General features: G+C 34.4%; 2 protein-coding genes and 3 pseudogenes across 5 annotated transcripts; all 5 read right to left on the minus strand.

The window, feature by feature from the left end:
• Window positions 1-10101: 10101 nt before the first annotated feature.
• On the minus strand, window positions 10102-15510 carry LOC114318100 (putative amidase At4g34880; annotated as a pseudogene). Its single transcript, XR_014331100.1, has 6 exons — window positions 15480-15510; window positions 13439-13965; window positions 11866-12080; window positions 11506-11720; window positions 11203-11391; window positions 10102-10665 (listed from the first exon to the last, which is right to left on the minus strand). The product of XR_014331100.1 is annotated as a putative amidase At4g34880 (transcript).
• A 12967-nt stretch (window positions 15511-28477) lies between these two features.
• LOC145788904 (putative amidase At4g34880 pseudogene) lies at window positions 28478-28900 on the minus strand (annotated as a pseudogene).
• Window positions 28901-29521: 621 nt separating this feature from the next.
• On the minus strand, window positions 29522-33367 carry LOC114318101 (putative amidase At4g34880). 2 transcript variants are annotated; one of them, XR_014329145.1, is made up of 3 exons: window positions 32680-33367; window positions 31214-31456; window positions 29522-30094 (listed from the first exon to the last, which is right to left on the minus strand). XR_014329145.1 is itself a non-coding variant. In XM_082868270.1 (3 exons), the coding sequence occupies exons 1-3, from the start codon at window positions 31794-31796 to the stop codon at window positions 30052-30054; spliced, it is 507 nt and encodes a 168-aa protein (XP_082724396.1). In that variant the 5' UTR covers window positions 31797-33328; the 3' UTR covers window positions 29522-30051. The 2 variants fall into 2 exon arrangements, 1 of the variants encoding a protein (XP_082724396.1); XM_082868270.1 differs by having other exon boundaries at window positions 31576-33328.
• A 9070-nt stretch (window positions 33368-42437) lies between these two features.
• Window positions 42438-45828, minus strand: LOC114318073 (putative amidase At4g34880). Its single transcript, XM_082868268.1, has 5 exons — window positions 45204-45828; window positions 44327-44541; window positions 43965-44207; window positions 43638-43836; window positions 42438-43099 (listed from the first exon to the last, which is right to left on the minus strand). Exons 1-5 carry the CDS (start codon window positions 45723-45725, stop codon window positions 42731-42733), a joined length of 1548 nt encoding a protein of 515 aa, XP_082724394.1. The 5' UTR covers window positions 45726-45828; the 3' UTR covers window positions 42438-42730.
• Window positions 45829-50033: 4205 nt separating this feature from the next.
• On the minus strand, window positions 50034-60245 carry LOC114279658 (putative amidase At4g34880; annotated as a pseudogene). Its single transcript, XR_014329144.1, has 6 exons — window positions 59631-60245; window positions 59136-59361; window positions 58814-59027; window positions 58607-58714; window positions 50901-51053; window positions 50034-50587 (listed from the first exon to the last, which is right to left on the minus strand). The product of XR_014329144.1 is annotated as a putative amidase At4g34880 (transcript).
• Between the last annotated feature and the right edge of the window lie 11844 nt (window positions 60246-72089).

Here is a 72089-nt window from a genome sequence, read left to right on the forward strand (position 1 = left end):
GAAGCACTGGAGCGAGAGCAAAATCTATTTTAAGGAGATTGTGTTCAACATAAACCTCGACTTTAATTTCTGTAAGGGTTTAATTTAGAATTTAATTTATATAATTATTTTCTGAATTATTTTATTTTATTGTTTATTTTAATTATACATTTAATTTACACACACACCACTGTGGGTATAATAGGTGATGGTAGTGATAATGATAGTGTTGATAAAAAAGTAGTGGTCGTGGCAATAGTTGCAATGGTGGCGGTGACAGTGGCAGTGGTGGGAGTGAGGAAGTTATGACAGTGTGTGCCGATATTAATGTTTAAATATACATAAATTCAATCAACATTAAGTAAAAATCCTACTATTTAAATTTTTCTCAATTTTTAATTTATATTTTAAAAAATACTTGAAAGTGATGTAAATTGTAATTATCAAATGAATTTAATTACTGATCAAAAAAATAAATTTAATTAATTTTCATTTGTTACATTAAGTTTTAAGTATGGAATTGAGTTATCAAATAGCATCCAATGTTAAATAAAGATAAGTGAATCTTACATGTTCATTAAAAAAATTTATATGGTTATTGGATAAGGAATTCATAAGAAATGTCAGATTATAGTACTAATAGGGATGGAGAAGAAAAAAAAAATACAAGAAGATTTATAGGCATCCAGTTCCAGGTATTGGCTTAAAGAATGGGAAACATAGATGTACCAAAATGTTGTAACACAAGATATCTTCTTCTTTTTTTTAATTTTATATGTGCTAAAAAAAAATTACAAATTAGCCATACTAAGTAATAAGAGACTTTTGCTGATAAAAAAAAAAATAAATAAATAATCAAAAAAAAAAAAAGAGAATTGACCAATGAACGACCTACCATTCTCAATCTCTATTCTCATAACACCATGCTCACAAATTGTAAAATCTGCAACAGCTATAATGGTTGTGTTGGAAATGGTAGAAAAATTCTGGGTAAAACCAGAATTTTTTCTCAAGTTTGGTCTATTTTTTAGGTGGGCCCCGAGCATCGATTTACTCGGATCAAAGTGGTAATGCGTTCTATGCCGCGTTGTGATTCACGTGGTATATTTGGTTGCTCAAAACCATTACCGAGTGAATGGGAAATTGAAGCCAAAATGTGCTCCATGGAAATGGAGTTATGGTGGAAATTCCTTAAGGTTGTAAATTGGCTTGTCCCACATTGATTTGGTGGGAAGTTTTGAAAGGGTTTATAAGGCTTAGGGTTGAGGGTACCCAAGTGTTTTAGAAGGAGAGGTTATGGGCAAAATAGGCTAGACCCATTGGACCCAAAAATCACCACACGCGCGCGCCGCCGTCCGTCCGGTCGGTTGGGCTAGGTTGGGCTGGGCCTGGGCGCGGGTGCGTGGTGTGTGGTTGGGTTGGGCTTCTAATCTTTTTGGGCAAAAAACATTTGAATTTAATTTTATTTTTTTGGTAAAATAAAATCCAGAATTCAAATTAAACTGATTTGGATTTTCTGTACATCCAAACAGGGCCCTTCCCGTTTTCAAACAGAATTAAACTGGTTTGGATTTATTGCTCATCCAAACAGAGCCCTTCCCGTTTTTTATCTGTTTGATTTATTAACCCAACAGATTCAAAATCTGTTTAAATTTGAAACTAACAGGTTTCATACATGTTCAATTCAAAACCAAGAGTCACCTTTACATCTATAAATAGACTAGCCTCCCATTTGGATTTCACTCCAATTTTCGTACTCCATCCTCTGCTTTAAATCTCTGCATTTTGCTGCATTTTATTTCTGAAAGAAAGAGTGTAAGCACTTAGTGTGTTCGTAAGGCAAACAATTTGTAGTGCTGCTATTGTTTGTGATAAGATCATTTCATCCTGGGAGATAGACGTCCAAATTCTGAAAACACCATGGAGAAGACGAATCTGTCTTTAAGGACACAGTGTTAAACACTAGACTTGATCAGAAAAGTTATTCAAATAAATTAACCAAGTAAGTTGTTTAATTTTATTCTGTTTTTATTTGTTTATTTAATCAGATTTTATTTTGTTTTTGTAACAAAATAAAATCTGTGGTTTTGTTTATTTATTTTTATTTCGAGTTTGATTTTTGTAATCAAACAAATTCTCTCATTTTCTTTATTTCTTTAAATTCTAATTGTTGTTGTGTACATAATTGAATTAAATCTTTTAAATACAGTGAAGATTGTCCAACAATCTTAAGACAGAATCCTTTTTTGGTATCTTCATTGTATTTAAATTTCTGTGTTTTCAAAGTAATATTCTGGTTGGAAAAACAAATAGTGATTTATGCTATTTGACAGATAGTAGTAATATATTGTCTCTTTTCTTTGACAACAACTAGTAGTACGATACTGGTGTCATTAACAATTCAGAATATTATTTGGTATTACAAAAAATTCTTGTGATATTTTATTTTTCTAGTTTTAGTAACAAGGAAAATAAAATTATTTTGTTGTTATAATTTATTTTCTGGTTTTAGTAACTAGAAAATTAATTTGTGTTTTATTTTATTTTTTTTCTGATTTTTGTAATTAGAGATTATGGCTACTACAATTGAAACTGCATCTGGCAGTGGTATTCCTATTGTTACACCTACATCGGTCCCTATCCAGAACCATGTTCATGTACCAATCAATCATGGAGAAAAACCGGAAAAATTTAACGGTACCGAGTTTAAGAGATGGCAGCAGAAGATGTTGTTCTATCTTACGACTCTTAATTTGGCCCGGTTTCTCCATGAAGAGGCTCCAGCACTTAAAGAGGGTGAAAGTGATCGGCAAGTTGTTGCCGCTGTAGATGCGTGGAAACATTCAGATTTCCTGTGCAGAAACTACATCCTAAATGGCCTTGACAATATGCTGTATAATGTATACAGTCCTCTGAAAATAGCAAAAGAATTGTGGGATTCTTTGGAGAAGAAATACAAGACAGAAGATGCCGGCACGAAGAAATTTTTCGTCGGTAAATTTCTAGATTTTGTTATGGTAGACTCCCAAACGGTAATATCTCAAGTTCAAAGTTTTCAAATAATTTTGCATGATATTCATTCAGAAGGTATGTCTCTTAGCGAGTAATTCCAAGTCGCTGCTTTAGTGGAAAAGTTACCACTGGCTTGGAAAGATTTCAAAAATTATTTAAAACATAAACGCAAAGAGATGACTATGGATGAATTGATTGTAAGATTAAGAATTGAAGAAGATAACCGAAAGGATGAAAAGAGGAATGGGAAAAATCCCATTGAGTCCAAGGCTAATGTGGTAGAACAAGTTCATAAACCACATAACAAAAAGAGAAAGTTTACTAGAGATGGTCCTAAACAAGGCGATAGTAGCAACAAGTTCAAAGGAAAATGCTATAACTGTGGCAAAGCTGGACATCGAGCTTCTGACTGCCGCCGCCCTAAGAAGGATCATGGAAGTACAAGTAAGAAGACCACCAATCAGGCCAATGTAACAGAATTGGATTACATCTCTGACGGAGTGAATGACATCAACCTCTCTGCTGTGGTGTCTGAGTCTAACTTGGTTGGAAATCCCAAAGAGTGGTGGGTTGACACTGGAGCAACTCGTCACATTTGTGCAGACAAGAAGATGTTCACTACCTACAATGAGGCTGCAAATGGTGAACAACTTTTCATGGGAAATTCTTCTACTTCTACTGTGGCTGGACAAGGGAAAGTGATCTTGAAGATGACATCAGGGAAAGAACTGACCCTCAACAACGTACTGCATGTACATGACATTCGGAAGAATTTAGTTTCTGGTTCTTTGTTAAGTAAAAATGGTTTTAGGCTTGTTTTTGAGTCTGATAAATTTGTATTAATAAAGAGTGGTATGTATGTTGGTAAGGGATACATGAGTGATGGTCTCTTTAAGTTGAATGTAATGACTGTTGTACCGAAAGTTGCTATGAATAAGAATAACACATCTTTTGTTTATATTCTTGAGTCAAATTTATGGCATGGTAGATTAGGACATGTGAATTTTGATGCTTTGCGTAGATTAATTGGTTTAGATCATATACCAAAGTTTGAAATTAATCCTAATCATAAATGTGAAATTTGTGTAGAAGCGAAACTAACTAAGGCTCCATTTAAATCGGTTGAAAGAAAAACCGAACCTCTAGAATTAATTCATACTGATGTATGTGATTTAAAATTTATTCAAACTAGAGGTGGCAAAAAGTATTTCATAACATTTATCGATGATTGCACAAGATATTGTTATGTTTATTTACTTAGAAGTAAAGATGAAGCCTTAGAAATGTTTAAACTCTACAAAACCGAAGTTGAAAATCAACTTGGTAAAACCATTAAAATGGTTAGAAGTGATAGAGGTGGTGAATATGATGCACCATTAAATGAATTTTGTGCACAACATGGCATTATTCACCAAACTACAGCCCCTTATTCTCCACAGCAAAATGGAATTGCTGAAAGGAAGAATAGAACCCTAAAAGAAATGATGAATGCCATGTTACTAAGTTCAGGCTTACCACAGAACTTGTGGGAGGAAGTAATATTGTCTGCTAATTATGTTCTTAATAGAATACCCCACAAGAAAACCAACAGCACTCCTTATGAATTGTGGAAAGGTCGATCGCCTTCCTACAAATACTTAAAAGTGTGGGGGTGTTTGGCAAAAGTTGAAGTTCCTGTTCCTAAAAAGACTAAGATTGGACCAAAAACAATAGACTGTGTGTTTATTGGTTATGCTCAGAATAGTAGTGCATATCGGTTTCTGACTTATAAATCAGAAATACCTGATATAAATGTGAACACTATTATAGAGTCAAGGAATGCTGTGTTTTTTGAACATGTCTTTCCTTACAAGAAAGGACAGGAATTAAGTTCACAGAAAAGAACTTATGATTGTACACAAAGTCAAGAGACTAATGACAATCAAACAAAAGAGACTAGTAATAGTCTCGACCAACAGGATTTAACTAATGATGAACCAAGATGAAGTAAAAGAGCGAGAACATCAAAATCCTTTGGTCCAGATTTTCTGACATACTTGTTAGAAAATGAACCTCAAAGCTTTAAGGCAGCAATGACAGGTCTTGAAGCACCTTTGTGGAAAGAGGCTGTTAATAATGAAATTGAATCTATTTTGCAAAATCATACTTAGGAATTGGTGGATCTTCCACCAGGTTCTAAACCTCTTGGATATAAATAGATATTCAAGAGAAAAATGAAAGCAGATGGTTCAATTGACAAGTATAAAGCAAGACTTGTTATTAAAGGTTACAGACAAAAGGAAGGTCTGGACTATTTTGACACATATTCCCCTGTGACAAGAATAACATCCATTCGCATGCTTATTTCTATAGCAGCGTTGTTTAATTTAGAAATACATCAAATGGATGTTAAGACAGCTTTCTTAAATGGTGATCTAAATGAAGAGATCTATATGGAACAACCCGAAGGGTTTGTAGTATCAGGCAAGAAAAGAAAGTTTGTCGACTTGTAAAATCCCTTTATGGATTAAAACAAGCACCTAAGCAATGGCATGAAAAATTTGATCATGCAATGCTTACTAATGGGTTTAAGATAAACGAATGTGACAAATGTGTCTATGTTAAAAACACTGACCAAGGATATGTCATAGTTTGTCTTTATGTGGATGACATGCTTATCATTGGAAGCAGTCAAAACATGATCAAATCAACTAAGCAAATGCTTAACAAAAGATTTGATATGAAAGATATGGGGGTCGCAGATGTTATATTAGGAATGAAAATTAATAAAACATCTGACGGATATGCATTATCTCAATCTCATTATATTGAAAAAATTCTTGATAAATATATCAAGGATAATTTGAATTTAGCTAGAACACCTGTAGACATTAGTCTTTATTTATCGAAAAATAAAGGTGATGCAGTGTCTCAATTAAAATACTCCCAAATCATTGGAAGCCTAATGTACCTAATGAATTGTACTCGTCCTGATATAGCTTATGCTATCAGTAAATTGAGTAGGTACACTAGTAACCCCGGAGAAGACCATTGGAAAGCGATCATTCGGGTTCTTAGATATCTAAGATTCACCCGTGATTATGGTTTAAACTTTACTCGATATCCAGCAGTACTTGAAGGTTATTGTGATGCAAATTGGATATCGGATACTAAAGATTCAAAATCCACAAGTGGATATGTCTTTACTTTAGGAGGCGCTCCTGTTTCTTGGAAATCCACCAAACAAACATGCATCGCACGATCCACAATGGAATCCGAGTTCATTGCTTTGGACAAAGCAGGAGAAGAAGCAGACTGGCTTCGTCACTTCTTAGAAGACATTCCAATGTGGCCAAAACCTGTGCCAGCTATTTGCATTCATTGTGATAGTCAATCTGCAATAGGCAGGGCACAGAATCACATATATAACGGTAAGTCACGACATATTCGTCGTCGACATAATACCGTAAGGCAATTATTGTCAAAAGGAATAATCTCAATAGATTATATAAAATCTAAAGAGAATATTGCGGATCCGTTAACAAAAGGTTTGACAAAAGAGCTAGTGTATAGTTCATCGAAGGGGATGGGATTAAAGCCTATTACATAAGAGTCGTCATAATGGTAACCCTACTTATATGACTGGAGATCCCAAGAACTAAGTTCAAAGGGACAACTAAGTTATGTATGGCTCACCAGAAATTACCAAGGGATTAAAAATTCCCTACCCATTCCTATGGAGAGAGTGATATCTGCAACATATGTTGTATGCAGGGGTATAAGGATAAGCTTTGCTTTTAATGATTACTTATATCTTGATTAAGGTATAAAATCAAGACGAGTATAAGGAGATACTCACAATAAGAATCACCTATATAAGTATCGAACTGGGGCCGGTTCTATGAGAATGAAGAGGCTAAATTCTCTAGAAACACTTATGAAAACCAGGCGCGTTCAAGGCCAAAATGAACACAACAGTGAGAACCACGATGTGTTAGAAGATAGTTTGTGTGAAATCTATTGTCTTGGCTTACACAAACGGCTGAACAATTCAAGGCATCATGTCCATTGGTTAGCCAGTAAGTCCGATAGGTTATCACTAGGGAAGGTTCAAGGCCGAAAACTACCTATCCTGATGCAAGATATTTTCGACTTATACTCTTTCGTAAAAGTCTGCATATTGTTGCATTTCCGTTGTCATCAAATTCCATTCATGTGGGGGATTGTTGGAAATGGTAGAAAAATTCTGGGTAAAACCAGAATTTTTTCTCAAGTTTGGTCTATTTTTTAGGTGGGCCCCGAGCATCGATTTACTCGGATCAAAGTGGTAACGCGTTCTATGCCGCGTTGTGATTCACGTGGTATATTTGGTTGCTCAAAACCATTACCGAGTGAATGGGAAATTAAAGCCAAAGTGTGCTCCATGGAAATGGAGTTATGGTGGAAATTCCTTAAGGTTGTAAATTGGCTTGTCCCACATTGATTTGGCGGGAAGTTTTGAAAGGGTTTATAAGGCTTAGGATGAGATACTTGGGGTGTGCCCCAAGGGGTACCCAAGTGTTTTAGAGAGAGAGGTTATGGGCAAAATGGGCTAGACCCATTGGACCCAAAAATCACCACACGCACGCGCGCGCCGCCGCCGTCCGTCCGGTCGGGCTGGGCCTGGGCTTGGGCGCTAGTGCATAGTGTGTGGTTGGGTTGGGCTTCTAATCTTTTTGGGCCAAAAACATTTGAATTTAATTTTATTTTTTTGGTAAAATAAAATCCAGAATTCAAATTAAAATGATTTGGATTTTCTGTACATCCAAACAGGGCCCTTCCCGTTTTCAAACAAAATTAAACTGGTTTGGATTTATTGCTCATCCAAACAGAGCCCTTCCCGTTTTTTATCTGTTTGATTTATTAACCCAACAGATTCAAAATCTGTTTAAATTTGAAACTAACAGGTTTCATACCTGTTCAATTCAAAACCAAGAGTCACCTTTACATCTATAAATAGACTAGCCTCGCATTTGGATTTCACTCCAATTTTCGTACTCCATCCTCTGCTTTAAATCTCTGCATTTTGCTGCATTTTATTTCTGAAAGAAAGAGTGTAAACACTTAGTGTGTTTGTAAGGTAAACAATTTGTAGTGCTGCTATTGTTTGTGGTAAGATCATTTCATCTTGGGAGATAAACGTCCAAATTCTGAAAGCACCATGGAGAGGACGAATCTGTCTTAAGGATACAGTGTTAAACACTGGACTTGATCAGAAAAGTTATTCAAATAAATTAACCAAGTAAGTTGTTTAATTTTATTCTGTTTTTATTTGTTTATTTAATCAGATTTTATTTTGTTTTTTGTAACAAAATAAAATCTGTGGTTTTATTTATTTATTTTTATTTCGAGTTTGATTTTTGTAATCAAACAAATTCTCTCATTTTCTTTATTTCTTTAAATTCTAATTGTTGTTGTGTACACAATTGAATTAAATCTTTTAAATACAGCGAAAATTGTCCAACAGGTTGATCACACTGCATAGCAAAAGCTCAATAGAATTAATTTCCTACTGCCCATTAGTGTGTATTTTTCCTATGTCTTCCAGTTCTACATAGACAGACTTCACAATCTGCTGAGTTTGCATAAATCTATTTTCCCATGAATTTGTGCATGAAGTTGTGGTTGCACAGTCAATGACTATTTGATCATTTGAAAAATTAATGGATGAAAGGGCACAACAATGACAACCACCAAGATAGACGAAGTTGATAACTTCAAGACATATAACACATTATTCAACAAGCAAACAGTTGAGAGTCCATCCCAAATCCTAACTTTTTCCCACCCAAAAAAAAAATGAAAGTCAAAATCTCCACACACACGAAGGCAAAGAGGGAAAAAAAATTCAAAAAAAGGGCAGCCTTGCACCTTCAAGTCTACCTATTTTCATCAATTTTCTTAGAAACCAAACAAAATTTGATAGCGGAAGTTTGAGAAAAAAAATGAAAAAGAAAAGATAATTGATAAGGTAATATATATTGAAGTTTGTTAGAGGAAAAAAGCTTTTCAAAGATTTGGGAAGTAAAATAAAAGGAACTTACAGGAATTGTTAGGTAGTCTAACAAGTCATTTCTTGCAAAACCCTTTGGTCGAATCTTTTGGAAAATCAAGTATGCATCATCGAGAAAATTTAAAATTCTAGGGCATATGTAGTTGTTGTCACACTACCATTGAACTTTCTCTTTGAGTGGTATCAAAGATCATGTGATTTTTCCATTGTTTCCACCATGATAGATATTTCCAGTGCCTAAAAACTGGTGGTAGCATGAGAGGCAAAACAATGGACCTTTTTTTTAGATGGGTGCATAACAATATACCTTAATTGGTGTAATTTCAGAAAAATGGATTCAAAAAATTAATTTATGTATATTAACAAACTAATTTGCAATATACCTTATATATCCATAATAATAATATCATTAAAAGCACAGTTTGAAGATGCCACAAAAAATAAATATCCACAGTATCCTGAAGTGTTATGTAAGTAAATTTTGATTTAGTAAAATTAAAATTACATAGTGTCCTCTTCCTAGCCACTCCTCTCTCTCATTGTGATTTGAGTGGCATTAAGTTAGCTACATACTTTCAACAGAGAGTACAATCATAAGACAAAAAGTGCCCAAAAATTCAACATTACCTATGTCCAAAAACAACTCCCATTTTTTTACTCAAAGGTAACTGAACCCTGAAACAAACCCTGCTTTCCCCACTCACACTTACGCTATGTTTGGTTGAGAGATTTGGAGAGGGATTTGAAAAAGGGAAAGAAAAAAGGTGTGTGAAACTATGTGAAATATAGGTATATTTTTTTCACATTTCACATACCTTTTCTATTTCCTTTTCCAAATTCATCCTCAAATCTCTCAACCAAACACAACATTAATGTCCTCTGCATTTTTTTGTCTCCCCTATATCTCTACCAACCCTACAATTAAGAAACCCATATATGGAATGGATTCTGATGGATCTCATACTCTAAACCCAACTCAAATACATGTAAAAAAACAATAATTGTATAGGTTCACAGAACACAACACACACATACAACAAAAACATATGGTGGAAAATTAAGCTTTGGTCACACTTGAATTGGTAAGAAACTTTTTTTGGCAGTTTATATTGAAGGATAGAAACTGCAGAGCTAATGTTATTCCATTCTTGTTTGTAGGCAAAGCACTTCATAATATTGTGCAGCATTCACTTGTACATGTCCTGCAATTACAACAACAATATGGTTGTTCACCAAAACCATTTCTGGTACCAATAATATATCAGCTAATTAGGACACATTAAAAGGTTTAAATGAAGGCAGCTTCCTAATCTTCGTAGCCTGCTCGAGGCTACAAGCAATTTTGATGAGTTTAGGCTCATAACCCTTCAATCCTCCAAAACAAGTACCCAAAGGCCTCCCATGGTGATTGTATACAGCCGGAACGCTAATTCCTGGGAACCCCCCAATTGCGAGCACTCCAGAAACAAGTGGGAAATCATATGAAAAGGGTGTCACCAGTGCATCCAACTCATTTTCTTTCATCAACTTTTGGAGTCCATTTTTGGATGCTTTCTTTAAATTTCACAGCGCTTTCTTTTCCAATTAACCCATCCCATTTGTTTTCTCTGCTTTCAAAAACAAGTCTAGCCGCCAATTTTTTCCTGCAGAGCCACCAAACCATGTATGTTTAATCTTGTACTGATGCTGATCCTCAATTGTGTACATAATTCATGCTAACTAAGGAGTTTATATTTCTATCGGTCATAAATTTTTCCTGCAGAAACACCAAATTGTGTATGTTTAATCTTGCTGAAGCAACATTTGGATTGTTTATAGCAAATTGTAAGTGGTAAATTAATCTATTAACCTAATCAGTTGTAAAAGAAATAAGTGAATATAAATCAAATACACTAAAACCCAAAATATGTCAAGTCAATTAGTATCTTACGCCAATTTCTCCTCAACAATTGTTAGTTAAAGAGTGAATTCGCCTAAGTTAGAAGCTTAGGCTTGAAAGAGGTGTTGAAAGAGAAAAGGGAATGTGCATCTGGTTGATCTGACTAACATCTTATACCAGTATCTCTGTCTTATCCCATCATAGTTTAGCATAAATCAACAGAATTTACAGTGTTCATAGTACAAAGGACCTATTCATTTGCTCAAAATTGCTAATGTTGGAAAGAGATGGTTGTGCTTACCAAATCCGAGAATTTCTTGTTGAAGGCTATTGCATCTGCCAATGATCTCACCAGAGAAGTGACTCTTTGAGATATGCTTTTAGAGACCACTTGAACTCAGCCCGCAACGTTATGTCTTTATCATTGAACATGGAGTTGATGATGGCATCAAAGTTGGGTATGTTCAGACTGTCTACCAAAGTTGCACCTCTTTGCATGAACGTTTCACAAGATTTTGGGATGTAGATTCAGTATTAAAATTGTCCTTAGAGTAACCAAAGCTAGGCAATGGCAGCAAATAAAGACTCATGGTGTAATGCTTACCTCAACGTGTTGAAATGCAGCTCAAAAGCATGAGAGATTTCTGAAGTGTTGGGGAAACCGAAATAGGGATAGCTTGTTATCCCTAGCTTCTTTCCCCTAAGCCCATCAGCCTTGAGAAATTGCACATACACACCATATGGGATGTACTTTGAAGCTTATCTAGTTGCCACAGCATCAGAAGGATCAAAACCCACTATACTGTCCTGCAGATTGGCCTGCCATGTCCAACATGGTAGAAGTTACAATTTGGGTTCAATCTACACACACAAATAAATAAGTAAATAAATAATAATAATAATAATTAAAGAAGCACACGTAATGAAATACTAGCTAAACTGCATATTGCGAAGCATCACATACCCAACAGTGTATTGTCTACGTGAGATTGGGACAACCCCTGCTCGGCTGGTGAGGCCTATTGTGGGTTTGATCCCAACCGCCAAGTTATAACTGGATGGACATAAGATGGCGCCGGCCGTCTCTGTACCAAGTGATAGTGTAACCATATTTGCTGCTACTGATACGGCTGATCCTGTGCTTGATCCACATGGGTCTGCAGATTTCACATTTGGATTCTGCATCAATCCACAAGCATCATTTCACAATTTAATAGTTTGCCCTTCCATTTCAATGATCTTCAATACATCTAAATTATATTTGGCAAGTGTTGGCAGAATTACCACCAAGATATCAATATACAAACATGGGCCTTAGGAAGCATAGTTTACAAGCGTTTAACGCTCTTGGGGCCCCATGTGAGCAATCATATGCCCAATAATTATGTGTGTGTGTGTGTGTGTGTATGGGATAGGGCTAGGAAATTAACCAAATTACACAAACTCAACTAGTTTTTGGGTCACTAAAAAAAAAAAAAAATTCGTTTGAGAACGACTCATTACGTAAACAAGTCAAATATAAACACATTTTAAAGCTTATTAAGTTTTCAAACCAAGCTTGAGCAACTCGCTCTTCTGCTCAACTTGATTATATGCACCATGAAACCCAAGCCAATCGAGCTCTACTCAATTAAAGCCCTTTTTTCAAACTTTAACAACGTATTACTCGGCTCAACTCGACTTGTTTACAGTCATAGGAGACTAATTGGGGCGAATCCTCGAATATCCTCATTACAAAATAAAGAAAGAAAGACTAAAAGTAGTATACATGAATCGCATATTTGAAACAGTTTTCTTTTCTACACTAATCTTGAGAACCCAAATTGACAATTGCTCAGAGCCTGCATCATGTTTGAATATTTAAAAACTCATCAGAGATTTTAAAATTCATACCAAATTTGAATAAGTTGCTACTCAACTAATGGTCACCTTGTGATTGGCTCAATTAATAGCTTGAATACATTTTCAAACTCGTTAAGTTTTCAAATCAAACTTAAATAATCTACTTCGTTTGTTTGAGCGGAAAACATTTTTTAAAAAATATTTTCCATATTTTCTAGTATTTGATGCAATGAAAAACGAAAGTGAATAGAAAACATTTTCTATGGTTAATAAAAAAAACAACCTTATTTGAACAAAAAATATTTTTCACTTTTAGAAGGTGAAAAATATTTTTCGGACTAAAATTTTAACAATGTCACCACACCACCACCATTCTCACCTCCACCACCACACCACCATCACCACCGCCACCATCATTGTCACCCCACCACCTCCACATCTCTACCTTCATTCCACCACCATCACCATCACCAAACATAGAAAAATATTTTCTTCAAAAAAATTTTTTGTAGAAAATGTTCTTCATTAGAAAATATTTTCCGCCCAAACAAAGAGCCTTAGTTCGATTCAGCTTGTTTACAATCCACAGAGAAGGGACTACATGTACCTGGAAACTCATTGGGCAAATCCTCAAACACCCTCACTACACACAAAATAATGGGACTTAGAGAGAACAAAAATTGGCAATTGCTTACCACAACTTGGCCAGCTCTAGCGCATCACCCACCAGGCACCTCCGACGACCTGAAAGCAGCTCACTCAGTCAAGCTCGCCTTCCACAATACGATCGCACCCGCTTTCCTCAGCTTCGCCACCACCCCTGCGTCCCGGGCCACCACCGAACCCAGCAGCGCATACGACCCAGCTGTGGTGTTGAGCTTGTCTTCGGTTGCAATGTTGTCCTTCAACAGAATGGGAATACCGTGCAACAAAGACGACTGTGACAAAAGTGATTTGGCGTTTCGTTCTCGATCGGGCTTGCCTGCGAGGAAGAGAGCTTCTGGGTTTACTTCAATGACTGATCTGAGAACTGGGTTGAGTGATTCAATTTGGATAAGGTAGAACTCGACGAGTCGTCGAGAATTGAGTTTGTTTTGCTTGAATGCAATCTGGATTTCATGAACGCTGGCTTCTTTGATTGGGAATTATGTGTTGCTTGCAATTAGGGGTGTGCATAATACCGCCGAAACCGTCGAAACCGTCAAAACCGCACCGTACCGCACTGCCAAGGCAAATTCGTTATTATTTGTCAATTGAACCGCCGGTTTTTAGTAAGAAAAATGGCAAATTCTAGTGACACTTTCATCAATCCGCCGGTTTCTATTTTTTTTCCAAACCGCACCGACCCGCACCGCTATTAAATCATGTTTTATAGGATTCTAAAAATTCTTTTTTACTTAAGTTTGCTTGTTGTTCTATACCTTAGAATATAGTATTACATTACTGCTCGAGGGGAATTTTATGTATTGTATTTGATTATTGTAGCTTCCACATATGCTTGTAATGAACTGATGGCATAGTCGTTGATATTATCATGTTGTTGCTACACTTGCTGCATCAGAAGAAACCTTCGCAAGATGCTTAACATCATGATATCTCTCGTCTTTTTTTTACTCTTTGATTTATGTTTTGTAATTTGAATTATATTTTTTATAAACCGCCAATCCGCCCGAACCGCCAAGGCAAATCCGCCATTATTTGCCAACTGAATCGCCGATTTTTGATAAGGAAAATGACAAATTCTAGTGACACTTTTATCAATCCGCCACCCGTCATACGGTTTCTATTTTTCTCTCAAACCGCACCGACCCGCACCGCGCACACCCCTACTTGCAATGAATCCAAAGGACATACCCATAAAAATGAGGAATGTGTAGTAGATAGCCATATAATGAATCAGTGTGGACGTTTGGTAACTTCGCTATTTTAATTTTAGTTTTTTTGATTATTTTAATAGATTAAAATTTTTATATTTGAGAAGAAGATTATTTTTTTATAATTGAATGTAATATTTATGAAAAAAATAATTATAAATTTGAGGTGACATTTTATCTTATTAATTATTTTAATCTATATATATATATATATTTTTAGTTCAAAAAGCTTTAAAATAGCCTTTGCCAAACAAGAATATATTGTTCCCACAAAAAAAAAAAAAAAAAAAAAGAATGAATCAATATACAGAAAGGGGAAATTCTAATATCCACCCCCATTCAAAACGTGTACTTTAGTTATGTTATTATTATTTTTTAGTTATGATTCATAAATTTTTTAATTATATCTCATATTATATTTAAATATAATATTTTTCTTTTTTATAATTATGATTCAAAAATTAAAAGATGTACCCAGAGTATTTTCGAGAGAGATTCGAGGTTTATGTTACTGGGTATTGTTACTGATGTTGGCCCAGGCCTACACGCGCTGCGTGGAGTAATATTCACTTTATTTGGTTCTATTTTTTCAAAAATATTTTTTAAATTTTTTTTTTTATTTTTCGTATTTTTTTGTTTTTACTAAATATTTTTAATATTTTAAGTTTTTTTTTTTACTTTTTAAACATACCTAATATAAATATATCTAAAAAGTAATATATCAAAGTCATCAAAAGATGAGCTCCTTTAAATAGCTCGCCTACTCATGGCTCAAGCCAATTCACAAACTGATGAAGACAGTTCAGAAGAAGGTTCAAACAATTCTGACTCTTTTGAAAGCTCAACCAATCAAGATCCTTACAGGCCCCAGTTTCAAGATGTTCAGGACCCATATGTCTAATTCAGTCATTGGATTCTATATAGTTATAAGAATAATGCTTGGGACCCCCTTTTGGGGGTCATCCCCTCACCCCCCCTTTGCCACGTGGCGGGTGGTGATTGGAGGAGTAGGAAAAAAAAGAAAAAAAAAAGAAAATGTAACCAATGAGAGAGAGAGGGGGTCAAAGGGGGTGGGAGGAAAAGGGGGGATGAATCATTGTTGTAGTTATAATTATCAGCTTCAATCAATACTCTTCTTTTGAGAAAAGCTGTTGATATATATATATATTGATTCTCTCAGTCACATGCCTCAGTCAGAAAGCAATGAATAGTGACAAAAGTCAAATTTACTGTTCACTATTCATCAAAAAGTCAACATTACTATTCATCATTCATCATTCATCATAATTCATCTAACCGACAAATTCAGCACAATCAAAGGCAGCCATCAGCTTTAGTCATTCACCGAAAGTTGCAGACAGCTCCTATGTGCTTCTTTCAAAGTCAGATTCCTTCACAAGGCTCATAGTAACTCTTTTCATCTATAAAAGAGCCTCTTCAGTCAATAATAAAACAGAGTTACGAAAAATTTAAGTGCTTATTACTCAAGAAAAATAGCTATCTCTGTAATTTTATATTTTTGTTTTCAAGTCATGTTTTGAAGAACTATTTGCTTCATTCCAGTAATCAATTGTAAGTTTTAATCTAATATTGAAGTTTTAATTATCATGTTTAGTGAGTGCTCATTACTCAAGAAAAATAGCTATCTCTGTAATTTTATGTTTTTGTTTTCAAGTCATGTTTTGAAGAACCATTTGCTTCATTCCAGTAATCAATTGTAAGTTTTATTATTGTAAGTTTTAATTTAATATTGAAGTTTTAATTATCATGTTTAGTGCTTCTTCCTTCTTCCTGCTTCCGCCTCCTTTTGGTATCAGAGCCAAGTTGATGTTGATCTGTATTGCTTATTGAAGTGCTAGTCCTATTTAATTAACTATGTTCCTTTCCTCTAGAAAATTGTTTGCAGTCCTCTTAATCTGTCAAAAACTTTATCGGTGTATTTTCACTTTGTTATTAGCCACCCATCTTTTGTCCCAGGTCTTAGGTAAATCCTTTGCTTAGGCAGTATTGGATACATAGGGGTTTTCTGAAATGGGTATGTGTGAACACATCATATGTGAAAACATGATAAGTTTAGACAATGTATTAAGCTCACTGTAAGCCATTTCCAGAAAAAAGGAAAAATGAGTCGATTATTTAGAAGTAACTCTTCTGTCAGCTCTAGGTCGATAACACTATTATACCTAATCCAGGTCTAGTAATTAATGAAGAAGATGTAGAAATATAAAATGATAAAATTGATGTAAGTTGGAATATACCACAATTACCAATTAAAGAAATATATAAAACTACTTTTATGCAGTCTACATTTCATGTAAATCTTCATGTCAAAACCTTAGAACAAGTTTATGCTTTAGAAAAACCTAGGGAAACATGTCAAACTCGATACTAATACTATTAAACGTCATTTAAAAACTGGTCATTATTTTATTCACTTAGGATTAATTCAAGTTGCAATCAAACCATTAACTCAAAAAGGTAAAAATACTTCTGTTTTATTATGTTTAAGAGATACTCGTTTTCTTGATTATAATGATAGTTTAATAGGTATAATGGAAACTGGTCTCCACAGAGGACCCATCCATTTTAATTGCTTTCCTGATTTTACTCAGTCTTAGAGATCCACATATATTAGATGCTTTAACTTTGAATATTCAGTTAAATGGTTCTTTTACAAATATGAAAGAAAAAGTTCATAATATTGCATAAATTTATCGTGTTTATTACAAATGTATTAAAACTAATTTAAATGTTCAAGCTTTACACAAAAGTCCAAAAGACAAAACTTTATTGATTCAAAGTAGTAATAGTGATACTAATATACATATTCCCAAAATGATTGAATGGAAAGATATTACTCTCTCAGATCAATGGGTTACAATCAATGAAAATTACAAACATAATAAAAAACAATCTACTAGTCAAGATGTCTAAGATATTCAACAATTTACTGATGGCTCGGTTAGAATTAAATTTAATAGATCTATTCAAACCTTTAGACAAACCTTTAATTAATTTACCTAGTCAACGTTCCAAAAGAGATAGTCTGGTTACTCAGGATAGTTGTCACGACCCCAAACTGCCCCTAGTAGTTTGGTGCCGTAATGGCCAGTAATCCGGGATTACCGAAGGCCAACCTTCGAAATTCACACACAATCAGAGTATAGATATAGGGGGCTCACAAGTGCGGAAGCAATAATCTAAAATACAAGTGGTCCATAAGAGCAGTGCATAAGTCAAATGAAATGGCATACATCTTTACATATCTTTACAACTTGAATACAGTTAAAATAAAGTACAAAAATACATATTACATCTTAACAAAAGGGCTTCACAAGCCGACATGTTCAAAATACATAAGCTTCAAGATTGCCGACATCCTCACTGCCGACATAACATGCATACAAAACACACATCTCGGCGTAGCCAACTTCTTGCTTGTTACCTACATACATACATGGGGAGGGTGAGCTTGGATACTCAGTGAATGGTATAAGTATTAAAGGGGTTAAATGAATGATACCCGAGATCTTTCAAAACAATACATATTATATCTTGTTCAAAACATGGGATGAACCTAGTTCATCAACTTGATCTTACAAAACTTACTTACTTACTTTGGATGTTAATAGCATCTACATAATATAAGGGATGACATTAACAAAGGTTGTGCTACGAATGCTTATAGTCCCCTAGCACGCACAGACTTCACATATGTGCTACGAATGCTTATAGTCCCTTAGCACGTACGGACTTCACTTATGTGCTACGAATGCTTATAGTCCCTTAGCACGTACGGACTTCACATATGTGCTACGAATGCTTATAGTCCCCTAGCACGTACGGACTTTCAGGAATGTCGTCCAAAACGAAGCTTATACTTGATATGCAAAACTTATACTTGATATATAAAATAGGGATATCATTCATGCTTAACAAATACTTTTATCAAAACAAGGCAAAGCTTTATCAAAACCTTAAGAACATAACTTTATTAAAAATACCACTCACATTAGTTCTTGGGACGTCGGGATCAAGGCAAGGTCCAAATCCTACAAACACATGGCAAATATACTGAATATACTTCTTAAAACAGGTCTCACATGCATGCAAATGATCTCTGGAAAACATGCTGGAAGTCAAAACACTGTTTTACATGTTAGGAAGACATGCTGGGTACCAACCAGGTCTTTGCCGAGGTCCCACACCTCCTGGCCGAGGTGTGGCTACCTAGGCTTCGGCGTGCAGCTGCATGCCGAGGTGCGCTCAAGACAAACTGAAGGTGTAAGTGATCATGCAAGGTAGGCCAAGGTGAGATACAATGCTTAGCCTAAGTGTGAGGTCTAGGTAAGAGTGATCTTGGCGACTACACCTCGGGAAGTGAAGTCTGGAGATCTGGGTTTTCACCCGTGAAGAACAGGAAGAACATGAACATGAAGATCATGAAGAACATGAATGCTAAAATCATAACTTCTTTACTACAAAAATCTGGGATTTCATGCTATGAGTTCAAAAACATGGACCTGGGTACCCATACTTGAAAACCATGTGAAAACAAGCACAAAAACATGGATCTAGGTATGAGCCTTCGGATCAAAACATGACTTTTCTTGAAGAACACATGAATGCCATTTTCTCTTTCTAAAACCGAACTTCAAAGCAATGCATGGCTTACAAATCATATTCAATCGCAATGCAATAATATAAACATAAAGAACGACAAGAGCAGATCAAGAATCTAACCTTAGAACACGGATCTAACGGTTCGATCTCTAGGAATCAAGCTTGGAAATCTACTCTCCCTCAAGAACTCCTCTCCCTCTTCTAGAGCTTCTCTCTCTTCTTCAAAACAAAGATATAACAAATGATAGGTTTCCTCTCTCTATCGGCTGAATTAACACTCAGCTCGGACACGTGGGAACGGCTGGTTGGCTCTCCTCAAAAAGGTGATAGATTGACAAGACAAGACAATGACAAAGCGTATCTAACAAGCTACTCGGTAAGGCACTCCGAAAAGTGATGACATCGGCTAAGGACAAAGCTTCGGCAACTAAGGTGACAATGACCTCGGCTAGGAAGGACAACACTTGACTAAGCTGTGCCACACCTTGGCCTAGATGTGCCATACCTTGGTCTAGGTCATACCACTCCAGGACAAGGTCACTCAGGTGCAAAGGTAACATCTCGGCCTAGATAATACACATCTCGGCCTCAGTTATTCACACCTCGGCCTAGATAATGACATCTCGGCCAATATGCCAGAGCGAATGTGGAGGTCAAACAAAGGGGTTCCAAGATACTTTCAGACTGAAGATGACCTCGGCTTGGAATGATCTAGGCGTAACATGACCTAGGCTTGGCATGTCCTAGGCTTAACATAACTTAGGCTTGGCATGTCCTAGGCTTAACATCAAGGAAGGAGCAAAGCATGTAGGCAACATCTAAGCAAACAAGGCAAGTTCCATGAATGCAAACTTAACAAGACAAAGCTATGTAAATGAACATGAACATGACTACAACGTGAATATGGGTTGTTACAGCAACTTAACTTGGCAAAACATATAAATACATGTAAACATGACTAGGACATAAATGTGGGTTGTTACAATAGTTCTACTATTAAAATCATAGAACAATTATTCACTAAGTTAGCCTCTCCTTCAAATGAAAAAGCCGCTTCTCCTTCAACTGAAAAAGGTCTTACTGTATTAAACCAACAACCTACTCTAGATATTATTTTTCATCAATCAGAAACTGACACATCCGATAATGAAATTAATCTTTTAGCTCAGCAATTTCAATCTTCTAATCTTAATCGAATTACTTATCCTGAAGTAAATCCTACAACTCTTACAAAAAATTGGTACTCTCGGCGTACTCCCCCTGATCTTCAATATGAAGAAACCAATCTTAATAATCAATTTTCTGTTTCTACTAAAAAATTATATGAATGGAATATAGATGGTCTAAGTGAAGACCAAAACCTTCAAAAATTAAACCATTTATCCATGGTTGCCAATAGTTATCTTAGTAACTACCCAGATTATACTCAACCTGAAATTGTTTCATTAATAACCTCTGCTTTTACTGGTATGTTAAAATCTTGGTGGAAAAAATATCTCACTGAAGATCAAAGAGAATCTATTTTACATACAAGTCAAAAAGATGAAAATGATTTACCCATATTTGACGAAACGATTGGCTATTATAAACCTGATGGTATCAATACCCTAATTTATACTATAGTTAAACATTTTATTGGTACGCCTACTAATATATATTCTAGAATACATAATCAACTTAGTAACCTTACTTGTCATACATTAAGTGATTTCCGATGGTATAAAGATGTTTTTACATCCAGAGTAATGCTACGCGAAGATTGTACTAAATCATTTTGAAAAGAAAAATTTATTAATGGTTTACCTAGTCTTTTTGCTCATAAGATTAGAGATGTTCTTTAGCCAACCTACTGGAATAATTGAATATGATAATTTAAACTATGGTGATATAATCAGTACTATCCAAAAAAAAGGATTTAAAATGTGTATTGATCTAAAACTTAGTCAAAAAGCTGCTAAAGATAAACATAAAACTAAATATGAACTAGGCAATTTCTGTTAACAGTATGGCCTACCTCCTGTCGCACCCTCTAAAGAGAAAGTCCCAAAGAAATAAACAATTTTCTAAAAAATCAAGTCATAAATATCGCAAGAAATACTCTAATTACAAGTCCCTTGATAAGTATTATGATGAACCAAAATCTCATCATAAATCTAAATCCTTCAAAATCTAAGTTTTCTTCCAAATCTCCTTCTAATATTACTTGTTATAATTGCGGGAAAAAGGGTCATTATTCGAATAAGTGTAAAGAAAAACAAAAATTGAAAGATAAAGTTAATCAACTCCAAATAAATGATGAATCTAAAAATCAATTATTTGAAATCTTCCAATTAAATCAATCTCCTAATAACTCCTCCTCTGACCTACCCAACTCAAATACCTCCTGTGACTACCATTCGCCTAGTGATACTTTTGATAATAACATTGAATTAGGATGTAATGATATTTGTTGTAAACCTATTAAACAAATCATTGTCCTTACTAAACAACATCAAGAAGAAACTGCTCTTATTGAATTAATTAGTAAATTAGATGATCTTGAATTAAAACAAAAATATATTGACAAACCAATCATTAGCTTAACAAAAACTTTAGAAAGATTTAAAAATAAACAAAAAGAAGTCACTATTCAAGATCTACAACAAGAAATTAATTAGATTAAACGTCTCATCAAAGATTTACAAAATAAAGATAAAATTTTAGAAGAAGAAATATCTATACTAAAAATTAATAAAAGTTTAGACAACTTTCAACAGAATGATGCCATCTCTTCTAATGAATCTGAAGGTACTAATGAAGATACTAATTCAGATAATATTCTATTTGATAATCAATCCAATCCATCATAATCCTGAAAATAAAAGATTAAATCTTATTAATAAAATTAATATTCAAAAATGGCATTCAAAAATCAAATTGGTTGTCAATAATTTTGAATTAGAAGTTATCGCAACAATAGATACTGGTGCTGATCTTAATTGTATTTAAGAAGGCCTACTCCCTACAAAATATTATCATAAAACAGGTAAACAATTAACTTCTGCTAATGGCAACAAAATGCATATTAAATATAAATTACCAAAAGTCCATATTTGTCAAAATAATGTTTGTTTCAAAACATCATTTGTTTTAGTAAGAAATATGACTGATAAAGTTATTTTAGGAACACCATTTATATTTCTACTCTATCCATTCACCACTTCTAATCAAGGAAAAACTACTCAAGCCTTTGGCCAAACTGTAACTTTTAAATTTTTACCTCCACCTGAAGTTAAAGAATTAAATCAGTTAAAAGATTGTTCTATTTCTAAAACTATTAATCGATTAACTCGCCAGATCAGATATCTTAAGGAAGAAGTAAATTATAAAAGAATTGAGCAACAATTAACTGATCCTATTACTATTTCTCAAATTGAACAATTTAAACAAAAATTAGAATCAACTGTTTGTTTCACTTTACCTACTGCCTTTTGGCACAAGAAAAAACATGTCGTCACATTACCATATATTAAAAATTTTAATGAGAGACAAATTCCTACTAAATCTAGACCTATTCAAATGAATCATGAACTAGTTGAAATGTGTAAAAAAGAAATTAATGAATTATTGCAAAATAAAATTATTAGTCATAGCAAGTCATCATGGTCTTGTCCTGCCTTTTATGTTAATAAAAATGCTGAGTTAGAATGTGGAGTTCCCCGACTAGTAATTAATTATAAACCTTTAAATAAAGTTTTAGAATGGATTCGTTATCCAATTCCTAATAAAAAAAATTTAATTAAAGGACTTAGCCAAGCTGTCATTTTTAGTAAATTTGAATACAAATTCACCCTCAGGATCATTATAAAACTGTTTTCACTACACCTTTGGGGCATTATGAATGGAATGTCATGCCTTTTGGATTAAAAAATGCCCCTAGTGAATTTCATAACATAATGAATGACATTTTCAATCCCTTTAGTCATTTTTCTATCGTTTATATAGATTATATTCTCATTTTTTCTAAATCCCTTAGTGAACATTGGAAACATCTTACTGCTTTCTTTTATACCATAAAAACTCATGGTTTAGTCATTTCTGCTCCTAAGAATAAACTATTTCAAACCAAAGTTAGATATTTAAGATATGATATCCACCATAATACAATTTTACTTATTAGTAGATCCATTGAATTTGCTTATAAATTTCCTGATGAAATCTTAGATAAAACCCAGTTATAGAGATTTTTAGGATCGCTTAATTATATTGTTGAATTTTACAAAGACCTTAGGAAAACCTGCCAACCACTTTTTGATCGGTTAAAGGATAATCCTCCTCCTTGGTCTTCTACTCATACTGATATTGTTAAACAAGTCAAAAAATATGTCAAGTCTCTACCATGTCTTGGTATTCCTACTGAAAATTCATTTAAAATTATTCAAGCTGATGCCTCTGATATTGGCTATGGTGTCATCCTTCTCCAGAAAGTCAACCCTCAGTCCTCCGAACAAATAGTTCATTTTCATTCTGGTGTCTGGAATAAAGTATAAAAAAATTATAGTACTATTAAATAAGAGATTTTATCTACTGTTTTATGTATTAGTAAATTTCAAGATGATATTTTAAATCAAAAATTTTTACTTCGTGTTGATTGCAAATTTGCTAAATATGTTTTAAAAAAAGATGTTCAAAATCTTGCTAGTAAACAAATTTTTGCCCGCTGGCAATCTATTTTAAGTATTTTTTATTTTGATATTGAACATATACCTGGTTGTCAAAATTCTATTCCTAATTTCCTTACTAGAGAATTTTTACAGGGGGATAAGGGATGACAACTCCTTTTATTTCCTACCATAAATCACAAGTTACCTATTACCAAAACCTCATTCACCAAGCTGCTCACCATATTGCTTGCCTCAAATTAGCCAAAAAATCTACTAAACGCGCTCAATTTATTCGATTTCACACCATTTGCAGTTGCCGTAATCTATTGGCTCACTATATTAACTGTGCTGATTATCATATGAGCACATTAGATATCCTTAGTGGATGCTAATTTCAGTCCACCTATTTTACAGATGTCTGCTCAGAGACCTTTGAGACCTTCTAGTAAGGCTTTTGTTCCTTCTAGTCAACCAATTCCTCCTTTGGAATTAGTCACCAGATACCATCCTGCTGAATTAGTCAATCGTTACCAAGTTCTTTGGTAATATTCCTAAACCTAGTTATACCTCTGCTTTGGCTACTGACCCTTTTGCCTCTTCCTCTCAGGCAGTTACTTCTTACCTTCCTAACCCTATTAAATCAGCCCATTCTGATTATGTTAAATCCTATACGACTAATCTCTCTTTCAAAGAACCAAGTCACTCAAAACCTCACACAGTTCTTGATCTAGTAAAATCTTATTTTCCTCCTGGATGGCATTTTGTTCCTCTTCATCCAGAAAAGTCAATTTACCTACTACAAAGATATCCTGTTCAACCATCAGTCCATTGTCATTAAACCTATTTATGATCAGGCTTACACCAGTAAAATTGTTTATCATTCTTTATATATTCACAATATTGTTTCTCTGAATGATTGGGGATTCCCTTTCCAACTTCGAGACATACCTGGTCATGCACTTCAATATAGTTATTATGATTATATTGAAGCCTAGTTTAAAGTTCTCCTATATCAAAATGAGTCAAACAGTCATTCCTGGTTTCTTCAATTTGATCATAAATTTAAATCAAAACTCCCTACTTGGTTCCTACGATGGTGGACTCAATATAGAGCTACTATCAACATCTTCCCTTCCATCTTGATTGACCAATTCAATTATTTCTCCACTGTTTTCTCATTTAGCCCCCAACAAAAGAAATTCCCTTCACTGTTCATTTTTATCTCCAAATACAAAATCCCCTGGATATTTAAATGGCAATATGCTATTTCTGATGACATAATATTCCGCCAACACTTTGTTAAATGGTGGGATAATTTTAAAATTCCACGGATCATTGAACAAGTTCAAGTAGAATTCCCAGTCAATATTCATGCTCCAACACCTGCCATGGTCAAAGCTCAGCAAAACCCAAGTGCTTCATTAATACAAGGAAGCCAACTTCCTCCAGTCATTCTTGGAAGTCTAAAAAGTAAAAAATCTGTGAAAAAAAACCTTTTAAAAATTCACTAAATACCAAAAATATAAAAAAAAATATGAAAATTCAATATATTTTTTTATATTTTTATGTATTTATTAATTTTTTAAAATATTTTTTTAGAAATTTTTTATTTTTAAATACATCTAAGTAAGGTGTATCTAAAAAAGTAAAAAAAAAATGTTTGAAATTTTAAAAATATTCACTAAAAACAAAAAAACACAAAAATAAAAAAAAAATAGTTTTCAAAAAATTTAATCCAAAAAACTCAAACAAAACACACTGATTTGCTTTAAGTCTAGCTTGAAAATTAAGGATTGGTTTGGAAAGTCTATAAAAGTTAAAAAATTAAAAAATATTAAAAAGTTCATACTATTTGGGGAAAGCTTGTGGAGGAAGCCTAGAAGGCAAAATTATTATTTTGGTCTTTTGAATTCAGCTACTCAAAAGTCAAAAAGTTAAAAGTCAATAAAACAATAAGGGTAGAATGGTCATTTTGATTTTACTATAATATTTTATTACACATCTTTTCGCAAAAATTAAAAAAATTATCCTAAATATACACCTTTTTTCTCTACTTTTTTAGCCAAAAAAATCAAAAAATACATTTATATAGCACATTCCAAACAACCCTTAAATAAGTTTAAATTGGGTTTACATTTATGTTGTTTTATTTTTATTAGCAGTTCTGATTGGTAGCTCAAAAACAAGATGACTCGAATGGCCCGAGTCCAAAACGACGTCGTTTTGAAATTATTATTATTTTTTTTTCTCTTTTCTTTTTGAAGATGAAGAACACAGAGAGAGAAGAGGAAGCTGGGGAACACATCATCTTCATCAACACATCATCATCATCAACAACAACATTTTCATCAACATCATCATCATCAACATCATCAAACACATCATCATTATCAACATCATCATCACAACATCTTCATCAACATCATCATCATCATTATCAACATCTATCGATTTTATGAAATCCATATCCATTGATTTCAATGAAATCGATTGATTTCAAACCCTGAAAAAATAAGAAAAAGAAGACGAAGAAGAAGAAGAAGAAGAAGAAGAAGAAGAAGGAAAAAAAAAAAAAACTCGGTGGAGTCTCTTGTGGAGCTCTCTCTCTTTCTTCTCTTTTCCTCTCTCTTCTCTCTCTTTCTCTTTCTCTTCCTCTTTGTTTGTCCTTATATTTGTCCCTCTATCCTTCAAAGATCTAATAGGAAGGGGGGGAAAAAAATTTGCCCAAAACGTCGAGCCATTTGCACCAAAAGATTTTCGAGTTGCCAATCATTTTTATGTAAATTATTTTTAAAATTTTTAAGATAAATTTCAACATCATCCTACTAATCTTGACTTGATTATACACATTAATAAAATAAAAATGATTCGTAACTCGAAAATCTTTCGGCGCGAATGGCCCAACTGCCCAAAACGACGTCGTTTTGGGCAGTTTTTTTTTTCTTCCTATTAGATCACTGAAGGATAGAGGGACAAATAGAGAGAAAGAGAAAGAGAAAGAGACAGAAAGAGGAAAAGAAAGAGACAGAGAGAGAAGAGAGGAAAATAGAAGAAAGAGAGAGAAGAGAGAGAGCTTCACTAGAGACTCCACTGAGTTTTTTTTTTTTTCTTCTTCTTCTTCTTCTTTCAAGGTTTGAAATCGATCGATTTTATCAAAATCGATGGATATGGATTTCATAAAATCGATAGATGTTGATAATGATGATGATGTGTTTGATGATGATGATGTTGATGAAGATGTTGTTATTGATGATGATGATGTATTGATGAATGTTGTTGATGAAGATGATGTGTTCCCAGCTTCCTCTTCTCTCTCTGTATTCTTCATCTTCAAAGAGAAAAGAGAAAAGAGAGAAGAAAAAAAAAATTTCAAAATGACATCGTTTTGGACTCGAGCCATTCGAGCCGTCTTGTTTTCGAGCTACCAATCGGAACTGTTCCAATTTTTAAAATGTTACTCTTAATCACATGATGTGATGATTTTTAAAATATAAAATTTTAAGAGATAAATTTACAATTAAAAATGTATTAAAAATAACAGAAAATTTTCCAAAATAGATGATCTCGTGTTGCACACATTTTCCCAGTCAAGAAAGGAGTGAAGTGGGCACCACATGTTTTTTTTTACTAATTCCACGTGCTCTGTGCTCTTGGTGAGAATGGAATCAAGAAAAAGAGTTGTCCTCAAAGTCAAATTATGGCCACTGAAATTGTATTATTAGAGCATGTCTAATGGTTGATAGGTAAAGTTATAATTTAGTAATGAATAGTATAAAATAGTTATAAAATAATAATATTATTTTGATGGTTAAATTGTTATTTGTAGCTGTTCCTTTCAGATATTATATAAGGTGATCGTCTTGGGAGATGACTTATAAGGAGATGACTTGATATTACACAAGGTGGTTACCTCTAGAGGGGATGATCTCAATAGTTTAGAGTGGTTGTCTTAGGAGATGTCCTGATCTTGCATTAAATTAGTAAGGACAATCAGTCGGACAATTGGTGTTTATTGTATGATCATCAATGGGATGGCCAGCCAGACAACTGGTATGTCGGTTGAGAAAAAAATGAACAGTATTTTTGAACAATATTGTTGTGCTAACAACTTTAGCTATAGGTAAAACTTGTGTCAAATTTGACAAAAAATATAGTATTTACTATTTTTAGCAACTCGAATAACAAACTGTTAAAGTACCATATTTTCTTATGCCTATTATATTTTACCTTTAATAGCCCTTTTACCAAACCATGGAAGATGCTCATAGGAGGCTATTGTATTGATGACATAATCTCAGTGATGTATATTCAAGTCAATCATATGAACTTTGAAATTTAAACATAAAAATAAAAAAATAAAAATAAAAAAAAGGAAAGAAAGAAAGAAAGAAAAAACAAAAACAAAAACCAAAATCGAGTAATATATTCATCATTTCAGAGTACATACATATCTTAGCTTCTCATTTTATTTTATTTTATTTTATTTTTTGTTTCATGCCAAGTTAGAATCACTTGATCATGTCTTCCACGACAGTGGTAACAATAGAAATTCCGAGGGATCATTCATGAAGACTTCTTCATCTTCATCAAATTTTCAAGGCTTGAATGATGGAGGCTTCCTAACCTTAGTAGCTTGCTCAAATTCATATGCAATCTCAATCAGTTTCAGCTCTGAGCCCTTCAATCCTCCAAAAGAGACACCCAAAGGCACCCCATTGTTATCAAATCCTGCAGGGACACCAATTTCAAGGTATCTTCCTATTGCTAGAACAGGCGTTGAGTCTGCACGAGGAGTCACTAATGCATCAAGTTTATTCGCTAACATTATCTTTTCAAATCCATATAATGTTAGGTTAGCTAAATTTGGCAAAGCATTCTTCTCAGTCTCTTCGATCCCATTTGTGGCTTCAGCTACCAGAAAGATTTTTAGTAACCATTGGATGTGCCACGTGAAACATGCATAAGGTGGTTCCCATTCATATGTATAGTCAAAGAGTCTTGTAGGATGCGCATACATGTAATTAAGGGGTCTTATGAGATGTTCATGCATGTAGATGAAGGGTCAAAGCTCACGTATGTCTTGGTACATGTGTGACTAGTTTATATTGTTAGATCTTATAATTATGTTTGTAAGGAAGTGCAAAAAAGGAAGTTGGATGAAGTGTTATGTAATAAATTTTGATTTAGTTAAATAAGAATTACAAAGTGTCCTCTTCTTAGCCCCCCTCTCCCTCATTATGATTTAGTGATATTAGGCCCACTGCATGTTTTCAACAAATAGTAGAACGATAAGACTAAAAATATTCAAAAATTTAACACCAATACCTGAGCCCTAAAACAATTCTTGTTTCCCTGCTCAAGGTAATTGAACCCTAAAGCAAACCACACTTCTTTGCTTACACTCAATGCTCTCAGTATTTTTCTGTCTCCCCAATATCTCTATTATCCCTAGGCATATCATAGAAATTCCAGTCTCATATAATTAACACCCCTACATAGAATGGATTCCTAGTGGATTCCAGACTTCACACCCAACCCAAATAATTGTAAAAAACCAATAAAAGCATGGATCCTGCAGAATACAAGACACACACAACAAAACCTAGTCCTGCAAAATTCAGCTTTGCCCACACTTGAATTGTTAACAAACTTTTTTTGGCAGTTCATATTGAAGGAAAGAAACTGCAGATCTTATGTTACACAATTCTTGTTAGTTGGCAAACCACTTAATATTGTGTTGCATTCACTTTTACATGTCCTGCAAGTACAACAACAATATGGTTGTTCACTAAAACCATTTCTGGTACCAATAATACATCAGCTAATTGGAACACATTAAAGTTTAAGGTCTAAACAAAGGCGGCTTCCTAATCTTCGTAGCCTGCTCGAAACTATATGCGATTTCAATGAGTTTAGGCTCATAACCCTTCAATCCTCCAAAACAAATACCAAAAGGCCTCCCATGGTGGTCGTACCCAGTCGGAACGGTAATTCCTAGGAATCCCCCAATTGCAAGCACACTAGAAACATCTAGGAAATCATATGAAAAGGGTGTCACCAGTGCATCCAACTTATTTTCTTTCATCAACTTCTGGAGTCCATTTTTGGAAGTTTTCGTTAAATTTCGCAGCGCTTTCTTTTCCAGTTCACCCATCCCATTTGTTTTCTCTACTTCCAAAAACAAGTCTTGCCCATATTTGCCAATTTTTTCCTGCAGAGCCCCCAAACCATGTATGATTAATCTTGTACTGATGGTGATCCTTAATTGTTTACATAATTCATGCTAACAAAGGAATTTATATTTCTATCAATCATAATTTTTTTCAGGCAGAGCCACCAAGTTATGCATGATTAATCTTGTTGAAGCAACATTTGGATTGTTTGCAGCAAATTGTAAGTGGTAAATTAATCTATTAACCTAATCAGTTGTAAAAGAATAAGTGAACATAAATCAAATACACTAAAACCCAAAACATGTCAAGTCAATTAGTAACTTATGCCAATTTCTCCTCAACAATTGTTAGTTAAAGAGTAAATTCACATAAGCTAGAAGCTTAGGCTAGAAAGAGGCGGTCGAAAGAGAAAAGGGAATGTGGATATGGTTGATCTAACTAACATCTTATACCAGCATCTCTTTCTCATCCGATCACAGTTTACCATAAATTAACCTAATTAATAGTGTTCATAGTACATAGGACCTATTCATTTGCTCAAAATTGCTAATGTTGGAAAGCGATGGTAGTACGTACCAAATCCAAAAATTTCTTGTTGAAGGCTATTGCATCTGCTAATGATCGCACCAGAAAAGTGAGTAGGCCTTTTAGATAAGCATTTAGAGACAACTTGAACTTAGCTAGCAACGCTATGGCCCTGTTTGGTAGGGCTTATTTTTAGCTTATTTCAGCTTTTAGCTTAATTTAAGTTATTTTGATTTGTTTGGTTCAGCTTAACAATACAGCTTATAACTTTTTGTAAGTCAAAAATCAACTTATTCTTTGAGTGAGGGAGGAGAAGCTTAATTTATAAGTCAAAAATCAACTTATGTTCACAACTATAAGCTATAAGCTGTTAAGTTATAAGTTATAATCACTTTCCCACAGCTCTACCAAACAGGGCCTATGTCTTGATCATTGACCACGGAGTTCATGATGGTAGCGAAGTTGGGAATGTCCAGACCATCTACCAAAATTGCACCTCTTTGCCTAACGTTTCACAAGATTTCGGAGTGTAATTTTAGGATTAATATTGTGTTATGAGTAACCATAGCTAGGACAATGGCCAGTTGTGCAGAGAATGAGGTCATTAATAAAGACTTGTGGTTAATGGTTACCTTAAAATGTTGAAATGCAGTTTAAAAGCTTGAGAGATGTCTGAGTTGTCCGTGAAACCAAAGAAGGGATAGCTTGTTATCCCTAAACTCTTTCCCCTTAGCCCATCAACCTTGAGAAATTGTATGTAGCCATCGTGTGGCATATACTTTGAAGCTTTTCTAGTTGCCACAGCATCATAAGGATCAAAACCCACGATGGCATCAAGCACATAAATAGCATCTGATACTGTCCTGCAGATTGGCCTGCCATGTCCAACATGGTAGAAGTTACAATTTGGGTTTCATACAAACACAAAAAAAATTCTCAAAAATTACACAGAATTCAATTCTAGCAACACTGCATATTGTGAAGCATCACATACCCAACTGTATCTTGTCTAGGTGAGATTGGGACAACCCCTCCTCGACTGGTGAGGCCTACTGTGGGTTTGATCCCAACCACCGAGTTAAAACTGGATGGACATAAGATGGACCCAGCTGTCTCTGTACCAAGTGATAGTGTAACCATATTTGCTGCTACTGATACTGCTGATCCTATGCTTGATCCACATGGGTCAGCAGATTTCACATATGGATTATGCATCAATCTAATTTGGCTTGTTTTCTAGCTCTATCCGACACCGACAATTATTGGGTAGAGCATTGGTCACATAGGGCCCCAAGAGGGTTAAACACTAATGAGCTTGAAACTGGTAAACTATGCTTCCTATCTAAGGCCCATTTTTGTATATTGATATTTTGATAGTAATTCTGTCTACACTTGCCAAATATAGTTTAGATGTATTGAAGATCATTGAGATGGAAGGGCAAACTATTGAATTGTGATATGATGTTTGTGGATTTGAGAACGACTCATTATGTAAACATGTCAAACATGAACACATTTTAAAATTTATGAAGCTTTCAAACGAAGCTTGAGTAACTTACTACTCGATTATATACACTATAAAAATCCAAACTGCTCAAACTCGACTCTATTAAAGCTCATTTTTCAAACTTCAACAATGTATTGGTTGACTTGTTTACAGTCACAGGGACATGGGGCTACATGTACCCGGATACTAATTGGGGAAAATCCTAGAATACCCTCATTACAAAATAAAGAAAAAGTATACATGAATCAAACACTAATCTTATCTGCACTGCTATGCCATTGAACTTGAGAACCCAAATTAACAATTGCTTAAACGTGGCTCATGTTTGAATATTTAAATACTCATTTGAGATTCACACCTTGTGATCGGCACAATTAAAAGCTTGAACACATTTTCAAACTTGTTAAATTTTCAAATCAAACTTAAATAATCTACTACTTTACTCGATTCAACTTGTTTACAGTCCAAAGAGCAGGGGACTACATGTACCCGAAAACTTATTGAGGCAAATCCTCAAATACCCTCACTACACATAGACACAAAATAAAAATAAAAATTGGGACTTGAGAACAAAAATTGGAAATTACTTACCACTACTTGGCCAGCTCTAGCGCACCACCCATTAGGGCACTTCGTAGGACCTGAAAGCAGCCCACTTAGTCATGCTCGCCTTTCCCAATACGATCGCACCCACTTTCCTCAGCTTCGCCACCACCCCTGCGTCCCGAGACACCACCGAACCCAGCAGCGCATACGGCCCAGCTGTGGTGTTGAGCTTGTCTTTGGTTGCAATGTTGTCCTTCAACAGAATGGGAATACCGTGCAACAAAGACGACTGTGACACGAGTGATTTGGCGTTTCGTTCTAGATCAGCATTGTCTGCGAGGAAGAGAGCTTCTGGGTTTACTTCAATGACTGATCTGAGAAGTGGGTTGAGTGATTCAATTTGGGTAAGGTAGAACTCGACGAGTTGTCGAGAAGTGAGTTTGTTTTGCTTAAATGGGATTTGGATTTCATGAACACTGGTTTCTTTGATTGGGAATTCAGTGTTGCTTGCAATGAATCCAAAGAAGGGCATACCCAGAAAAATAAGAAATGTGTTGTAAATAGCCATGATGAATGAATCAGTAAACTCTGCCTTGTTGGGTCTCCCCAGTCACAATTCATTAATATTATGTATATATATATATATAAAGAGAGACAGAGACAGAGACAGAGAGATAGAGAGAGATGAGGTTTATGTTACCATCAAGTTTCAAATTGGGTTTATGTTTGGCTTGTTAATATTTTGAGTCGATCGTCAATTTTAAAGTAACTTTATTTTTATTAGTCTATGTAACCAATTAGTGACAAATGAGACGATGTTGCAATTGAGTAATGTTTTGTAAAAATTTTATCAAATGTCTTATATAAGCATGAGATTCACACAATATGGTCTTATGTAGGTCTCACATCCATGTCAAACATTTGATCGAATTTTTGATAAAATTTTTAGAATGTCTAACATTTTTTATTGTAATTTGCCTTAAAAACTTAAAAATTGTTCACAGGCCCGGTATTGAGATTTTCGGGGACCACAGTCGATAATCAACTACTAAATTTTTGGGGCCCTTCATATTTTTTTTTTATTGAATGAAAAAATAAATTAAGGTAAAGAACAAAATATTTGTATTAAAATTACAAAAAATACTTAGAATTTTTTTTTAATTAATTGAATAGAATTTTTTTTTTTACGCGTGCTTGCTGTGCTAAGATCAAAATTCAAAATAAGAGCACCACCACTTAACAAAACACAACTTTTAAATTATGTGATGTGAACTATTAAACTTAAATAAATTCTTCTTAATGATGTAAATACCAATATTATAATAGTAATTAATTGTGTAAAAGGCAAGATAAATATTTAATTAATTGAATAGAAAATAAATAAATAAATAAATAATTTACCTGTTTGCTGCTGCTCCGTCCCTATGCTGCTGGTGTGTGCTATATCAAACAAATGGAGGGAATGTTGGATTAATAGAAGATAGGGTTAGGAATTAGAAAAAATGGGCCTTTCAAATGGTTAGGCGGGGCCTTAACTATTGGCCTTTTAATGGGTCAAAAAAATTAAGTTAGTTTGGGCTTTTTTTAAAAAAAAAAATTGGACTTAAAACATACCCAATATATAATACTAACTTATAATAGGTGGGGGCCCCTATTTTGAGCCTATTTTGAGGGGCCCTAAGCCATGGCCTTGTGGGCCTATGGCCAGGGCCGGGCCTGATTGTTCATATAACGAGTTGTTCTTAAATAATTGTGAACACGAGTCAAGTTTCACTAAGTTTTTGTTTGGCTAATTTAGTTGGGTTAAAAAAATACAAAAGATAAAATAGGCTAAATAGATCAATAAGATAAAATGTCACATTTAAACCATAATTATTTTACTTTTTCTCTCACAAAAGTTAAAAAAGTCAAACCAAATGAACTTTTTAGTCCCAAGTTAAAAAAGCTTTAATTTAAAAAAAAAAATCAACTAAAAAAGTCAATGCCAAACTACGACTAAGTTAATTTATTTTATAACACTTCCTATGTAGCGACCCTAATTTTCTTAAGTCATTATTTATTTTTATTATTATTATTATTATTATTATTATTATTATTATTATTATTATTATTATTATTATTATTACCTTATTTTATTTTTGGACTTTATTAATTACATGGTTACATGAGAATTTAATGTGGTATTTTATTAATTTAATGTGATGTTTAATTATATATAATTAATTTGAATATTTATATATGATGTATTTGTATAGTATAATGGGAATTTTTTTTTTAAGGTTCCTGATATTAAGATTTTATAGCATAAAGGATACTTAATATTTTCATAATGTCTAAGATTCTTCAACATCAATCCAGAGAAAATTGAACTCCCACAGAAAATTTTGAATCTACAGAAAATTGAACAACTACAAAAAATTACAATCTAGAGAAAATTGAACAACCAGAAAAAATTGAACAACCAGCGCAAATTTATTTCTAGAGAAAAATTGACTTCACAGAGAAAATCTCACCATAGGAATTCACACTTCAACCCAGAGAAATTCTTCAAAACTACAGAAATTCCCCCCTCCACCCTAGAGAAATTCACTTAAACCCAGAAAATCCCCCTCTAATCCAGAGAAATTCACTCAAACCTAGAGAAAATCCCCCTCCAACCAAAAGAAATTTACTCAAATCAAAGAAAATCCACCTCTCCAACCTAGAGAAATTCTCCCTCACAATCTTTTCTGGTTGAAAATCATAAACCTCAGGCAAAATGTGTTCCATGGTTCACACATTGGCTGGGGTGTTATAAGATCTTTTTTTTCCTCTAAAGTTCTTGCATTGCCATCCCAGCTGGCAAGAAACAAAGTTCAAAAGATCCAAGATAAAGGCAAAGCATGCAAAACCGAGCCTTCATAGCATCAATTCTTTCAGAATACTTAAATCTAAAAGGAAGTTACTTCCCGATCATTGTATTGATGAACAGACAATAGAGCGCAATCAATTGCAAGTCCCAAGAAAATGCATCTACATAAATGACAATGCACAGTTGCGGTTTAAGCCTAAATTGAAACATAGATAGATAGTAATTCAAGAAAAGACATATTTCAAAGCTAAAAAAGCTAGTACAGGTTTTCTAATGCTTTAATAGGTGTCGATATTAACCAATCTTCCCCAGAGCTAATTTGAGTTTGCTAGTTGCATGATAAGATCTTTAGGCATGAGAAAGAGCATACAACAACTACGTAACCAATTCTTCGGAGAAATAGAACAATTCATAAGCCATGCGGCTTCAACTTTGATTGGATTGAAGAAGAACAATCCATAAGCCACGCAGCTTCAACTCTGATTCGATTGAAGAAGAAACCTACATTATGAAGCAAGCTGAATCCAAGAGTACCGCTTTGATTCCATGCAAATTTTCCCAATCTCATCCATCAGTTGAATGACTCCAATCTCATTGTTCACCATTATAATCGAAACGAGTCTAGTATCGGGACGAATCGCGAATTGAAGTTAATCGAGGTCAACGATTCCATCGGAATCGACTGGAAAGTAGGTGACCTCGAAGCCTAGATCGCGGTGGTCTGACTCAGATCGTGGTGGTTCACGGCTTAGATCGCAGTGGTCCAGCTCAAATCGTAGCATTTTGGCGACGACGTGGTAGAGACAGAGGTGAAGATGAAGCCAGTGACCTCCAAGATGAAGACCAAGAGAGGAGAAAGGAGCAGAGAGAGAGAGGAATGTGTACAAAGATAGAGGGTTTGGTTTGGATAGAATGAAGATTGGAGAGAGAGAAAGTCAAATTTCTCTAATTTGATATATGGGTATGGGTTTAGGGACCTTAGACATCAAAAAATAATATTGTGGATCTCTTTCATTACTAAAAATGAGAGAGTGGCCTTAGATTAATTTTCCCTAGTATAATAGGAAATTAGGCTATAATATATTGAACTTAGGATATAATCATAAAAGTGTGGAAGACTTTTCAAGATTAGAGAGAGAGAGAGAGAGAGAGAGAGAGAGATTAAACCAAAAAAAAAGAGGGTGCACTTTAAGAAAGGAGATTTCCGAGAGAAAGAAAGAGGCGATGTGGAGAGGAGAAGAAAAAAAAAGGGTTAGGGTTTTGTTTTGGTGACTTCATTAATTCTCCAAATAATTCTTTGATCTTCAAAAAAATATTGTGAGTGCAAAACCCACTTTCCTTGATTTATGTTTAATTCGTTGTTTATATTTATTTGTTTTTATTTATTTATTTAATGTTTGTTTGATTTTGTATTTGCATGTAGATGATGGATTGATTTCATTATTTGGTTAGATGTGTATGTAAGGTTTAGGGTTTTTATATGTATTTATTTTATGATTGTAATCACATTCATGGATATATGAAATTAAAATAAATTTAGAACCCATAGATAAATTCCTTACACTCCACCATGACTCCATGAATTGCTATTTTATTTGAGTGTTAGTGAAAAGGAGTGTATAAAAAAAAAAAGGTAAGGATTGTGAGATTTACTTGAATGCCTTAGGCTTGGTATTGTTATGTTTGTTCTCATGAGTAGATGAGGGATTGTGAATATATATATATATATATATTGTTGCCTCGTTCTCTAGAGTAGACGAGTACTTTAATTTACTCTCGTACAAATATGCTAACCATTCGGGGAGTGTGGGTCAAACTCGGGACGATATTCTAGTGCAAGTTTGGCTTTGGAGCGGTGTTAAGTATATGGGAGGCACATGGGATATATGTATAGGCCGGAAGTGAAGGGCCGAAGTGGTGGAGTTAAGGTAAAAAGAATTAAATATGAATTTATTAGTATAGTTTGAATTGTTTTGATTTGTACATCTTGAAAAATAGTAAACGACCTAAATAAATTACGAGATTAGGGCAAAGGCGTGTATACATAATTCTAGACAACTTTTGTGTTTTAAATTTTTACTAAAAAGATCGATTAGAATTTCTAATCGGATGATCTTGATTACAATAGTTTTTATTCATTTTAGCAATGCAGATTTTAGATGCTGTTTTAACCCACGAAATGAGCTTATTTTTATTGGTTTCGCGTAAACTGAAGTAAAAAAAATATTCTGAACACTTTTTGTGTTTTGAACTTTTCTGAAAAAAATCATCTTAGGACAGTTTCTTTTCATTTTCAGCTTTAGATTTTTCGATTGAATTCCGTCTAGATTCTTCTATCAAGTTTTTCTCTCAACTTATTCAGTTTCTACTAAATTCGTCCACTTAGCCTGTACAACTTTTGTTCTTTGAGTTTTGGTCAATTCGAATTATTTAAGCATGAAACGGTGCATTTTATACTTCTTCAGCAAGTTACTTATGATTAAATTATACTAACTTTATTTTTGCAGAATGTTGGGTCTTACTAACTTTTTATGCAAGGTTGACCCACCATATTTTTATTTTTATTTTGTTTATTTTATACTCAATTTATATGTAGTTATGTACAGGCAAGAAACTAAATACCACCGTATCTCAAGAAACTACCCCTTCATCTCGGTACGGGTGGAACTGCTTGTTTTGTCCCGTAACAAGAATTAAATATACTTTTATTTGTGTCTGGTGGACACGTGGGTGTCAAATATTTGTACTCATACCAGTATACTTGTATACTGACCCGTTTTGTCTCTTGACATCTCAGGTGCCATCTATTTGAGCGCAGCCGAGCTTCCTTTGCAGAATTAGTTGGGGCTACGGTGGTGACGAGAAATAACTACGATTGCAGGACATGTCTTGCGGACGTCTTTTGTTTTCTGGAGTTTAGGGTTGATATTAGTGTATTTTTTTATTTTTTTTATGCCTTTAGTATTTTGATAATTTGGTATTGTGAGTTATTTTTCAATTTTATATTATTTAAGTTGTTTTGACTATTTATTATTACTTTAATGTTGGAGGTATTGAATAGTTATAAAATTATGGTGGATGGTTTGGTTGGTGTTTTGTTGGTTTTTACAATCCCTTGTAATCTTTTGAGCATAGAAATTTACTTAAATCTCATGGAGACGAGAACGTTTAGATTTTATTTCACCCCTAAAATTTAAATAATAGAATATTAATTAAGATTTAATCCTAATTTAATTATCTAAATTTTGGGCATGACATCCTAACCCATATATGTTTCCTTTATAAAATGATAAAGTTGATAAGTGAAAACACACACGAGGGTAAGACTCATTGAATAGAAATTATAATTGTATAATGGCTTTGTTTGGCAAGTGGGTTGAGGAGTGAAAATAGCCTAAGGTCTCATTTGTTTTCAGAGGTAGAATTGAGAGGATTGATAATAGGGATGGCAATGGATAACCTATCCTCTGGGTATTCATGGAGACCCAACCCATATACATGAGTTTTTCTCTTTTTTCTAATCCGTTGGATAGGGGAGGTAATATTCTTTAAATCTCCACTGGGAATGGAGCGGGGCTGGGTACCCATTAATTTCCCCAATTTTTTTTTTTTTTTTTTTTTCACATCGGAAAATAATTTCTCCATATGTTTTCACTAGGGATGACAATGGGAGTTAATGGGATGGATATTAATTTCCATCCCCATTCCCCTGTAATTATTTTTCCCCATTCCCCATAGATACTACCCTCCACATCTCCTAATGGGTTTGGATTTTTCCTAATCTAACTTTTTTTTTTTTTTTTTAAGATTCACAACCAAAGCTAAATATACATTCAATCTTGTCTTATTTTATTTTATTTGGCTCAACAACAAGTACACGTTAATTAACATTGTCACATTATTCTTGTTAAATTTTATGTATATTTAGAATTTTTTAAATTTATTTAGAAAAATTCTATTCCTACAAAAAAATTCCATCTTCTTTTTTAATTTTTAATTTTTTTTTTAATTTTATGTATCTCCTTCTTCTCTCTATTAATTGATCTTCGATAATCTAATGATGAGCTGTTGCTCTCATTTCCATCTTCTTCTTCTTCTTTTTTTAATTTTTATTTGCATTTAAAGAATATTACTTACCCTACCCGATGAACAAGAAAAAATGGGAAAATCCATGTATTTGGGTTGGGTCTCCATAGATACTCACAAGGCAGGTTATCCATTGACATCCCTAGTTTTCATTACTCTGTTTACAATTAGAGTTTTAATTCTCACTCTCTCTCATCCTCTCACTACAGCAACGACAATTTGCGATGGCGACAATCTAGCGACGACAAGATCGTGACTATTGATAAAAAAACGTGCAATTAATCATAACCAAAAAATGGAAATTGAAAGAAAAAAAAAATGTACAAAATTTCAATTAAGGTGATCACTAGTTAAGATGAAAATTGGGAAATTCAATCTAAGGTTACCATCAAATCAGAGAGAAATCCAATAAAACAATTGCTAGAGATATTGAAACAAGAAAATTCATTCTATAAATGCAAATAAAAATTTAAAAGAAGAAGAAGAAGAAGAAGATGGAAACGAGAGTAAAGCTTACCTTCAGATTATCGAAGATCAATTAATAGAGAAGAAAATGAGATACATAAAATTTAAAAAATTTAAAAAAAAATTAAAAAAGATGAATTTTTTTTGTAGGAATAGAATTTTTATAAATAAATTTAAAAAATTCTAAATATACATAAAATTTGACAAGAATAATGTGACAATGTTAATTAATGTGTGTTTGATTTTGTTGTCGAGCCAAATAAAATAAAATAAGATTGAATAAAAAAATTGCTTGTGAACCTGGAAAAAAAAAAAAAAAAAAAAAAAAGGTCAAGTTGGGTTGGAAAAAATCCAAACCCATTAGGGTATGGGGATGGTAGTACCCATGGAGAATGGGGAATGGGAAAATTAATAATAGGGGAATGGGAATGGAGAATTGATATCCACCCCATTAACCTCCATTGCCATCCCTAATTGATAGTGAGAGAATTAAGTAAAATTATGTTTATTTTGATGATAGTTATTGGTGTAGAGATTGTTAAATTATTGTTTTAGAAAATAATAAAACAAATAAAAAAATACAAAAACATTAAACATTAATGTTCAAAAAAAAAATGCCCAACATGTAAAAAATTAAAAATTTCCAGAAAAAAATAAAACAAATAAAACAATGATTTTTAGTTAACAAAAAATATAAAAAATTAAACATTAATGTTCAAAAAAAATGTCCAAAATATAAAAAATAAAATAAAATTTTTTTAGTCCTTGAGACTATTTTTCTAATACCATCTTCACCTCCTCTATCCTAATCCCCCTTCTAATGCCTATTATAATACCAAGAGATTAAGAGCCTCCTCTCCATCTCTCAAAATAAACATTTTATACAGTGAGTCTTACATTCCTATCAATCTCAATTCCCTCCCAATAGCTCCAAACAAACAGGGCTAAGAGTTGAAAAAAGCAAAAAAAACATGCAAACAAAAAGTGGCCACGTGAGTGTGGCAAAGCTGCTCAGGTATGTGAAAAGACGATTTTGCCCTTGAGAGTTTTTGAAAGTTCCTAATTATTTAATCATTAGGGACAATTTCGTCATTTCTCATCACAACATTTCAGATACACATGTTTTTTAGTAATCGGTGGAATGGTGGACACCACATGTATTTTAGTAATTGGTGGGAATGGAGTCAAGAAAAAGACTTATCCTCAAAGCATAGCCACTCAAATTGTATTATTTGGAGGCTATTCTATTGTGTTGATGACATAACCACAGTGACGTATATTCAAGTCAATCATACGAACTTTGAACCTTAAACATTAAAAGAAGAAGAAGGAAAGAAAGAAAAAGAAAAACCAAAATCAAGCAATATATTCATCATTTCAGATCACATACATATCTTAGTTTTTCTTCTTTTTTTTTTTTTTTTTTTTTTTTTTTGTGTGTTTTCATGCCAAGTTAAAATTACCTGATAATGTCTTCTGCAACATTGGTAACAATTGAAATTTGTAAGGGATCAAAAGAGACACCAAAAGGCACCCCATTGTTATCAAATCCTGCAGAGATACTAATTCCAGGATATCTTCCTATTGCTAGAACAGGCGCTAGGTCTGCACGAGGAGTCACCAATGCATCGAGCTTATTCTCTAACATTATCTTTTCAAATCCATATCGTGTTTGGTTAGCTAAATTTGGCAAAGCATTCTTCTCTATCTCTCCGATCTCATTTGTGGCTTCAGCTACCAGAAAGATTTTTAGTAACCATTGGATGTGCCACATGAAACATGCATAAGGTGGTTCCCATTCATGTATATAGTTAAAGAGTCTTGTAAGATGCGCATACATGTAGATGAAGGGTCATAGCTCATGAATGTCTTGGTACATGTGCGACTAGTTTATATTGTTAGATCTTATAATTATGTTTGTAAGGAAGTGAAAAAAAGGAAGTTGGATGAAGTGTTATGTAATAAATTTTGATTTAGTTAAATAAAAATTACAAAGTGTCCTCTTCTTAGCCACTTCTCTCCCTCATTATGATTTAGTGATATTAAGCCCACTGCATATTTTCAACAAACAGTAGAACAACAAGACTAAAAATATTCAAAAATTCAACACCAATACCCGAGCCCTAAAACAATTCTTGTTTCCCCGCTCAAGGTAATTGAACCCTAAAGCAAACCACACTTCTTCGCTTACACTCAATGCTCTTAGTATTTTTCTGCCTCTCCTATATCGCTCTATCATCCCTAGGCAAATCATAGAAATTCCAGCCTCATTTAATTAACAAACCCCTACATAGAATGGATTCCAAATGGATTCCAGACTTCACACCCAACCCAAATAATTGTAAAAAACCAATAATTGTATGGATCCTGCAGAATATAAGGCGCACACAACAAAACCCGGTCCTGCAAAATTCAGCTTTGGCCAAACTTTGAATTGTTAACAAACTTTTTTTGGCAGTTCATATTGACGGATAGAAACTGCAGATCTTATGTTACTCAATTCTTTTTAGTAGGCAAAGCACTTAATATTGTGCTGCATTCACTTTTACATGTCCTGCAAGGACAACAACAATATGGTTGTTCGCCAAAACCATTTCTGGTACCAACAATACATCAGCTAATTATCAAAGGATGAAAAAATTTCATGATACATTTCATGAATTTTTTTCATGACCCCTAGTATTATTCTTAAATTTAAGGTCTAAACAAAGGCTGCTTCCTAATCTTCGTGGCCTGCTCGAAACTATACGCGATTTCAATGAGTTTAGGCTCAAAACCCTTTAATCCTCCAAAACAAATACCAAAAGGCCTCCCATGGTGATCGTACCCAGCCGGAACGCTAATTCCTGGGAAGCCCCCAATTGCGAGCACTCCAGAAACATGTAGGAAATCATATGACATCGGTGTCACCAGTGCATCCAACATGTTAGCTTTCATCAACTTCTGGAGTCCATACTTGGATGCTTCCGTTAAATTTCGCAGCGCTTTCTTTTCCAATTCACCCATCCCATTTGTTTTCTCTGCTTTCAAAAACAAGTCTTGCCCATATTCGCCAATTTTTTCCTGCAGAGCCGCCAAACCATGTATGATTAATCTTGTACTGATGGTGATCCTCAATTGTGTACATAATTCATGCTAACAATGGAATTTATATTTCTATTGGCTATAATTTTTTTCCGGCAGAGCCACCACGTTGTATATGATTAATCTTGTTGAAGCAACATTTGGATTGTTTATTGCAAATTGTAAGTGGTAAATTAATCTAGTAACCTAATCAGTTGTAAAAGAATAAGTGAACATAAATCAAATACACTAAAGCCCAAAACATGTCGAGTCAATTAGTATCTTATGCCAATTTCTCCTCAACAATTGTTAGTTAAAGAGTAAATTCACATAAGTTAGAAGCTTAGGCTTGAAAGAGGTGGTCGAAAGAGAAAAGGGAATGTGTATCTGGTTGATTTGACTAACATTTTATACCAGTATCTCTTTCTTATCCGATCACAGTTTAGCATAAATTAACCTAATTAACAGTGTTCATAGTACAGAGGACCTATTCATTTGCTCAAAATTGCTAATGTTGGAAAGAGATGGTAGTACGTACCAAATCCGAAAATTTCTTGTTGAAGGCTATTGCATCTGCTAATGATCGCACTGGAGAAGTGAGTAGGTCTTTTAGATAAGCATTTAGAGACAACTTGAACTCAGCTAGCAATGCTATGCCTTGATCATTGAAGACGGAGTTCATGATGGGAACGAAGTTGGGAATGTCCAGAATGTCTACCAAAATTGCACCTCTTTGCCTAACATTTCACAAGATTTCGGAGTGTAATTTTAGGATTAATACTGTGTTATGAGTAACCATAGCTAGGGCAATGGCCAGTTGTGCAGAGAATGAGGTCATTCATAAAGACTTGTGGTTAATGGTTACCTTAATGTGTTGAAATGCAGTTTAAAAGCTTGAGAGATGTCTGAGTTGTTAGTGAAACCAAAGAAGGGATAGCTTGTTATCCCTAACCTCTTTCCCCTTAGCCCGTCAACCTTGAGAAATTGTACGTAGCCACCATGTGGGATGTACTTTGAAGCTTTTCTAGTTGCCACAGCATCATAAGGATCAAAACCCACAATGGCATCAAGCACATAAACAGCATCTGATACTGTCCTGCAGATTGGCCTGCCATGTCCCACATGGTAGAAGTTACAATTTGGGTTTCATACAAACACAAAAAAAATTCTCAAAAAGTACACAGAATTCAATTCAAGCAACACTGCATATTGTGAAGCATCACATACCCAACTGTATCTTGTCTAGGTGAGATTGGGACAACCCCTCCTCGGCTGGTGAGGCCTACTGTGGGTTTGATCCCAACCACCGAGTTAAAACTGGATGGACATAAGATGGACCCAGCTGTCTCTGTACCAAGTGATAGTGTAACCATATTTGCTGCTACTGATACTGCTGATCCTGTGCTTGATCCACATGGGTCAGCAGATTTCACATATGGATTCTGCATCAATCCACAAACATCATATCACAATTCAATAGTTTGCCCTTCCATCTCAATGATCTTCAATACATCTAAACTATATTTGGCAAGTGTAGACAGAATTACTATCAAGCTATAACCAATACTATGCCCAATAATTATCTGTGTGTGGGATAGGGCTAGAAAGCAAACCAAATTACTCAAATTTGACCCGTGTTCAGGTCATTAAAAATTCGTTTGAGAACGACTCGTTATGTAAACATGTCAAACATGAACACATTTTAAAATTTATCAAGGTTTCAAACCTAGCTTGAGTAACTTACTACTCGATTATATACACCGTAAAAAATCAAACTACTCATGTTTGAATATTTAAGAACTCATTTGAGATTAACACATTGTATAAACAAGACAAACTTACACAACTTTCAACTTTAACTCAATGCTCACCTTGTGATCGGCACAATTAAAAGTTTGAACATATTTTCAAATCCAGCTTAAATAATATACAACTTGGCTCGATTCAACTTGTTTACAATCCAAAGAGCAGGGGACTACATGTACCCGGAAACTCATTAAGGCAAATCCTCAAATCCCCTCACTCACACACACACACACACACACACACACACACAATAAAAATAAAAAATGGGACTTGAGAACAAAAATTGGCAATTGCTTACCACTACTTGGCCAGCTCTAGCGCACCACCCATTTGGCACCTCCGACGACCTGAAAGCAGCCCACTCAGTCGTGCTCGCCTTCCCCAATACGATCGCACCCGCTTTCCTCAGCTTCGCCACCACCCCTGCGTCCCGAGCCACCACCGAACCCAGCAGCGCATACGACCCAGCTGTGGTGTTGAGCTTGTCTTTGGTTGCAATGTTGTCCTTCAACAGAATGGGAATACCGTGCAACAAAGACGACTGTGACACGAGTGATTTGGCCTTTCGTTCTCGATCAGCCTTGTCTGCAAGGAAGAGGGCTTCTGGGTTTACTTCAATGACTGATCTGAGAAGTGGGTTGAGTGATTCAATTTGGGTAAGGTAGAACTCGACGAGTTGTCGAGAAGTGAGTTTGTTTTGCTTGAATGCAATTTGGATTTCATGAACACTGGTTTCTTTGATTGGGAATTCAGTGTTGCTTGCAATGAATCCAAAGAAGGACATACCCAGAAAAATAAGAAATGTGTTGTAGATAGCCATGATGAATGAATCAGTAAACTCTGCCTCGTTGGGTCTCCCCAGTCACAATTCATTAATATTATATATATAGAGAGAGATATGAGGTTTATGTTACTATAAAGTTTGAAATTGAGTTTATGTTTGGCTTGTTAATATTTTGATTGGATTGACAATTTTAAAGTAACTTTATTTTTGTTAGTCTATAATCAATTAGAGGCAAATAAGGTGATGTTAAAATTTGCCTTAAAAATTTAAAAATTATTATAACAAGCTGTTCTTAAACAATCATGAACATGAGTTAAGTTTCACTAAGTTGATTTATTTTACAACACTTTCTAACCCATATATGCTTCTTTTATAAAATGATAAAGTTGATTAGTGAAAACACTCACGAGGATAGTGTTGGCTCCATCCACTACCCACATGGTAATGAGCCCACCATTCACATAGTGTAGGTAGCACCATGTTGTAAAGGAAGGTGGTGGAGGGCTACACCAACTCACTAAAGGAAGATAGTGAGAGTGGCACTACCTTGGCCAATTATGGCTAGCACTTCACCTACTCCTCCTCTCTTGGTTATAAATTGAGATGAGTGAGGAGAGGTTTGTATCATCAGAAATTGGAGAGTGAGAGCTGTGAGTTGAGTGAGTTTCATCTCCTCCTCTGTAATTGTATTTTTGCTCCATTTTAGTGATAATTCTCATTTCTGTCCGTGGATGTAGGCATTGGGCCGAACCACGTAAATATTGTGTTCTCTGTGTGTGTGAGATAATTCTCTGGGTGTCTTTGATCCTAACAAGTGGTATCAGAGCCTCGTTGGTGGCGTTTCGGAACAAAAACAGCGTGTTGTTCGAAACTGCCCAGAAATCGTATTGCTCGAAATCAGTTTTTGAGCATACTAGGAGCAAGGGCTCGACGAGAGGAGTCCAGAAATATAAAGCAGACACCCAACGGAGGCCGGACGCACCCTCACGCGCCCCTGGAAGTTGGCGCGTGAATCCCAGTCGTGACACGCGCCTCCACGCGCCGTTCAGGCACCCGACGCGTGATCCCAGTCTCACACACGCGCTCCACGCGCGGACAGAGGAAGACGACGCGTGATTGCACGCGCGACACGCGCGTGCACCAAGCCGCCCGAGCCGGAGCCGCGTTGACCGAGCCGGAGCCGCTGACCAAGCCACTGACTGAGCCGATGACGTCAGCCTGACGTCAGCAGAACCGGAGGAGTAATCTGGTGCTTCGCAGGCGCACCAGATTCTGCCGATCTGAACCGTTAAAATTGTTTTGGCTTCATCTAAGCCATTTGAGGTCCGATTTGGGTGATCCAATAGTGCTTTCCAATTATTTGGAATATTTCGGACACATTCGTACGGTCAGATTTTTCAAATAAGCTTTCAAAAATTTGCAGTTTTTATTTTGGCAATCCGAAGTGCTTTTCCGGCTAATTTGAGCCGTCCGGACTTCACAGCAAAGCCTGTTTTTCAAACAGAGATTACTTTCTGGATGATGGAGGAATCCACATCAGTTTCAGGGCCGATGATACGGTTGAACGCTTCTAATTATGCGATATGGAAGCCGCGGATGGAGGACGTCCTGTATTGTAGAGATTTGTTTGACCCTATAGTGCTAAAGGGGGTCAAACCAGATGGAGACAAGGATGGGGACTAGATAAAAACCAACCGGAAGACTGTCGGTCAAATCAGACAGTGGATTGACCACAGTGTGTTCCACCATGTTGCCCAAGAGACAGACACCTATGCCCTATGGATGAAATTGGAGGGCATGTACCAGTCCAAGACCGCACGGAACAAAGCCTTGATAATGAGAAGGCTTATAAACCTGAAGCTGAAGAATGGTGTGTCTGTTGCTGAACACACCAGTGAATTCCACAGCCTTGTGAACCAGCTTGCATCAATCAAAATGGAGTTGGAGGATGAGATGCAAGCATTATTATTACTCAGTTCCTTACCAGACAGCTGGGAGACGTTGGTGGTTTCTCTCAGTAATTCTGCACCCGAAGGGAAGCTGACCATGGGGATGGTCACAGACGCCTTATTCAACGAGGAGGCAAGGAAGAAAGAGATGGAAGGAGAGCAGTCACATGCCCTTGTCACAGAAAGTAGAGGCAGAGATAGAGAAAGGGGCAGAGGTAGAGGAAGAAGTAAAAGCAGAGGGCGTTCACAGTCCAGACAGGACAACACGAGGAGGTGTTTTTACTGTGATCAAGAGGATCACGTAATAAGAGATTGCCCAGAGAAGAAGGCGGACAGACAAGCCAAAGAGAAGGCTAAGGGACACGGAGGTCCCTCAACTACAGCAGTTGCAGTGCATTCCTCTGACGATGAAAAGGTGATGCTTACAATCTCGTCAGAGTTGGAAACACCCGACTGGATTTTGGATTCAGGGTGTACGTTCCACATATGTGCGGATAGGAAGCTTTTCTCCACTTACCGAAGAGTCAGCGGTAGCATTATCCGGATGGCCAACAACACAGTGAACAGAGTTGTCGGCATAGGGACAGTGCGATTCCTTACTAAGGATGGAAGAAAAGTAATTTTATCTGAGGTCCGACATGTGCCAGGAGTACGGAGGAATCTAATCTCCCTGAGTATGCTAGATCTAAAAGGAAATTGTTTCTCATCTAGTGGCGGGGTTCTTCATGTACACAGAGGTGATAAAGAATTGTTGCAAGGCAAATTGTGCAACAAATTGTACAGACTGGAAGGAGAAGTTTTGACAAAGATGAGTGTTGTCAAATGCCAGTCGAAGGGTACAAAGAGAGAACATACGCAACCAAAGCGTATGATTGAGCAAGGCTTTCATCAGGAATGGCGAAAACGGTGCACGGGAACGCAAGGAGGCAGTTCAAAGGTGCACAGAGCTGAGCCAGTGAAGCCAATCTTGAAGAAAGTTCAGAGCAAAGAAACCAAGTCTGTAGAGACTATGCCGGTGAAGAAGAGAGTTTCTTTTGCTTCCGTGTTAGAGACATTTTGCAACCTCTCAAAAGATGCATGGAAAGGAGGGATGCAATCTCGAGTCGCAAAGTGAGCGTTGCAATGCACTCCAATAAGGGGGTGCGAGCACTATGCACGGAGTTGCATAGTGATAACTTGTACAGACCGATGGAAGTTGTCTTGGCAGAAGGGCTAACTGTCAAACATCAGTACGGACGTACAAGTGAGACTGAACCGAACATCAGGGATTGCAGCACAGACAACGGGCGTATGAGATCGCTGGGAAGTTGTTCTAAAGTGCAGAAAGCAAAGGCTGGTTGTTCAGAAATAAGCTCCGAGCAAGGAAAATTAAGGATGTTGATGTGTCACACTCTGAAGTTTTCTAGTTGCTCCCGTGTTCATCATGCAAGGAGTTGCACGGTAATGCAAGGGTATCCCGAGCAGGGGGTACAGGGCATCCAATCAGGGGGAGCTGTGTCTTGGCAGTCCAAGCTGAGAAGTCAGTTGTCCATGTGGGCGTGGAGGGGGAGAATTGTTGGCTCCATCCACTACCCACATGGTAATGAGCCCACCATTCACATAGTGTAGGTAGCACCATGTTGTAAAAGAAGGTGGTGGAGGGCTACACCAACTCACTAAAGGAAGATAGTGAGGGTGGCACTACCTTGGCCAATTATGGCTTGCACTTCACCTACTCCTCCTCTCTTGGTTATAAATTGAGATGAGTGAGGAGAGGTTTGTATCATCAGAAATTGGAGAGTGAGAGCTGTGAGTTGAGTGAGTTTCATCTCCTCCTCTGTAATTGTATTTTTGCTCCATTTTAGTGATAATTCTCATTTCTGTCCGTGGATGTAGGCATTGGGCCGAACCACGTAAATATTGTGTTCTCTGTGTGTGTGAGATAATTCTCTGGGTGTCTTTGATCCTAACAGATAGGACCCATTGAATAGAGATTATATGTCTCCCATTTTATTGTGTTACTTTTAATCATATGATGTGATAAAATTTTAAAATATGAGAATTTCAAGAAACAAACTCACAATTAAAAAACATTAAAAAAAAGAGAGAAATTTTAAAAATAGATGATCACGTGTTGCACACATTTTCCCAGTGAAGAGGAGTGGAATGGTGGACACCACATGTTTTTTAGTAATTGGTGAGAATGGAATCAAGAAAAAGAGTTGTCCTCAAAGCATAGCCACTGAAATTGTATTATTTGGAGGCTATTCTATTGTGTTGATGACATAACCTCAGTGACGTATATTCAAGTCAGCCATATGAACTTTGAACTTTGAACATTAAAAATAAAATAAAATAAAATAACAAGAAGAGGAAGGAGGAGGAGCAGAAGGAGGAAAGAAAGAAGAAGAAAAACTAAAATCAAGCGATATATTCATTTTATTGCTTCTCATTGTATTATTTCAGAGTACATACATATCTTAGCTTCTCATTTTTATTTTTTTATTTTTTTCATGCCAAGTTAGAATTACTTGATAATGTATTCTGCAACATTGGTAACAATTGAAATTGTAAGGGATCATTCATGAAGACTTTTTCATCTTCATCAAATTTTCAAGGCTTGAATGATGGAGGCTTCCTAATCTTAGTAGCCTGCTCAAATCCATACGCAATCTCAATCAGTTTCGGCTCTGAACCCTTAAATCCTCCAAAAGCGATGCCAAAAGGCACCCCATTGTTATCAAATCCGGCAAGGACACTGATTCCAGGGTATCCTCTTATCACTAGAACAGGCGCAACATCTGCACGAGGAGTCACCAATGCATCGAGCTTATTCTCTATCATTGTCTTTTCAAATCCATATCGTGTTAGTTTCGTTAAATTTAGCAAAGCATTCTTCTCAGTATCTTCGATCCCATTTGTGGCGTCAACTACCAGAAAGATTTCTTGTCCAAATTCTTTGATCATTTCCTGTCTAACCAAATCATTAGTACCCACCCACGGGCCGAATAGAATCCAATACATAAATCAGTTAATAAAATAATAGAAAAAGCTTTTATTGTATCGCTTAAGAATTCTTGAGCTCAAGAGTTAAGAATAACAAGTTCTTCATTACCCAAAATAGAATAACCACTTAGCATAATGAAACAGGTCATATCTGTTGACAATTGCAAAATCATATGGAAACAAGCCAAGTAAATTGGTTACCATTAGCATATGAGAAATTTCTCAATTTAGTATGAATAAATGCATAGCATAATATAAACCATGACGACATACTTACCAAACCAGAATTTTTCTGGTTGAAAGCAATTACGTCTGTCAATGATCGCACGGGCAAGGACACTAAATCTTTCAGGTAAGCATTCAATGATAGTTTGAACTCGGCTACTAATGTTATGGCTTCACCACTTTGTTAGGGAAAATATAAGATTTTCTACAAGTAAATCAATCAATGGGAATAAAAACTAATGCGAAAAAATTAAATCAAAAGCAACACAAGAATTTTTACGTGGTTCTCTCAATGTGAGGTACGTCCACGGGATCGAAATCTAATTCCACTATCAACTAAATAAGTTTCCAAACGATTACAAACGAGACACGAATGGTCTCACAAAATCACCCTTAGGTTAATTTCAAATAATCACAAATAAAAAAGAGGAAAGTCCTCACCAAATAGATAAACAAAAGTCTTCAAAACTAGAGTTGTAGAAAATCCAAAATAATAACCCAAATCAACACTGAACACCGAACCAAAAGTTTCAAAACAGAGCAGCAACCAAGGCACCAATCTTGAATTTGACCAAGTCAAATTCCTAGCAAAACTTCTCACCAATTGAATCAATTTGCACCAAGCACTATGCTGCCTTCTTCGGATTACCCAAAAACAAAGCCACACACACATATATATATATATATGGTTGAGTCTTGAGTTTGTTTTATCAAACTCTAGTTGTGTTCAAATTGAATTAGGTCTCTAAAAATTAGATATAATATATTAAAATATATTATACCCAAACCAAACCAAATTAAAATCTTTTTCCAAAACCAATTGGGTCTCAAACTCCTATAAGGAGATATACTCCAACAATTCTCCCCTTATCAACTTAGGTGGAGACATCAACCATACCCACCAAAGTTCGACACTTCAATAGTTTGTCTCTCGACAAAGTCTTTTATCAACATATTTGAAATATTATCATCCGTGTGAACCTTTTCGAGTTGCAACAATTTCGAATCTAACACATCACGAATCCAATGGTATCTCACATCAATGTGTTTTGATCTCGAATGAAAAGTAGAATTTTTACTCAAATGAATAGCACTTTGACTATCACAATAAAGCATATACTTTTCTTGCTTCAAACCCAACTCTTGCAAAAATTTCTTCAACCATAACTCTTTTTTGCAAGCTTCCGTAATGGCAATAAATTCAGTTTCGATAGTTGAGAGAGCAACACATTTTTGTAATTTAGATTGCCATGCCACAACTCCCCTTGCAAAAGTCATCAAATACCCCGAAGTAGATTTCCTAGAATCAACATCACCGGTCATGTCAGAATCTGTGAACCCATCAAGCATCGACTTACCATCCCCAAAACACAAACACACCTTCAAAGTCCCTCGAAGATATCTCAGAATCCATTTTACCACTGCCCAATGTTTTTTACCCGGATTAGAGAGAAAACGACTCACCACACCAATGGCGTGAGCAATATCCGGCCTTGTACAAACCATGGCGTACATCAAAGAACCAACTGCTGAAGCATAAGGAACTTTCAACATCTCTTCCTTGTCTTTCTCACTTATAGGACATTGATTCAAACTAAGTTTGAAGTGACCCGCAAGTGGACAATCAACCGACTTTGCTTTATCCATGTTGAACCTCTCAAGAACTTTCTCAATGTAGCTTTCTTGAGACAACTAAACCAGCCCCTCTTTGCGATCACGAACAATTTTCATACCAAGTTGCTTTGCCGGTCCCAAATCTTTCGTAGCAAAAGATTTACTCAACTCTAACTTCAACTTGTTAATCATGGTAGAATCATTGCCGTGGGGCTTGCTTGAGGCCATACAAACTTTTCTTCAATTTGCAAACAAATTTCTCTTTCCCTTTTTCCACAAAACCTTCTAGTTGCTTGTCACGACCCAAACCCGGCCCTATGGGTTTAGCACCGTAACCGGCCAGTAATCCGAGATTACCGAAGGCCTGCAGAACAGTAATACAGTAAAACAGAGTACAGGGTCTGGCGGAAGCCAATACAGTAAATAAATAGTGTCCATTGAGCTGTGACAGTCTGTATGCAAAAGGACTTTTCATACATTTATACACAATATTTACAATCATTCAGACTAGGGACTCGACCCTATATAACAGTACAGTGACACTCAGTCTATACAGAACAGTAAAACAGTACAGAAGGGGGAATTGTAAAAGACCCCTAAGCCTTAACAGATAGGCTCGGAACCTCGCAGTGAGGCACAAAGGCTGGCTTGACAAAACTGGAGTCTAACCCACGCTCCTAGCTCCGATCTGGTGGCTGAGCACCTACATATATATATATAAACAGTGAGCTAAAGCCCAGTGAATAACATAATGCGTAAAGGGGTTTAGAATGAATGTCCTTACAGTAATGAAAACAGTTCAATTCAATCAGTATTTCAGTTGTTCAGTACAGTAAACAGTCATATGTGGTACATCCATTAGCATAACAGTAACAGTAGGTCTTAAAAGACCGAACAGTAATGATGGCCATCAGTTAGTAAACAGTAGTGGTTCCACGTGGGAACCGACAGAGATCTCTGTAACAGTAACAGTAACAGTAGGTACTAAGGATGCCACAGTACAGTTCAGAAATAAAGGACATACATTCATTCAGTAATACCAGTTCAGTAAACAGTTCAGTTCAGTATTCAAAAGATATCAGTTGAACATATCTTTACACAATTGTTACTCACAGAGGTTGGGCTACAGTATGCTAGAGCGTGTCTCCCCAGTCGCCAACCCTACACAGTTAACAGATTGAACACACACTAAGCTACCCAATTGGGAACGGTAATAACTTAATTCCTACTGCCTCGGTGTGTTCTACATCTATATCCTCAACAAGATGCCTTAAACTAGGCCTAAGAATGCCTAGAATGGGATGAGGATGCAAAGATGTACATTAAAAGCATTTTCAGAAAAACAGAGTCCCGCTCGAGCGCAAGTTTCCCCGCTCGAGCGGTCATGCAACAAAGGTACACGCTCGAGCGTAAAATTACCCGCTCGAGCGTACTGTAAAAGTACTGGATGGGTGAAATCTCCGCTCGACGCCCGCTCGAGCTTGAGACAAGACTCCGCTCGAGCGCCCAACCCTCCGCTCGAGCGGACTGTAAAACAGTGCAGAGAGATGCTGGATGCTCGGATTCCACGCTCGAGCGGCATTTCCCCCGCTCGAGCGGAAGTGCGAAATCTGGAAAACCCAGATTGCACCTCCAAGCTCAAAACCAAGTTCAAAAGCATCAAAACTCGACCTCTTGGGCTAAATTTCCAGAAAACACATGTAAACTCATAGCTAAACATGATTCAAAACTCAATTTGAGAAATCAAAGCCCAAGGGTGTTTTATTCAAACCCAATTTCAAACCAATTTCAAGAACAATATGAACATGCAACATGCATGATCTCAAATCATTTTCAAAGCTTTAATGCTGTTTCAAAAGGGCTCAAACCTTCAAAACAAGATGAACTCATGGAGTATGACAAAATTATGAACATGCATGCACCATTATACCGTGAATTCAACTCAAAACTCATTACTTCAAACATGCATGCATGAAATGAGCTTCAATTCACCATTAATGACCCAAATCATGACTTAGCTCCACAATCTAACATGGACCATGCAACAATCAACTCAAAACATGAACAAGAAGACAATGGAGCTACCTTTAGTCTTGTAGTTCAAGAAGGGAGCTCAAATATGCAATCAACACTTCAATTCCAAGCAAGATCAAGCAAATCTCTCAAGAACAACTCAACTCTCTCTCTCATGGTCGGCTAAGCTCAGGAGAAATGGCTGAATGAAATGTTTTGAGTCAAGGATGCAAGGCTCTAGCATCACTAGGTAGTGTGCCACTAAGGGTGGCAATATGGTAAATAAACCAAACTCTTTAATTAGCTTATTTAATCTAATTTAATCATGCCTAATCAGTTTTCAGATAATTATACCATAAAATTACATAAATTATGTTGATCATTAAACATCAATCAATTTTGGATTCGGCCGCCGATAAGGCCTTCAATTAGCAGTTTAAACATATAAGTATGAACAGATAATCATACAGTCAAACAGATAGAATGCAATTTAACTAACATATACTCAATCAATTCGGTTTCCAATTTCAGTCAGTCAGTTCAGTACTTTTAATCAGTTCAATTATCAGTCAGTTATCAGTCATTATCAGTTCCGTTTAACAGTAATCGGTGATTATCGGTCATTAATCAGTAAACAGTATGGGGGTTGTTACATTGCTCCATGTAAATTTCTTCTTCAAGATGACCATGAAGAAATGCAGTCTTCACATCAAGTTGCTCAACTATAAGGTTCATACTTGCAACCATGCCAAGTACAGCCCGAATAAAAGACATCTTCACAACCGGCGAGAAAATCTCATCAAAGTCAATACCTTTCTTTTGCCCAAAGCCTTTCACAACAAGACGTGCCTTGTACCTCAGATTCTTGCTATCATTCTTCAATTTGAAGACCCACTTATTTTTCAAATTTTTCCTTCCCTTAGGCAACTTCACTAAATCATAGGTGTGATTTTCAAGTAAGGAATTCATCTCCTTTTCCATGGCCTTCTTCCAATCATCTTTCTTTGCATGCTCAATTGCTTCTTGGTAGCTCTCAGGCTCCCCTTGATCAAAAATCAACACAAATTCATTAGGAGGATACTTTCTTGAAGGTTGTCGGTCCCTTGTAGATTTTCTCAACTCAAGTTGTGGTAGCGGTTCTTGAGTTAGATGCTCTTCCTCAATTTCAGGCTAAACTTCATTAGGATTAGCATCATCCTCCACATCTTCAATAGGTGGCTGCACATCTCCCCCATTTTCATCATCAACTGAAGATGAAGAAGATAGATCCACGTCAATGAGATCACTAGTTTTTAGCTCCGGTTAATCACCTTTGCCAAAGTCTTCAATTGTTTGGTCTTCAAGAAACACAACATCACGACTTCGAATGACTTTCTTGTCAACTGGATCCCACAATCTATACCTGAATTCATCACCCCCATAGCCAAGAAAAATACATTGTCTTGACTTACTATCAAGGTTGGACCTCTCATCTTTTGAAATGTGAACAAAAGCTCGGCAACCAAACACTCTCAAGTGCTCATAAGACACATCTTTGTCGGTCCAAACTCTTTCAGGAACATCACCATTCAAAGGATATGAAGGAGATAAATTGATCACGTCAACCGCTGTCCTCATTACCTCACTCCAAAAGGATCTTGGCGATTTAGCTTGTGAAAGCAAACACCTTGTTGTTTCCACAATGGTGCGGTTCATCCTCTCGGCAACGCCATTTTGTTGAGGAGTCTTCTTAACTGTCTTTTGGTGCCGAATACTTTGACTGCGACAATACTCATCAAATGGCCCAATATATTCACCACCATTGTCCGATCGGATACACTTCAATTTCTGCCCTGTTTCTCTTTCAACCATGGCCTGAAACTACTTAAATACTTCTAGAACTTGATCTTTAGTTTTTAGTATAAAAGCCCAAATTTTCCTTGAATAATCATCAATGAAAGTAACAAAATAAAGTGCACCACTATGTATTCTAACTTTCAAAGGACCACAAACATCTGAATGAATCAACTCTAAAACATTTTCTTTTCTAGAAGCAACATTTTTATGAAAAGAAACTCTATGTTGTTTACCCGCCAAACAATGAACACAAGTTTTGAGATGTGTACCTTTCAAACCAGGTAGAAGTATCATCTTCAAGTGCATTGACAACACCTTTACAAATTTTTCCTGGCATGGAATAAAGTGTATGCGTCTTCTTACACTTAGCCACTACCAAAGAACCCTTTGTGAGCTTCCATATTCAATCACCAAATTTGTTGTTGAAGCCTTCATCATCTAGTTTCCCGGTAGAGATCAAATTGAGGCGAATGTCAGGAACATGCCTCACATCTTTAAGCAACAACTTGCAGCCCAAATTTATTTCCAAGCAAACATCACCTATGCCAATAATCTTGGACAAACCTTCATTACCCATTCGAACAGAACCATAATCTCCTTTGGTGTAGGTAGTGAAGAAATCAACTCGTGACGTCACATGAAAAGAAGCACCAGAATCAATCACCCAATTGCACTCTTGGCCCACAAAATTGATACAATCATCTTCACAAACGACCATGAGATCATCGGTAGTAACTGTTGTTGTGTCTTCTTGCTTCTTATCCACACTTTTGTAACGCCTTTTCTCCTTATTCTTGAGCTTTCGGCATTCCCGCTTCATGTGCCCTTTCTCATGGCAATAATAGCACTCAATGTCTTTCTTTGAAAAAGAATCATCTTTTGATTTGTCACGGCTTGGATCACGACCATGAGGAGTCTTACTCCTCCCCCTTGTTTTACTTTGGCCTCTCACAACAAATGCTTCCGAATGAGAGGAACCCGCTGATTTTCTTCTAGTTTCTTCATTCAACAAGCTACTAGTGACTTAGCCCATTGTGACAACTCCATCAGGTGCCGAATTACTAACCGTCACAACCAAAGTCTCCCAACTTTCGGGCAAAGAACTGAGTAACATTAAAGCCAGCAACTCATCATCAAAAATAATTTTCATAGAAGCAAGTTGGTTAATAATACTCTTTATTTCATTCAAATGTTCTGGAATGGGGCTGTCATCTTTATATTTTAAATTAACCAACTTACGAAACATAAATACTTTATTTGTGGCTGATTTTCTATCATAAAGACTCTCTAATTTTTTCCATAAATCATGTGCCGAAGTTTCAGTAACAACATGATGAAACACACTGTCATCAATCCATTGACGGATAACACCAACGGATTTTTGATTAAGCCTATTTTATTCATCATCTTTCATACCCTTGGATTTGTCACTGTCACCCTCAATAGGTCCATACAATCTTTACAAAATAATAGGTCCTCCATTTTAGTTTTCCAAGTTACCCAATTGCTTCTATTGAAACTAGACATGCGACCCACATTCCCCTCCATTGATTTACACAAATAAATATATCCAAATATACTGTAAGCTCTGATACTAGTTGTTAGAGAAAATATAAGATTTCCCACAAGTAAATCAATCAATGGGAATAAAAACTAATGCGAAAAAATTAAATCAAAAGCAACACAAGAATTTTTACGTGGTTCCCTCAATGTGAGATACGTCCACGGGATCGAAATTCGATTCCACTATCAACCAAATAAGTTTCCAAACGATTACAAACGAGACACGAATGGTCTCACAAAATCACCCTTAGGTGAATTCCAAATAATCACAAATAAACAAGAGGAAAGACCTCACCAAATAGATGAACAAAAGTCTTCAAAACTAGAGTTGTAGAAAACCCAAAATAATAACCCAAATCAACACTGAACACCGAACCAAAAGTTTCAAGACAGAGCAGCAACCAAGGCACTAATCTTGAATTTGACCAAGTCAAATTCCCAGCAAAACTTCTCACCAATTGAATCAATTTGCACCAAGCACTATGCTGCCTTCTTTGGATTACCCGAAAACAAAGCCACACACACACACACACACACACACACATATATATATATATATACGGTTGAGTCTTGACTTTGTTTTATCAAACTCTAGTTGTATCCAAATTGAATTGGGTCTCTAAAAATTAGATATAATATATTAAAATATATTGTACCCAAACCAAACCAAATTAAAATTCTTTTTCAAAAAGCAATTGGGTCTCAAACTCCAATAAGGGGATATACCCCAACAATTGAGGTTGGGTTCAAGATTTCATCAATGTTGGCTATTTCCAAATGATCCACCACAACTGCACCTCTTTGCCTAACAAATTTCGTAACCATGTTATAATTATAGTACTAAAATCAATTTTGAAATAAAAAGTATATGATCTAGTTCATTGAGATTGGTACTTGGAAAGAGTGTTTTCTTACAGTTTGGAAATGTGATTCAAAAACTTGGGAGAGGTCAGAACCATTGGCGAAATTGAAGAAGGGGTTTCTTACAATCCCCAATCTCTTTCCTTTAAGCCCATCAACTTTGAGAAATTGCATATATCCACCGCGTGGAATGTATTTTGATGCTTCTTTTGTTGCTTGAGCATCACAGTAGTCAAAGCCTATGGTGACATTAAGAACGTAAACTGCATCCGTTACTGTCCTACAGATCGGCCTATTCCATCTAGTATAGTCCATGAACTTTTAGATTGAAATTGAGAAGCATATGTTGTTTGAAAGCAATAAAATAATTATTTGCTTAAGAGGAGAATGTGAATTGTACACCCAACCTATGGTGTCTTGTCTTGGAGAGACTTGGATGACACCAGCTCGGCTAGTGAGACCAACGGTTGGCTTGATGCCAACTACTCCATTAAAACTTGTTGGGCAAAGAATTGATCCATCAGTCTCGGTTCCCAAAGAGACCGCTACCATATTTACTGCTACTGATATCGCTGATCCACTACTCGAACCATAAGGATCTACTGACAGAACATAAGGGTTATGTACTCAATGTAGACACAATATATTAGTTTGAAAATATTTGTTGCGCAAGCTTAATTGTTTTAAGTTTTGAGACTATTGAGTAGAATTTGGAAATCCATTTTTTTTTTAACAACCCATTGGGGATATTTCAACAACATAAGAAAACCCGCTTTTATCTGTTTTTGCACTTCTTTAATTTTCGAAACCAAGTCCAATTTGATTCTTCTTAATTAGCAGGTTTGTCATCAAGGTAGAGAGGGATCCAGTGCTGTACAATATTGACTCACCTTACCTTGCCCACCTATGGCACTCCAACCATTAGGCGCAGCAAGTGAGCAAAAATTTGCCCATTCACTCAAACTAGCCTTCCCTAATATAATAGCCCTGGCTTTCCTCAACTTCATCACCACGCCTGCATCCCGAGGCACAATGGATTTTAGCAACGCAAACGATCCAGCAGTAGTGTTAAGCTTATCCTCAATTGCAATGTTATTCTTGAGCAGAATAGGAATTCCATGTAGCCCATAAAGTAAACCAGGCACCTTAGATTTTCGTTGTTGATCAGCCAAATCTGCTTGGTACAATGCATCTGGATTCACCTCTATGACTCCTCTGAGGACCAGGTTGAGTCTTCGAATTTCGCCAATATAGAACTCAACAAGTTTCCTTGAGGTTAGTTGGTTTTGCTTGAAAGCATTTTGGAGGTCAACCACAGAGGCTTCTTTGATTGAGAATACATGATATGTGGAGGATTGTGAAACAGATAATGATAAGGCAAAAGAAATCAAAAGCAATAATGAGATTTGAAGATTAAGCATGGAAGCGGATGAACTCATGATTGTATTGGATTTGGGGTAATGAATGAAACTTGCCCAGATGTTTTACTTTAAAATGAAAGTTGGATAAGAGTAGAGCATAGTTTGACCATCAACAACATTGCAAGCTGCAATATATAACTTTTTTAACATAATATAAATTTATAATTGTAGTTTTTTCTTTAGCCTTTTTTTGTCTCTTTGTATTTATTTTTAGGTAGACATTTTGTAAAGTCTATGACTAGGCTTGATTAGGTAGTTTGAATTTTGTGCAAATTTTGGCCGTAAGTCTAGCCAAGTTAGGTATGCATTAAATTTTTGGTTTTGTATTTATTTTTAGGTAGACATTTTGTAAAGCCTATGACTAGGCTTGACTAAGTAGTTTGAATTTTGTGCAAATTTTGGCCGTAAGTCTAGCCAAGTTAGATATGCATTAAATTTTTGGTTTTGTTTGTATCCATCTTGTATTCTATAAATTAGCTTTTACGCCAACATAATACAGCATGTAAATTCTCTCCATCTTTGGTTGCTTACTTCACCTCTAACGTCTAACTTCTTTTAACACCATAACTCCATCATAATTCCATAATAAAAATAGTAAAAAGCTCATTTCCTTTTGTTTTGTTGTAATTGGTATCAGAGTTTGGTGAAGAGCTTTTGAAAGTAAGATTAAGCTATGTAAGTATTTCCCTCTACATCTAAATTTTTGATATATATATAAATGTGTATGGTGTGCTTTATGTTATAAAAACATATATATATATATATATATATATTTCTTCGTCAAGTTTAGTCTTTAAATTGTGTATCCTTTGTATTTTATATCTTTATAATTATTTGTTTCATTTATAGTTGTTGTAAAACCTATATGCTTAGTGTATGTCAAAGCCTATATACTCATTAAGATTTTTTGACTATTGGCCATAATTAAGTCTTTAAGATCATAAAAAGAAGTTTTAGGCACTAGATAAATACACTAAGAGGGTCTTAGGTACCAACAACAATCTATAATGGCAATTAACCCTGAAGGTATAATATACTTTGGAAATACAAAAAATAATGTTAATAATAAATATGATCATAGTTTGCATATTATTAAAGAGTCTGCAGATATAAATAGCATGTGTTCTAGTTTAAATAATATTACTGATATTATGTGTTCTTGGTTTTCTAAATTAGATAAAAATCAAAAAATAAATCAAAATTATCTAAAAACCAAAGTTGAGTCTATAGAATCTAAAATAGACAATTTGGGTTTTATAATAAATATTGACTTAAACGAAGAAGCAAAAAACCAAATAAACAATTTGGTGACAAAAGTAGAAACTATATCCTTCATAAACAATGATGGAATGAATAGTCCAGGAGATAACTCCATTTCTAAGCTATTTTATGGTACAGAAGATATTATGGTACTTCAAACAAATACCTATAATAGGACTGAATATGAAAATATTGTTGAAATATTGGATTATTTGAGAAAATTATATAAATACCCAAATTTAGGTATTGATGAAAGAAATAGACTACTAAACTAGATAAGAGAAACTTATCTAGAACATGAAACCCTTTTACTGCACTTTAATTGTGATATTAATATGTCAATTAATGATGATGACAGCCAATCGTCCTCATCTGAAGAAACATTAGATTAAGATATTTCACCAGAAATAAATAAAGGGGAAAAAAAGGCAAAAGAGCCAATTGATCCCGAATTATTTGGCACATGGAGAGATGAAGAAAATTTTGAATTTATTCAAACAAATGAAGTTAAAAATGATAATAACACTGAAAGTACCTCCAATCCTACACCTGAGCCAGTAATATCTAAAAAAGATAATAATCATAAGTATCCAATAGCTCAAAATTGTACTTATTTAGACTTGTCTCATGTTCCATTTAAGAATCAGCCACAATCAATTGATAATTGGACACAATCCTTATCTATCATTATTACTAATTATAAAAATAGTTGGTCAAAGAAAAAATTCCTTAATTATATTGCAGCAACTCTCCAGGGAGATGTGTTGTAATGGTTAAGACAGTGGGAAAAATCTAAAATTAGAAAAAGTCAAAAAATGGCTTTGTTGGCAAATTTTCTCACACTTAACACAATTTTAGCTGAGTTTGCAAAAATCAAAAAAGAAAATTTATGTGGTTTTGCAGGAGATACTAATTTGCAAGTAGATGCAAATTATATTTTGACTAAATCAGAATTATGTAATATTTTTCTTTTTGAAGACTATGTTCAAACTTTAAAAAAATACTATTATCTTATTGATCCACCAACAAATCAACCCCAGTTAGATCAAGTTTTTCATAAACTCCCTAATCCATGGGATGAGTTATGTATTAAAATATATCCTGATTTTCTCAAAAAAATGGAGAAGGAAGAATATGATAATCTTGGTTTTTGCATTAATTACGTTCTAAGACTGATAGCAGATCGGTATCTAGAAATAAAGGCAAAAAAATAAAGAAATAATCAAATTTCCAATTCACAATACGGTCAAAAATGTTGTGATAAAATTCTGAAAGAAAATTGGAAAATTGGTTGTAATCCATTTCCCAAGCGAAAAGGATTTTCCAAAGAACGCAGAAAATATAAATGGAAACCTTGGAAAAATAACAAAACTTTTTCAAAAAAGAAAAAGTATATTCGAAAAAAGAAACTAACAAGTGTTTCAAAAAAGAAAACTTGTAAATGTTACATTTGTAACGAAGAAGGTCACTATGCACCAGAATGCCCAAAAAGGGGAAAAAGTTCAAAGAAAATGATCAAAGTTCTTGAAGAACAAGATTTTGAAATAATATATGGCGAAGAAATTTCTGATAAAGAAGAAATCTTATACAAAATTTCTAGTAATGAAGAAATTTCAGATGAAGAATTAATCTTCATGATGACTAATATTAATAGTCAAGAAATATCTCAAAAAGAAGATAGTATATTTCAAGAAGAATTACAGGCAATTCAACTTAGAGATGTAATCGGAGAAAAAAAAACTTTTACCAACGAAGAATTAGCAAAATTTGAAAAAAAGCAAGAAGTTGTTGTTCCAGAAATTTATAAACTTTCAAAATTCAACTTCTTTTCAGCGAGAGTGTTTGAACAATACAGTGGTAACACTCCAGCAAAATGGTCAAAAGAAGGAATATTGATATTCCTTTTTTTTTTTTTTATAGGAAACAGGTTGCAAGATGGAAAAAGAAATATCCTGAAATTCAATATATTCATATTGGATTAATTCAAGTAACTATAACAGCCTTATTTCGCCAAGGGATAGATACTCCTATTTTGGCAGTGATTTTTGATAACAGATTTTCCGACCCAATGAAAACAATCATCGGAAGAATTCAATCTAATTTGGCTAATGGAGTAGTTTGGTTTAATGTTAAACCAAATTTCTTTATTTCCATAAATGATCCTAATCTTGAAGACACAGTTAGAATAAGAATTAAAACACAAGGATTATGAATGAAATCAAATTCCCATGATTTGGCTATTCGTTGGAAAACAATTCACGAATTAACCAAATTTCCTAAAACAAAAACAAGATCAAACGATAATAAAATCGTTAAAATCTTTGAATCAAGACCATTTGACATAGTAATACAACCTCATCCAATGAATTGGAGCGATTTAGAAGTCTCTCGATAATGGTTAATCCATGACCTAGTGGGACAAGGAGAATCTTCTAAAACAAAAAATCCTGCACAATTACAAACGCAAGCATCAGGAAAAAATTTATATATTGCAAATACAGTTTCAAAAATTTAAAGATCAACTTCTGTATTTGAAAAAGATTTTCCTAACAAATCATTTTCAAAATTAAGCATTGGAGAATCGAGTAATAATTCTAATCAATAATCTATTACTTTAAACAATGTTCAAATTTCTATTTTTCCAAGAACAAGAAGACAAATTGAACATATTAAGTCTGTATATATGTATCATTTTCAAACAAAAAATGATGATATTATTTTTTCTCCTAGCCAAGGAAAAAGAAAATACACATATGTATTGGGAATATTTAATTTTGCAGGTTATAAATCCTATAGCCTCAGTGTTCTCATAGATACAAAAGCCACAATCAGCTCATGTAAATGGAATGCCATACCAAAAAAAAAAATGGACAAGGGTAAACTACCCGCTCAAGGAGATTGGGTAACAATTGCTAAAAAGCAATTCCCAAACAAGAAAAAGTTTATGTTATGTTTGCAGGAAGACAACCTGGAATTTATACAGAATGGAATGATTGCAACACACAAGTTTTGGGATTTCCAAGAGCATGCTATAAAGCATATGATAGCATGATCAAAGCTAAAAAGCTTTTTACAGTGCACCAGTTATGTTTGTTTATCAAAAGAATTTTTGTCAAATGAGAACTAACCTAGTTCCAACTAATATTCAAACATCTAAACCAAATAAATCTGAAATAATAAAAAAAAAAATTTCAACCCTGGTATATCTAAAGAAATTTATACAGAACTCAATGGAGTTTGGAAAACTCACATTGTAGACAACAAAATGAAATTTCGAAAACACATGGGAGTTCTGGCCAACAAATTAGCTGAACAAACAGCTAAATTAAAAGATTTGCAAAATCTTTGTTTCAATATCCTTAAACAAATGAATTGGAATGAAGATTTTAATATTGAAAAAATAAACAATTTTCTTCAATTATAAGACCTCATATCAGATGAGTTTTCTGATTTAGTTTTTGAATAAATAAAAAGAATTTGTCTTTTTGAAAAAGCAAGATCCTTGTTCCTGAAAGAAATTTTTATGATAATCAAAAATCAAGTTGAGGATCATCGTGATAAGATTAGACAAATCTTAGAACGATCTTATGATAAATTAAATCTTAAAGATAGAATTCCCAAAATAACCATCATGGCAAATCATGACATGTGGTATTTTGAAGATATAGATTGGGGAATAACTAATCAAGTTATTTTCCAAATTTTAGATCCAATCCAATGGATAGAATATCTAATGATCATCGAAGCAATGCTCTCATGGGTAGTAAAAGGCTTCCGGTGGAGTAAATATTTTACTTTCTATATCTCCAGCATTGTTGGTTGGCAGGAACGAGAACATTTTTTCCAACCATACCAGATTTGGTATCTTAAAGAAATTGAAGATTTTGAATTTGAAGATGATTATTTAGATGAAGATCGCTGGAGAGAGCGATTGGAAAATATTCAAAAACTTTCTTTGACAGGATATTGGATAAATTGTCTAATATCTGTTTCACAGGCAGCGTCCAATATCCATGGCTCAGCAAAATTGTCATTCATGGTCACAAATGGTAGAATACTATTTGTAACCCATTTTCTTATAACATATCAAAGGTCACCTACACAAATTAATGAGGCTCTTGACATGTTATTAAATCTCAAAAAGAGAAATAATTTGGATCTTCCGTTGGAAATAGCCATGACCGCGGATGATGTAGAACATTTTCGAAATGAGCAATACAGTCAGGATCCTGATTCTCCTCCATCAGAGACTAATGAAGAATATCACAATCTCATCAACCGAATTGAAGCATAAAAAACCCCATTATCAAATGCAGTTGTTTCCTGATCGACTCCAACCTTATCCAAGACACGTGGAGCAACCTGCATTATTAGGTGGAAAGTGGTTAGACAAATCCTTTCAGCCGACACTACATGACAGAAAAGATCAGCCAAATCTTATCTGTTTCTATCCATCCCTTTGGAAACCGAGAAGGGTAGACAGTGTATGTATATAATTGTAGTTTTTCCTTTAGCCTTTTTTTGTCTCTTTGTATTTATTTTTAGGTAGACATTTTGTAAAGCCTATGACTAGGCTTGACTATGTAGTTTGAATTTTGTGCAAATTTTGGCAGTAAGTTTAGCCAAGTTAGGTATGCATTAAATTTTTGGTTTTGTTTGTATCCATCTTGTATTCTATAAATTGGTTTTTACGCTAACATAATAGAGTATGTAAATTCTCTCCATCTTTGGTTGCTCACTTCGCCTATGCCTTCTAACTTCTCTTAACACTATAACTTCATCTTAATTCCAGCCATTTGTCCAAATTCTAATTACCCAAGCAAATTCTATGAAACTATAACTTCATCTTAATTCCAGCCATTTGTCCAAATTCTAATTACCCAAGCAAATTCTATGAAACATGAGTATTTCAACAAATATGTCGTACCATATCAGATAATGGTATTTTGCATGATTAATTTTACATACGTACCAAATTTTTTATTTTTTATTTTTTTTTTTTTGCTGTACCTCAACTGGAATAGAATTTTCTTTTATTTTTATAGGGGTAGAAATTAGTTTCATTAGCCTTTTCTTTTATGCTAAGTATGATTTTAAATAAATGTTGGTCTGTAAATTATTTAATATAATGACATTTAATTTAGGTTAATACCTTACTTTTCGGCATCAAATATGAACAAAATGTTGGATCTTAACCAATTAAACCATTTAATTAATTTTTTCATTACTCCAAATTAAATATAAACATTTTTTTACAAATATACTAAGCTTTATCTATATCCTACTTTTTTTTACATTTTATCGTATCGACATATTAGTTTTTGTACCAGCACACATATCAATACCCATACACTTGCTTATAGACAACAATCGCTAAGATATAGAAAAAAAAATAGAGAAGAATAAACGCACAAGAATTATAAGTTATATGTACACATAAAAACACAAAATTTACATAATTGGCCTAAAATTAGGCTACATCCATAGCACAAAATTTACATGATTGGCCTAAAATTAGGCTACATCCATGATCACTACTGTTTCACTATAATCAAGAAGTTATAAAAGACCTCTTCTGAACAACATGTACATAATAGGTCACAAGTTTAAAAATATTAAAAATATTCTTACTACAAGTTTGAGTAGTGCCAATCATTTTTTTTTTTAGGGACACAAGTGATTTGTGTCAGATACTTCTCATAAACTTAAGACAACATATCACACGTATAAATATAAGGGTAATGTTAGGGATATCAAATTTTCTACAAAATAAATAATCAAATGTCTCATATGGGTGTGGGGCCCGCAATTTTGTGGACCCCACACCCATGTCAGACATTTAGTCATTTATTTGGTAGAAAATTTGAAACTTCTAACATTTTCCTAAATATAATGTATCCTTATTTTAAATTTGGATACAATAATTAGTGTCGGGTACTAATCATAATCCAAATTACCCAAACTCTTGTGTGAAGAAGCACGGTTGAAATATTCGCACATTGCCGTCCAAAGCTGGATAGCTTGTGTATGGATCATATGCCCATAGAGAGGCATCTAAAATGTGTCATCAATCAGAATTATTGTATGCGACAATTACCTTCAATTGAGCAGGCTTTTGCATGCTTGATTCCTTAGGTGTTGTATTTGAACCATAAATAGATTTAAATAAAGATTTTTAAATAGAAGGGGAAAAAATATATGAAATGTATTTATATTTTATTTATAGTGTACCCACATTTTTCCTTTTCTTTTTTAAATTCCTATTCAAATTTATGATCCAACGCTGTGTTTGAATCATAGGAAGGGGAAAGGTGAGTAAAATATAGATGAAATATAACTATATTTCGTTCGCATTTTACTTAATTTTTCCCTTCATCTTTTCAAATTCGTACCTAAATTCTTGATTCAAACATAGCATCAAAAGGAAAAAATTAAATGAAATATAAATAAAATATAATTATATTTCACATATATTAAACATAGCGTTAATGTTGAACTGTTACTATTTCCATGCCTGGAATTTCTTACCATAGTTTTGCTGAGAAAGAAAATAAATAAAGAGTAGTGTTATTTATATTTAAAAATTAGATTCACTTTTCAAATTATATAATATAAGTAAAAACATTATGGCCTCCTTAAGGCTTAAAATCCCAACCTATTTTTTCTCAAATTTTTGAATTTAATAGATATAAAAATACACACGTCATCCTACAATTGATTTGCAATTTTATTTTTCGTAATTTAATTCCATAATAGTATCAACAGTTATGGAATGATATTTGCTTCGATCAAAAAATTTTCATAGTATAATTCCATGATATAATAATATAGATACAAATTCCATAATATCTATACTATTATATAAACAAAAACATTATGACCTCTTTGAAGTTAGAAATAACAATCTATTTTTCTCATATTTTGTATATTATATAACACTCAAAATACATGTCATTTTTTAGGGTTTGGGGTTGCTATTGCGCACCATGCACAGCAGCAACCGTTGTGCATCCAATTAGGTCTATTTTAAGGTTCAATTTGATAATCTAAACCATTCACATTTTACAAGATATCAAATAGAATACACTTGCAAAAAAATCAAATTAATCAAGTATCGTTAACCCTTTCATCGAATCACATTTGCATGCAATTTTATATTTCAAATTACACTTACTATTTATTTTTTTAGATTCAAATGTGATTTGATGAGAGGTATACCGATATTCGATTAACGTGATTTTTTACAGGTATGTTCTATTCAATATCTTCTAAAATGTGAACCGTTCAAAATATTGATTTGGGCCCAATAAAGTGCCCAACAGTTGATGCCGCACATTGCGTGCAACAGCAACTCCAAATTCTATTTATTAATTGGTCAAAAATCTATTTGCATAAATAAAATTAATTTTCAAATTCTCTTAAACATTATCAATAATATATTAATAGATTTTCTTGAATTTTGTGATTTGACATTGTAGTATCAATAGCTATGGAATGATATTTCCTTCAACTAAAGATTTCCATAATATAACACTTACCATTTTATGGAATGATTTTCTAATATATTTTTCTCATATTTTTTGAATTTTATAACACTTTGAATACTCAATTGATAATTAGTTCAAAACCTAATTTATATAAAATAAGCTAATTTTTTTTTTAAATCATCATTGCCAAAATATTATTAGAATTATTTCCTTAAAATTTGTGATTGTTATTGCAAGGTAAAATCACATCCTAACATAAAGTTATTACTAATTTTAATTTTATTAATTATAGTATAAAATTTCAAAACATATTCAATACAAAGACTTGGGTGGCTGCTGTGCCCCTAGCACAGCTACTGTGTAGTTAAATAGATCCATTTTGAGATCCATTTTGATAATCTTTCCCATTTGGGATTTGTTATTGCAATATAGAATCTCATCCTTCAGGTAATTGAGATGTCACAGAGTGTTATTCTTTTTTTCTTCTTTCTTTCAAAGTTTCGTTGTTATTTATTTTATTCTTTTTTCAAAGTTCTACTTTTATTTTTATTTTTATTTTTTTTATTACTTTACTTCAACCTGTACCAACTAACTAAATACATTGAATTGCAGACAAGTTTAAGTTTGTTGGTTACACTATTAATATTCTACACTATTATATAAAACAGAACAAAAAGTTTCACAAACTCAATTTTATTTTCTCACTTTTTAAAATTTTTAAATTATTTAAATCAATATCACAGTCACATTGATATTGGCTCAACCATAAACTTACAATTTTTTATTAATTCATTCATAAGTTATAAATATTTATTTAAATTCTTAGGTTAGTTCTTTTTTAATTTTGAAAAGTTTTACTTCAATTTCAAAAATCATTAAATTTCTTATCAATTTTTTGTTAGTTTTTTTTTTTTTTTTGGTATCTTTTTTAAATTTCTTTTATGTTAAATGTATTAATTATTGAACTTTTTAATTCAACTTCCCTTATTTTTTTCTAATATTTTTTATAAAGAAAAAAAAGTTTTTTTAACCTATATATTAACCTAAGGTGACGTTCTATTTAAGAGGTTTTAGAAATTATAATTTTTTAACAACTTGAAATATCTTAATAAAATATAAAAAAAATAAAAAGAAATAGAGATAAGAATTGTAAGAAAATTGACAAATCCAATGACCCTCGGAATACTGATTTTTTAATATATATATATATATATATATATATTTGTTAGTATTTAATTTCTAAATAGAGTATTGAATCTCCCGTGCATAACACAAGCTCTATACTAGTATAATAATGGAGAATTTTTTTTTAACATCCCTCATATTAAGATTTTATAGCATAAAGAACATAAAATATTTTCATAGTAGTTGGAGTCCCTCAAATTTCGAACCAGAAAAATTTCAATCTAAAGAAATTTGTTTGCTCACAAATTTCTCTGTGTTTTGACCAATTTTGTCCGATTTGCTCACAATTTTCTTTGTGTTATAAACAAATCAAAGAAAATTACAGAGAAAATTGAGCTACTCACAAATCAATTTTTCTATAATTTTTACAAGAAAACACCATGCTAAGTTCATTAAAGAACTTAAAATACAAAATCTAATTACAATTTAAATAATAAAAAAAAAAAAAGCAAACACTACACATCCCAAAAGATCAAAAATAAAATTTGAAGTTAGAAATCCAGTGAAAATCAAACAAGCAACATAAATTAGTGCGAGCTTAACGGGAGCAGGAAAAATTCAAATGCCAGAGAAAATTCGAGAGAAAATCAAAGTGGCGACTAGCTAGAGAAAATCAAGTAAGGCACAGAGAGAAAGAAAGTTCAATGTGTTCAGAGAAAATTAATCTAAAAGAGATATCTCAGTGTTAAAGAAAATTCATCTCAAAGGGAAAATTATACACAATGAGACAACTAATCAATGAAAATCAAACAAGTAACCTAAATTAGTGAGAGTTTAATGTTTTCAGGAAAAATTCAAATGCCAAAGAAAATTTAGCTCACGGAACAACTAACCAGTGAAAATCAAACAAACAACTCAAATTTGTGAGAGTTTAGTATGGTCAAGGAAAATTAAGATGCTAGAGAAATTGGAGAGAAAATCAAAGAGACAACTAGCCATAGAAAATCAAACAAGGCACATTGAGTAAAGTGAATCCAATGTGTTTAGAGAATATTGTGATGCTAGAGAAAATTCATCTTGAGAGGAAAATTACACACAAGGACGCAACTAATCAGTGAACATCAAACCAGCAACATAATTTTCTCTGTGTTTTGGAAATTTCTTTGATTTGCTCATAAATTTCTCTATGTTTTGACCAATTTTCTCTAGGTTGCTCATAATTTTCTCTGTGTTTTTGACATTTTCGTTTGAATCACATTTTGTTGCTCATAAACATCAAACGAAATGTTAAGACCAACATTATCAACGTTGACATTTTCTCTAGTTTCAAACATCATGTTTTCTAGAGAGAGGGAGAGAGAGATGATCAAACGAAATGTTCAAACGAAATGTTAAGACCAACGTGATGTTTATGAACATTTAGTCTCAAACTAGGTTTGAACACTAAAACGAAAATTATGTTGCTCATAAACAATCTTCGAAGACATAATGAAACTAGGTTTCCTCAATCAACTAGTTTCATTTTGTGATCAAATCAATCGGATTTACACTCAAATTATCAATGTTGGTCTTAACATTTTTGTTTAAAGAAATGAGAGTCAATTTCGCCATAACAAAAATCGATACAGATATACAAAACAAAAACAAAGCGAAAGAATTCTAGAGAGAGAGAGATGATCACTGCAGAGATGAATATGGGATCAAAACTCACATGTAGGAAAATGAGGATTGATTGGTGATGAGAACCTTTGAAAACCCTAATTTCTCGATTGCTCGAGTTCGAAGGAAGCTCCTCACTAACGTGCACTCTCTCTCTCTCTCTCTCTCTCTCTCTCTCTCTCTCTCTAAATGAATTGTCAGACTCGGAAGACCGGATAAGAGAGTAACCTTAACCTATAAAAAATAATATTGTGGACCTCTTTCATTGCCAAAATTTGAAGATGGATGTTAGACTAAATATCCTTATAATATAAGCAAAAATGTTATGAGTTCTTTGAGTCTCAAAGCTCTAATCCATTTTTCTATGATTTTTTACTTTTTAAATACAAAAAAAATATATTA

Source organism: Camellia sinensis, chromosome 5 (assembly GCF_055761805.1).
Source record: "Camellia sinensis isolate YWXY chromosome 5, ASM5576180v1, whole genome shotgun sequence".
Taxonomy (NCBI): Eukaryota; Viridiplantae; Streptophyta; class Magnoliopsida; order Ericales; family Theaceae; genus Camellia; species Camellia sinensis.

Bases quoted from the DNA above. Each gene is read 5' to 3' on its own strand.
- LOC114318101 (XM_082868270.1), bottom strand. From the start codon at position 31,796: ATGCATAATCCATATGTGAAATCTGCTGACCCATGTGGATCAAGCATA. The intron at 31,457-31,575 runs GTATGTGATGCT...TGGACATGGCAG, and splicing joins CCTAGACAAGATACAGTTGG to GCCAATCTGCAGGACAGTAT. The intron at 30,095-31,213 runs GTAACCATTAAC...GGGGCTCTGCAG, and splicing joins CTGCATTTCAACATTTTAAG to GAAAAAATTGGCAAATATGG.
- LOC114318073 (XM_082868268.1), bottom strand. From the start codon at position 45,725: ATGGCTATCTACAACACATTTCTTATTTTTCTGGGTATGTCCTTCTTT. The intron at 44,542-45,203 runs GTAAGCAATTGC...GGATTGATGCAG, and splicing joins CTAGAGCTGGCCAAGTAGTG to AATCCATATGTGAAATCTGC. The intron at 44,208-44,326 runs GTATGTGATGCT...GGGACATGGCAG, and splicing joins CCTAGACAAGATACAGTTGG to GCCAATCTGCAGGACAGTAT.